Raw genomic sequence first — 53665 nt, 5'->3', positions numbered from 1 at the left:
CAGAGATAGTCGGAACATCATATTGTGAAAATCCTGCGTGCTCATTTGTTGATCTTGGGGCTCCTCCTGCACGTCGCCATCTGCCAAATGCTAGTTGGCTTAATGCAAATACGAGTAAATGCACAGAGACATGCATGCACCGGCAAACACACGCAATGTAAACAACACACTCACACACATAAAGGGGTCTGCCAGAGGGTCGCCGAGCATGTTCACCATGCATGATGACTGAAGCACTTTCTCTCCAAGCGCACATAGAGCCCTCGCCCCACAGCGACAAACATCTGACCACATACTCAATATTCCCTGTTCCTCACACACACGCACACACAAACACACACACACACACAGTTTCCCATGCCACTGTCAGGACTCTGTTGTTGTCTTGTACCACCACCATAAAGCCAAGCTTTCCTATAATAACGTGCTATCATTATAGAGACATACTGTAGATCTGTAAAGACTTATACACTGAAGAAGACTATACTGCCTATGAATGTATGTTAATACGGAATATATGCTGTGTCAAAAATGGTTGTTGTTGCTTCTTTCAAAACTAACTACCAGTTGTGTGTGTGTATATGTATGTGTGTGTGTGTGTGTATGTGAAAGACAAGGTTGTTCTGATATAGGAAGGTGGGCGGTTTGATCTCAAAATGTCAATACTGCAATAATACATGTCATTTCTTAAGATCAGATAATTTATTATCTCTGAAATGGAATCATGCTACTTCCCAGTAGCATCCCTAATACTAAGGGGGGCAGGGGGGCACATAAAGAATGAAACAAAGTTGAATGAATATGATCTATGTAGGGGGAAATAAACAAACAAGAGTTTGGTGTTTCTATCCTGCTAACCTTTATCTCACCATAATTCAACATTTGACTCTTTTTTTTTATCAGTTCCATCCCTAGTTATTGTTTATAATTGATAAAAAGTGTGGGGTCAGGGGCTGCAAATTTTTTTCAGCTTCTGAAAGTTGGGCATACCAGAAAAAAGTCTGGTAACCACTATTTTGAGGAAAGGCAGGAAATACTGCTCAAACACTGGTAAGCTTTCAATTTTATTTTAACAAATTAATTTAATAATATTGCTGTCAGATGTGTCTCTACCATAACATGTCAACTATGTAGCCCTTCTAAATCAAAGCTAAATAAGAACTGTGGTTTTAAAATGTGTATTTTGATTAGCAATAATAGAACTCTGAGCAACTTTAAAAAATAAAATAGCTGCGACTATACTGTGAAATGTAAAAAATGTAACATTTTGTCAGCTCCTTAAGATATCAGTTCCATCTGGCAGTTAACATTTATGATGATAGAGGTGACAAAACTCTCAGTTCTCTTAAAAAACAAAACAAAACAAAACATACAAAAGGATAAAAAAATGGTACACCTGCTTTATGTTATTTTGTACATGATTTTTAGGGTCCGATGGAGTTGACAAAATTCAAGTTAAGCAAAAAAAATTCAGTCACTAGGGGGTTGGTTGTTACAAGGTTTAAGAGTTCAACCTTTTAAAATATATATCAAATGTTATATATTTAAACATATATTCACTAACAAGACCACAGAAACTATTGTATTTGGAATGGCAAAGGGAATTGAGAAGGATAGGATAAAAAGGTTGAGGGGTCGAGGAATGAGAGGGGTCGAGGGGAAGGGTGGTCAGTTGTTGAGTTGAGCAGCTAGGAACCAGGGGGTCAAGACACGGGAAATATCTCAGCAAGCTTCGGTGCATCGTGCCCCTTGGTAAGACAAGATAATGGCTAATAATGAAAGTATTAGCTGGAACTGGAGCATGCAGCAGAGACCCAAGTGGACGTAGGGAGGATGAGTTAGCTTCTTGTAGAGGGATCCTGGGCTGGGTGCAGGAGAACTTGTACTCAGGCAGATACGCAGCCATTCTAGTCAATGCTTTAATTTACACCAGAAGCGCCGCGGCGCGTCTCAGCAGCGTTCCAGAAGCGGCTCGGTGCTCCGGTCCGCAGAGAATACGCAGCAAGTCTATTTTTAACTGAAGGCACATCAACTGCCACAGAGCAGGTCGAATGGATAGGAAGTCAGGCATGGAAAATGCAGGGAGAATCCGGTTGATTTTCAAAATAAAAGACCCCGTGCAGACTCACGATCATAAAGACAGACAGAAAATAAACTATTTAACTATGACACCTGCTTATCCATGGTAGAAGCACAAAGAGCAAGGAAAGAGGACTTAATCAACAAAATCAGAACAAGTAAACATAATCAGACAGGCAAAACGCTCCGCTGCTGAAATGCTGCTGAAACGCTGCTGGTGGAAATTGAAGTCACGTGCATGATGGAACAAAACCACGGTGCAGCCATGTAAATTCTTCTATAGATGATCACTGTCTCACTGCATGTTCCCTGCTTGGTTGGGTTGGAGGGTCATAACAACTGAGACAGACAGGAGAGGGTAGGATGTGCTTATATAGACATGGACAGGTGATTGGAATGAGAAGGTGTGGATGTCTGATTAGTGGAACTGGGGTGATTGGATTTGTGGGAGGAGCAGGTGTTTTGAATTGGCAAAGCAGGTGATGGTGATCAGCTGAGGGTGGTGTGGTCTAGTTCCTGAGCTGCAGTTTTAAACTACAATTAAAGAGTAAAGCCAAAATCCCTGAAAAATACCTGTTTTGTCCCAGTTCTAAAGACTGAGTGTACTAATAAATATATTTGTTTTCTGCACACTGGTATCAGATCGGTGCTCGATACGTGAAGTTCAGATATCAGGATTGGCAGTGGGAAGGGTAAAATGGTGTCTGAACATCTCTAGCGTGAGAGAAAAATGCCACAAAAACAATGTTGCCCAGAAGGAAAAGAAAGAACATGAGAGGATAAAAAGATGGAAAGTGAAAAGGAGCAGATTTTATTCCACCACCAAGCTCTGAGATACACACACACACACACACACACAGAGAGGCCTGCTGACAGACATACACATATTTCAATAAAATCGTCCATTTCCCGTGTCTTTCAGCTGCATTATTATGTGGCCACAGTGTGTGTACTGTGCAGCATTTTGTGTGTGCGTGCGTGTGTGTGCTGTTTGTGTGAGGTACATTACACCCTGAGGTCCTTCCCTGCACCCCTGACACCTATAAACATAATTTATGCGCCATATATCACTGCATACAGTATATGAAGCAGAGATAAATGAATGTGTTTCCCGCGGCGCTGGGAACCTGGTAGTCTGGTTTTGGGAAGAGCTGGAGTGGCCGCTCGGGTTTCAGCGTGTGCCTGATTGGGTTTGGGCTGAAGAGGGAACAGAGGCAGGAACACCGGGCTAGAACAGGGATTACAGTGAAATGCAGACCACATGGCACAAGGTTTTTCCCTCCTTCTGTCTCTATCAATATCATACTACCCCCCTACAGCTCTCTTGCTCCTTCCCCTGCAATATCTTTGACTTAGGCCGATTCCAGCGCGCTCCCCCTCTGCGGAAAGTGTAACCCTAACCACTCTGGGTCTGCGACGGTGGGGATCTGTCCTTCATTAAGCCACCGCGATGGCCTAGATGAGGTGGGTGGTGGTGGCCACGCTGATTGGGAATGTCTGTTGGCTCGTGTGTGTGTGTTCAGTCTGTCAGACAGCCATATGTACAGTAAGTCAGTCAGTCAGAGAGCTGTAATGCCTTTTGTGGTTTGCTGCAGTTGTGGCGAGACAAGAGGCTGACAGTAGGCTTTTACCACTTAGTGCATTTGCGTGTGTGTGGGAGGGTGTCGAAATTAAGATGCAACAAATATGGGTTATGAAGCCTCGTAAATATTTGTGGAATGAAACTTCTCATCACTGATATTTTGTCCTATTAGCCAGCATCCATATAGACAATTTACTGGCTAAAAAATTTTCCATGTTGAATACACACATCTTTAACAGCCTAGTTTTAAAAGTTTGTTTAACAGCAAGTTTAGCCTATCAGTGTGCTCAATTACTCAGTCACTCCAGGATTTTGGAAGCCTTTTTTGGGATTTCTGCAGTCTAAAATGCAATATTTAATGGCAGCTTTTCTCAAAAAAAAAAAAAAAAAAAAAACTGGATTGCATGTTGCGATGCTTTCAGGCATTTTTTGTGTGTGTTCTAACTAACCTTACCAAAAAGGCTCAGGATTACAAAAATTCTAAAAATCAGCTTTATGTATAAATGAAGAAGTGCAACTGAGGGGTATTCTACAAAAATCAGAATCTTTGGAGAATCTTTGGGAATTACAAAATCAGTCTAAACACAAAATTATAAAAATAAAATAAAAGTGCACAAAGCATTGATAAATATCAATAAAAAGGACAAATGATGAGTTCTTTTCAGTACCTGTGACATTAAAAAATAAAATGCAAAAACTAGAGAATAATAAAAAAAACATTGAGTCAGTTCACATTGAAATATACATGATGTTTGTAGAGGTGACTGCTGTGACTGGTGTCATTTGTGGTAAGCAACGATGATGGGTCAAGTTGAAAAGTTTGGACAAAATTGCAAGGTCGCACAGTACAGGGATTGGTTGAAAAATCACAATTTCTAGGAGGAACTTATTACTCGATTAGGAAGCAGTTATGCTAAATTGAAGGAAAATATTAGCCTGACATGAAGCATTTCTTCGACCAATGTTCTCAGAAGTAGTTGAAAAATACTAGCAATTACCTTATTTTGCATTTTTACATAGTGTTTCTGTGCAAAGAGAGGTGTTGAATTGAAATCACTTTTTCCCAATTCAATAAAGATTCAATAAAGACCAGTATGGTGGCTACGTTTAGCTAACGTTTGCAAACTTCAGGTAGATACTGCTGTGTAATTCACATTTCTGTGTCAGTTCACTGACTTTATAACTTTTATCTACTTTTGCTGCTTAATTTTAGCACTGACGATTATCACTGTGACTACAGTGACTGCCATGTAACAAAATTTAGGCTATATTATCTCACTTAGTATCACTCATTATAAATCATTTTAACTTGTATTTTTCCCAGTTTTTGAGCAGAATTGCAACCAAAAGACACACATTAAAACAATGACAATATGTCTGTTGACTACAACTGTTTATTCTCCCCAAACTATTTACATTAATTTAAGACGTTAAAATTGTAATCTTGATCTCGGAACCCTCTCGGAAAATTGAAATTCTCTGCAAATGATAAAACCCAGATATGGTATTGCTACGACAAAAGACATACCTTACTCATGATGTCACAGGCGGAATAGCATCACAATGGACTAAGACTTGTGGGAAATGGTCTTGAAAGACAAATCTAAAAACATAAACGTTGAATACGGACACACAGTTAGAGAAATATTTCAAACACTGGAATTTTATATTGCATTCACATGGATTAAGGCAAACAGTAGACGGCAAACTGAATATGACTTGAATGGATAAGAGGACTGTAAAATTAGGTTAGGCCAACAAAGAATATCATTAGTTTATCTTTTTACAAATGCAGTGAAATTTTAATTCTTGGCTCTATGCTTTGCCTAAAAGTTACGAGTAACAACCTTCCTAGAAATGTAGTGGAGTCAAAAGTACAATATTTGTCTTTGAAATGTAGTTGAGCGAAAGAAAAAAAAACAAATACTCAAGTAAAGTACAGATACCCAAATGTACTTAAGTACAGTACTCAAGTAAATGCATTGTCCACCACTATTTAAGTCTAGGGAACAGAACAACACAATGTTGGCCTGAATAAGGTTATAAAGTCATCATGTGTGATGTTTGGACTTTTGGACAGGCTTCTTTTGAGCATACAAATTAAGGAAATTCTGCAGATTAAATTGAACTAACCCTTATGCAGTATATCAGCACAAACATGGTATGTAATAGCTGCAGTGAAAGCACTGATAACTGTACTTAGGTGCAGCCTACGATACATAAATCACACAAACTTAATAAGGAAAGTAACATAATGAACCAACATCAAGTAATAAGTATAATTTGACTGACAATTTGATATTCACGGTCCTCAGAAGGACTGGTACTTCTCTAATAAACACTTCCTGAAGGTATGAGAGGTAACGAGATAACGATGATTTCACCCTCTCACATAAATTTTCGAGCCAATTCTTGTCCCAGACAGGCAGCTAATAGCTCAAATTACACCTCAGGTGCCTCTGCATACCTCGGGTTAAAGGTTTTCTGATGCTGTCAGTGTGTGTTGTGAGTGTGAAGGGTTAACAGTGCAGGTTGGCTGGATAATAATGCCCCTTGCTCATGGAACCCAGGAGAAGGCTGGCTTTAGCCCAGGGCCCGGCCCTCCCAGGCCTCTCTCAAACTCCCAGATCTCTTCAGCATACTTCTCATATTAAAAGAAAACAAGTTACACAAATGAGACAGATGGTTCTTGTTTGTGATGACAGTTGCAATTCTTTCTCCTCCAGCCCTCCTCCTCTTCTTCCCTCTCGGCTTTCCTCTGGTGTCTCTGCTGTTTTTTATGGTTTTTGCCGTGAAATGGCCACGTTGTGCAACAGGAGCCGAGCGGGCGTAAGAGTCGGGCTCACGGGCATCGAGACACGGTCACCAGCCTCGGCGTCCGGTGCAGAGGACTTTCTATTAACTCGATCTGCTGTACCTTTACACCTGAGGCTGGCTTTACAGTCAAACTCTCATGCAACTTTAGTTGCTTGAAACACAGGTGAAACTACGTTGCAGTTAAGTTGCATGGTATGAAGCACTTCAAACCTTTCAGACACTGAGCAGCAACTCTTAACCAGTGTCATGCAAGAACCAGTCAAAATGCTGATAATGTGATGACAACAAACTATGATGCGGTATCATTCCGACTGACAATGTGGTCATCGCCAAAATGAACAAAATAAAACAACAGAAGATGGTGTTTTGGATGGTTCAGAAGGCGATTATCCAAAGACTTCATGCAAGGTTGGTAACACTATCAACAAACATGAGCAACGCAAAGTTTCTTTACACAGCAGTTAGCATCAACTAACATGACTGCTAGTTTAGTTATAGCTTTGCTTTAAAGGGACAGTTCACCTGCAAATCAAAAATACACATTTTTTTGGCGTGAGTTGGAGATATTGGCCATAGAGATGTCTGCCTTTTCTCAAATATAATGGAACTAAATGGCACTCGGCTTGTGCTGCTCAAAGCCCCAAACAAATGCATTTGAAAATTTCAAAAACAACTTGACAGTTACACATAACAATTCCTAAATAATAAAGGTCTCATGCAACATGATTTAATGGTTCATTTCACCAAAATTAGCTCGCATTTTATAAAAAATATTGTTTTCTCGCTAGATTATTTCAAATGGAATGTGTCATTGGAACGCCCTTTGCATCTTATTTGGTTTTCTCGCTGGATAATATCTGTTTGAATGTGTTATGTACTGGCAGGCTACTTTGTTTCTTTGACCACCAAACTCTAATGAGTTCATCCTTTAGTCCAGTGTTTCCCAACCCTGGTCCTCAGGGACCACTGTCCTGCATGATGATCAGCTCATCATCAAGCCTCTGCAGAAGACTAACAACCTGATCATTTGAATGAGGTATGTTGGAGCAGAGAAACATCTAAAACATGCAGGGCAGTGTGCCTTGAGGACCGGGTTGGGAAACACTTAGTCCAAGTGGTCATTTGTACCAAGTTTGAAGAAATTCCCTCAAGACGCTTTTGAGATATCACGCTGACTAGAATGGTTATAACCTGAAAACATAATGCCTCTGTGGCCAGTGTGGAGCAAGGTTTTTCAAAAATTCAGAATCACAGAGTTCCTTCAGCACACAGTCATGAATGTGCACAAAAAAATGGATCGGTCCAGTAGTATTCAAGATTAGCTGCAAACAAGATGCAGGTCCACTGATCACGCACACACACACTCACTCACACACGCACACACAGAAGCAATTGCATGATAATTGATGCTGGGAAAACAACGCAACATAGCACATAGAGAGAGTGGAGAATGTTGATTGACATTTGGTCCAATGACTTTATAAATTAACATGTCATATCAGATGCACACACACACACAAACAAGTAAATATGTATAGTTCTTTAGTGCATTCGCACAATTGCAATGTGAAACCAAAGCTAACGTACACAGTGTAACAAAAATGTGAAGCTTGGTTCAGACCTTCAGATGTGCAATGGCCTCAAAAAACATTCCACATATACTGACAAAAAGTTATACTGGAATACTTTAGCAGACAGAGTATAGATGGTTGATCATTGACCAGTCATCAAGTCATTATGGGTGAGGAAGTGGTGACACAAACCACAGGAGAGGTGCATAATAGGGGGTTGGTGGTTGAGTTTGAAGAGTGATGTAGGTGACCCACAGCTTACTGTCTACATTCCTCCACTCTGTACTATTAAAACCCTGTGGGTAATGACAGACAGAAAAAGACTGCCTCAAACTTTGTGATATGAGCGCATCAAGAAAATGATTTAGTTGTCTTGTTTAACAAAGACTAAGCACATTACTTAACCATGAAAGTGATGTAATCTGTGGTTGCTACCCATCTGGCTAACGTGGCTCCTCATTTCTCAGGATGGGTGGATTGATTCTGCAGGACATAAGCTAACAATTTGGTATTGATTCCTTTCAAAAACTATCAATATGGGTGGCTGAATTACTTCCAAACATTTTCAGTACCTTTGTTCGCGCCAATAAACTGTCCTGACCGTTTGTTTAGCTGTCACATGGCTGTGGGGACCTATGAGACGTGAGAACTAAGCATGCAGAGTCTCACACTTCAAATTTGTAAGAGATGGCAGAAAGTAAATGTCACGTCGTATGGTGCAACTTTTCACCTGCAGATAAGGAAGTGCCACACAGCAGATCTTTATTATTACATAACCATTTAAAAAATTATCTTTAATTGTGGCCAAAAGTATCGATATTGTATTGAGTTTAAAAAGTGAAAAGTTTTTTTACATGTATTCCAGGCAGAGGTCTGCACAGGTCCAAAAATTTGTGCCTGAACCCAAAAAGTAACGTTCTACCTGGAACCAAACCGGACCCTTCTGTTGTTTGAAAGATGGGACCTGAACCCATGTGAACCCAGCAACCCACAGAGACACAGACCCCCTCGGCACCAATTTCACAGCTGATTGCTATTAACAAGTTAATATTTATTTACAAGTTGTCAAAACAAAACGTTGTCTCTTACCTAATGTAGTGTTCGCAGCCTTCTCCCCTGTGCCTGGCTGTGACGCATATGATCCATCCTCCTAGCCAAGAATAGATCAAACGCATCCAGGCTTTTTGCATCATTTTGAGTAGATAGCAACTAGTCATGATGCAAAGCCTCTCGACTGTCCTTATAACATGTAGGAGTCAACTATAACATGTGCAGAAGTCAAAATTACCACGACCACTAGAGGGCTTCGTCTCTTGAACAGTGTTTCCCCTATCCTGGTCCTCAGAGCTCACCGCCCTGCATGTTCTAGATGTTTCCCTGCTCCAACACACCTGATCCACATGATCAGCTCGTTATCAGGCTTCAGGCTGTCAGGCAGAGGCTTCATGATGAGCTGATCATCTGAATCAGGTGTGTTGGAGCAGGGAAACATCTAAAACATACAGGACAGTGTGCCTTGAAGACCAGGATAAGGGAAACACTGCTTGAACGTAAACACCGTTCTGGGGACTCTAAAGAGGAGCCTCACCGGTTGATTCCACCAAACATGTTTGCGCCCTCTGTCTTTATGATCATGAGTCTGCACTTGGGTCTTTTATTTTGAAAATTAACCAAATTCTCACTGCCTCCTCTGTGTCTGACTTCCTGCCTGTTCGATCTGCTCCACTAAAGCATCAATTCTGATGCCTCCGCCTGCAACAGTTTCATACAACTGTGACTTTTTGTGTTCCCTACACCTGATTGAAACCATTGATTCATTATTATAAATCCTATTTGCAAGTGTCCCAGGAGTTTGAGAATTATGGCTCTATTGATACAGTATACAGTTAATGAGAAAAGATTGCCAGTCCGTCCACCCGTTCAAAAATGTTATCGCGCAAACAAAAAGTCAGCCATCTTGAAAGTGTTGGCCTCCAAAATTTAATCAGTTCATGTACCTATTATAGAGTGTTAGCACACAAGATTTGGTGCAAATCCGTCCACCTGTTCAAAAGTTATCGCACAAACAAAAATCTGTGATGGACAGACAGAAGGATGGACGGAAGGACGGATGGACGGACGCACTGATTCACATACAGCTGGACAACCGGAGAACAGTATGCCTCCGGCCCAGCACCTTCAGCGGGCGGAGGCATAATTATGAGTTAGATGAACGGATAGGTAATTATAAAGTAGAATGGATGGGTAATTGTAACACAACCACAAACTGTTTTCTTCATACTTTCTGAAGTGTACAAGGAGCCTCTTACCTCCTGCAGAGGTTTATTCTGGTGAACCACAGCTCCCAGCGGTGCTCCGCAACCACTCCTGAATCCTTCTTGCCTGCATTACCAGCATATGACAGTCTGTGGACAGCATCCAGTGCATCACCTGCTTGTTTTTGTCTCAGACTTGCATCAGTTGTTGCTGTCCTTTATTTTCTTATAATCCTGTTTCAGTTTCTTCATCTTCTTGCACTGCTTCGCTGTGTGGCGGATGCCAAAGATGGAAAGTTGACAGGACATGCTTGCTGAAGACGCTTGTATTGTGAGTCAAAATGGCGTATTTCCTCTGTTGCATACACACTCAACTCAATAAAGCCTCGACTTCACTGTCGGTCCATTTGTCCATGTTTTGTTCCGTTTTTTTTTTTTATTATTATTATGAGCTGTTGTTCACGCTGCTCGTGTTTATACATGGGTTTAAATATGGTGGTTGTTGGTGCTGCATTGGCTCATGTGTTGACCAATCAGTGTACACTCACGTCTGGACCAATCACTGTGCATTTGGGACACTCAAAGTTGCTCTTGTGCTGGGAAGTAGCCACTCAAAACAGTGTTCTAAGAGCTACGATGGTTCATAGTACCTGTGGTGCAGAATCAATCAAGTTCTTAGAACAATGGAAAAGTTCCTGCAGTCCAAACACACCTCATGATTCAAACGTAAGTGTTCAGAAAGCTGAAATACTTGCAATCACTCAGGTTTGAGAAAAAGACTTGTCTTGGACTCCAAAGGACGTCAAACAGCTCTGAGTTAAATGGTGGAAAGACTGAGACATTTTTTCACATCTGTCCTCACTGAACTGGATGGACACATCAGATAAGGACGGATCAGATAGAGAAGGTGGAACAGTCAGGACGAGTGAAAGTGACAACACACCAACCCCCCCCACCCTCCTGCTGATGAGGGTTTTAGCTGCCACAGTTTCATCTCTGGATGCTGGTACGGAGGATCAGTGGGAGCTTACCTGCCCACACACACACACACACACACACACACACACACACACTCTCTGTCGGTGGTTACAGCAATGTGTCTGTCATCGGGGAGATTTCAGCTGAACTGCAAAGAAACTTTCCCTTAACACCTGGACACTAAACGCACCTGAAGGTGTGTGTGTGTGTGTGTGTGTGTGTGTGTGTGTGTGTGTGTGTGTGTGTGTGTGTGTATGTGTGTATGTGTGTATGCAGGTGAGAGGGGCTGGAGCGTGTGTGTGTTATATGTATCTATTAGCCGACAGCAACCTGCCGTGTCAAAATAATCCTCGCGGTGACCAGAGGGAGCGTCACTTCATGGTCGTCTGGGTGTCAGACACAAAACACACAACCACCTCAGGTTATTGTAGGATACACACACCCACATACACACATACAGCTGGTTTATAAAACGTAAAAAAGACATCATGATGAGCAGTGCTGGAATCTACTTTTTTTTAAAAAACATCTTTGTAACAACATCAACAAAATGCAACCACAAGTACAGCACTAGAATGTGTTACATTTAAAACCTTAGAATAATTAAGAATGAAAAGTATGAAATACAAGCATTGAAGTATAGTAATAGATATAATATATCATATAATATACATACATATAAGATATATGATAGATAAAATAAGATTGTGGGTTAGAATAAGTATGTTATGTTACGTTACTTACAGGATGGCATATTGGCAGTTGGCTTCAATCAGATAGCGCAGAGGAATTTAAAATTAAAATTTTTGTCTGCACGGTCTCTATTCAAGACTTCAAATAAAGTGATCACAGGGAGAGGATGAGTTAATAAGCTACATTTTTTTACCTAAATAATAAGCCTTATATGATCTTTACAAAACATTAGCACATCAATAACACTGTGCGATGAAATGCAGATTAAATGCAAATCATTCATTTCTCAATGAATGAATATTTGGTGTTATTTTAGCCAAATTACTGTAATAAAGTATTTTTTTTAGGTACTTGTACTTTTATGAGTTGATTTTCAAGTCTGGTACTTTTACTCGTATTTAAGTATGCATTGCAAGATGTAATCTACTTAGTTACTTTTAAAATCTTAGTTGAGTACTGAGTATAATTTGAATTAATATCCAAACCTTTCGTCTGCATTTTAGTAGCCAATCAGGTGATCTGATCACAAACGGGCCAATGAGAACAAAGACATACAACTGAAAAACACAACCAAACACTGCAGCAACACACGTGTGGAGTGAGGACATTAATGATTAACCAGTAATCGATTAATTACTGTTAAGAATTAAAACAATTAAAAACGTCTAAAAAACGTTTTGTCTGTAGGAGCCATTAGTCCAAAAAGGAAACTTAAATTTTGACATAAAATGAGAAAAAAAAATTACAAAAAAACAAAACAAAAAATTGAAAATGATAAAAACCGTGTTTTGTGTCTCATAAATGATCAGTGATCAATTGATTGTTTGGACCATTTGTTCAGGAAAATGCACAGAATTTGCAACCCTAGTTTGGAGATGTGACTGTGCCATTAATGGTTAAAAGTAACTAATATTCTGAGTAGTTTTTGCAATACTTACTCAAGTATATTCCTAACACCAGTACTTTTACTTGTAATTGAGTACTATTTTAGCAATGTAACAGTACTTGTACTTAAGTACATATTTTCAGTACTCTTTCCAGCACCAGTGATACATCACAGTTTTCTTTTAACGAGACTCGGTAAGTGTTCGGGAACTGAGGACACTAATTCTGGACGTTTTGTGAAATTCTGTCTCACTCTTCCTTGATGTACGACTTCAGGTGCTCAACAGGTGCTTTATACAGTGATGTGGGTTTTTGATGCAGTTCTGCCTGCAGGGTCAAAGGTCACAGACATTCAGTGTTGGTTTTCAGCCTTGTCCCTTACGTGCAGAGATTTCTCCAGATTCTCTGCATCTTTAAATGACATTATGGATTATAGATGGTGAAATCTCTACATCCTTGCAGCTTTGTGTTGAGGAACGTTGTTCTTAAAATATTGAACTATTCACAGTTTTCACAGTGGTGACCTCACTCCATCCAACGACTGAGTCTTTCCAGGATGTCACTTTAATACTCAATCATGACCCTGTCACCTGTTACCAACTAACCTGTTTACCTGTCGAATGTTCCAAACAGGTGTTTTTTGAACATTCCACAACTTGTCCAATCTTTTGTTGCTCCTGTCACAACTTCTTTGAAACCTGCTGCAGCCATGAAATTCAGAATAAGTGTATATTCTCAAAAAACAATAAAGTTTATCAGTTTGAACATTTAGTATTTGTCTTAACACTGTATTCAATCGATTACCAATCATTGCATTCTGTTTTTGTTGACATTTTACAGTGTTCCAACTTATTTTTGGAAGCGGGGTTCAAAATAAAGATGGTCCCACTCCTTTTTCTCTCACTCCTGCACCTCACCCTACCTGCTGGAGAGCATTTGGACCAGGCTAACCGGTGCCAACCTCCGCCTCTACACCTCAGCCAACATCTACATGAAAACCACATTGGGTTCAACGTGTTGGCAGGAGGAAGAGCAGAGACTGTCAGAGGTTCATCCTCAGCGTGGATAAGCAGGCTGTGTCATGGCTCTCTCCACCACTGGAGATTTATTTCATGCGCACACATAGCAGGCGTTCCTCCACACTGTATACAGCTGAGACGTCTGAACGCTGATTTACTGTCGAGCTCTGATAAACTGCGAAAATCCTCGGCGTGTTTTTCATCACGAGTCAGTATCTATGCAGATCATCATAAAGTCGTCTCATAAAAGTGGGTGCAGCACACACACGGGCATCTGTCCGCCAGCGTCGCACGTGTGTGTGTGTCGAGCTTCTGATGCGTCCTGATGGATTTCCCGGTCATCACATCTCCACCTCTGCCCACCAGTCCCACCCAGAGGACACGCCGGGCCAGGCTGGGCGCTGATTGGACGACCCCAGAGGACAAAACATTTAGACTCATTTGTCAAACATGATGAAGACCAATGGAGGCCAGGTGGTTGGACGTAGAGGGCTGAGGAGCACGTGTGTGTATTTCAGCAGAGAGGAATGCCCTTCGTTCAGCCTGCGTGATAATTAATGGCTGTCAGCGTCTCTTTAGTGGAAGAAGGCGCTGACAGACAGCACTCCAGAAACGCGGGGAATGTGTGAACGCCTCACAGGGGTTGATGAGGGAGCCGAGGGTGAGGGTGTGATGTGGGGGGAGGGGGGTTATACAGTGCAACATCCTTCCCAACCGTCCGTGGAAGATGATCCAGGTCACCAAACCTGGGACATCACCCTCATCTGCTGCGGTTTGAGGAATTCCTGGACATCTGTGGGAAAGATACTGATCTGTCAACACCGACATTACAGCAGGACGCTGCTGGATACTCTGTGTGTATGAAAGACGGGATGATTGTAGCTTGACAGACAAAACTAATTTCGTAAATTATATATTAATACACTGTAAAAAATATAGTTGAGACGACTTAAGAATTCAAGGCAATGCACAGCAATAGATTTTTTAGTTTTGAGCCTCTTACGTTTTGAAATAAACTTTAAAAAGTTTTGCTGACCTAAAATCTTTAGTTGAGATAGTTTACTTTTCTTCTTTAGATAAACGAGAATCTTTGAGTTTTGGAAACTAACAAAAAAAATGAAAAACTGGTCATGAGACCTAATTTGTGTCTTTTTTTAGCACCTGAAAAACTGAATATTTTTAATTTAAAATGTTAACATTTAGTTTCACTTCAATTAATTCAATCAATGCAAAGTTTTGAGTTTCTAAAGTTCAAAGCTTTGAGTTTATCTAAAGAAGAAAGGTAAATTATCTCAACAAAAGATCAGTAGTTGGTAAAACTTTTTCAAAACTTAAAAATCTATTGCAGTTCGTTGTCTTGAAATTTTGAGTTTTCTCAACTTTTTCATTTTTACAGTGTAGAATCTACTTTCAGTGCTGTATATTAATGAAGCTTCTGATATTCATCTTCATGCAGTGATTGACAGATTTGATCATTTTGACTGTCCACCACAATGTTGCTCACAAACATAGAGTTAAAGGAACAGTTCACCCCAAATTAAAAAAAAACTACTACTACTACTATTTATTCAGCCTTGGTGAGTTGTAGAACTACTTTCTTTCTCCTAGAAATAAAGTAGTTCCTACATGACACAGCTCACATCAAGGTTTGTGGATTATCTTGAGTCTTTGAATTTTTAAATGTATTTTTTTTTGTTTGTTTGTTTTTTGGTGCTTTGAGCAACACAAGGTGAATGCCATTAAGTCCCATTATACTGGAGAGAAGTCAAGACATCTCTTCACAAAACTCTGCAACTCACACCAAAAAAATCTAGATTGATAAACAGCACTACAGGCCAGCGGAAAAATATGTATTTTTTATTTTGGGGTGAACTGTCCCTTTAAAACATACTCAATCATTAATCAATCTCAAGCTTTAATCAATCAATATTGTGCAGTTGTATTTGTTGACTTGTCAAATTCCAGTTGTCATTTTTATAATCAATACACAGTCAACAAAAATATGAACATACCTTTTATTTTCACTTTGAGTTGATGTCAGTATTTTACTTGAGTATTCCTGTTTTATAATATTGTACTTTATATCACTACATTTATCTGAAAGCTACAGTTACTACAAACTGCAAATGAAGACTTTACATACAAAACATATGAAGAACTTCTAAAACATGATGCTACCAAACAGTATATAGAGATTGATCTTAAATGATTACTTGAGTAGAAATTTATTACAAAATGAATTAATCTGTCTAAATCATTTTTTGTGCATCAAAGAGTGAAAAAATTCATGGTTTCAGTTTCTTAAATGTGAGTTTGTGACTTTTCTTCATCTTAAATTATAGCAGACTGAATGATTCAGACTGTTGGTCAGAAAGCTTCACTGTACAGAACGACATCTGTGCAGAGTCTGACATAGAAGACTGAAAATGAAAAGTTTCTAGGCGATCAGTGAAAATCACTTTTTCAGGAGTGGGCCTAAAGCAGGATTTGTGATATCACAAATAGTTTGACACCTTCTATTCTTCCTTATTTTTCTTTATTTCGTTTAACTGAAGTAACATTCTCAATGCAGTACTTCAAAGTATTTTTGCAGTGTTCATTTCAACCTAACAGATCTGAATAACTCTTCCACCAGTGGTGTGATGTTTGGGTGTTATTGAAGAGGTTGTCCATCATGGACATGCACAAGACTTTTAGGATATAACTATAAGCCTGGGATGGAAATTAAATGTTCAGTATTTGATACCTTGTGGTGTACAAACTGCCATTTTAATATCAAAGTGTATCCATTATGTTCTGGCTTCATGCATCTTTCAGTAGTTTGAATCTTTTTAGTTGAATTCATGTCTTTCTGCTCACAGATTCTCAAACCACATTGAGGTGTTTTTTCATACAAGTAATTATTTTGTTGGATATTCTCTTCATTATGAAAACTGTGGTAATCACTCCACCAGACCATAATGATTTCTCAGTAACATGCATGGTCTGATATGAAATTATAATCTAATTAAATCCAGGACAGTGAGACATTTCTATCTGCTAGTTCATGTATGTGGTTCATCAACACATGTCTTGTCCATGATCAAGCTGTCAATAAGCCTGCACCTCTGCAGGTTTGGCTATAACACAACCAGAAATTCACCTCATCACACCTTCTGATCTCTGTAGACCTGTTTATATGGTTCTGCCTCCATCATACAGTATTTTGTATAGTCTATACTATTATATATATGTTTAATATGATGTGCAATTCCATTTGTCGTAATGTTTTAGTAGCAGTATTATTTCTTTTCAAGTTTTAAAATACTCTTCATAGGAGTTTCACCTTAGCTCACATCTGTGAGGCATGTACACACACCACCACACACTTTCTATGCATCTCAGTAGATTATGAACATCAGTTTCTTCTATGTCTGTGTAGGAACTTCAGTATTACAGAACGACATCAAAACCAGGAGTGACAATGTTTGGGTGGACAGCACCTCCTGCTGGCTGAGCATGTTGCAACAGGCTCATGCAACTGTGATAGAACCGCAGAGAACCTGGATGTAATGGCACCATTACTGCTCAATAAATACATCCACCCCCTCAGCCACAGCATGGGGTCAATCACACTTATTTTATCTGATAAACATACATGTTTAATATGTATGTATACGCTTCGCATGTAATTAAGATTTTACCTGTTGTCTAGACAACTACCTGATGTAGAAAGTTCTGGTTGACAAGCTGTTTTGTTGGAGGATGAAAAATGATTTAGTTCTCAATCAACACTTAAAATATTATAAGCACGATAACATATAGAGTTAAAAGGCTATTCTGTTTGGTGTTAAGTAGGTTATTCCATTAATCATCAGTCATAATTTAAAAAAAAAAAGAACAGCAAGGGAAAGGTGGTAAAGGCAATTAAGGTATAAGTTTAATATTTTTGAAAAGAATGCATATACAAAGAACAAAGACTTTAGACAAAGCATTTGGTTTTGCACCAAAACAACAACAGGTTATAATAATTATACTGACTTGGACTGGATATCAACCCAACTCGAAGCCACCAGTTAAGAAAAACAAGAACCAACCAATCAAATAATCTTTTAACCAAAACAGTCTCTCTGCCATTGGAGGTTTTTATTCAGCTAAACCAATCAGAGGTTTTCTTGCTATAAACTGGCAGTTAAGAGTTCAGATGAGTTCCGACCCCTAAATGTAAAAGGAGTGAAAGTAACCTTGTTTTTTATATATTTATATATATAAAATAAAAAAAACACAAACAGAAATAATGAAGAAAAAAAACAGATTTTGGTAAAAACACCTGGAGCCTACATCAACATTGTGTGCCAGCTTACATTATAATTACATCTGTTAAACCTATCATTTAGAACAGAGACCAAGGCTCAGCTACACGCAGCACCGTACAGTTTGAATGGGTACAACAGACGGGACAGCCCTTCACGGATACAACACTCTGTGTGCGGAGGAAGGCACCAAATTCTGACCTGGCACAGAATTCTGGTGGAAATTCATCAGTTGGATGTCCAGATTTGGCTGCCGGGGAACGCGGATATCTCTGCTGTACCCTCTCTAAGTGTAAGGTGATGACAATGTTAAAACAGTATCCTCCTTTTTTTTTTTTTTTACCCTCCCTTGGTCCCTGGCAACGCGTAAAAGAACACACCGCTTGTTCTGCTAACACTGTTTAAGTTCCCTGCATCTAAAAGGCCAATTCCTGCGGTCAACTCGCGGACCCGTTACTACTGGATGCCTTCAGCTCTTCAAGTGATCGCCACACTCCAAACGGACTGCCGCTCTGCACTGTGAGAGTCTACTCAAAAAGGACCGGATACTTGATGGCAATACTTACTAATTTAAACTCCTCGGTGAGAGCTGTGTGGTGTTTTATTGCCCTGAATTACCAAGTCCTGTCAGACCTACACAGTTTCCTTAGTGGTTAAGAGCGCATCTGCTTGGAACGTGGAATAAATATCTCAGACTTGTGTGTTTCAGGAGAAAAAAGGGGGTTGTTGGCAAACGAAAAGAAAGCAACACTACTCTGTTAGTTTCTTCTAGTAGTGCTGTCAAAGAAGAACGAAAAGGGATCGGGCGCTGATGAGTGTGCTCGTCAAAAACAGAGGAGGGGTGGGACCAGCAGCATGAGCAGCCCGCCAATCAGGCAGCTGCGAGGGGCTGGGGCGGGGCTTATATCCGTGAAAGCTTTACATTGGCAGACGACTAAATGAGCTGGGGCGTCTAAGAGTTGATTAGGCCACGACACTTGACTGAAAATCAATCTATCAAAAGCTCCACAGGATGAATTCTACTTGTATGCAAAGCTTGGTAATCTGGATCCCCCATCCGAGGTGCGTGCCACCCTGCCCGGAGCCCACAGCGGCCTGTTGGCCAGGTTAGGTTGATCTTCTGTCCCAAAACTCAGACTTTAGAGGGTGAAGCTTCTTATTATTGCAGACAATTATCTGAAACTTGGTCGGCTGTTTTCTTTCTAGTCTTCCCTGTGGAGGACAGTGCTGTCAACCAGCCTTAGCAGAGCAAGGGAAAGGGGTGTGGGGTGGGGGAGAAGGGTGGGGGGTGTGTGTATGTATTTTAAGATGTATGTATGTGTGTGTTAATGTGTGTGTGCTTTGAAAAGGGAGGAGCCTCTCATAGCAGCACACATTTGCGTTTCTTCTTGGGCTCTGGGGGCTCCAATGCAGCCAATATCGCCTCATCAAACACATTCTTTAGGCCTTTCTGTGGACACAAACACACAGACACACAGGCTCAATGAGGGGGAAACGCAAACACACACACAGGTCAAATTAAAAAGGTAGAGGGCGAACACAATAACAGCTTCAACAGAGGAAAAACAAAAGCAGCATTGGACATTATTTAGTATCGTATCAAGGAAAACTGCGAGTGTGCTGCTGGGGGAAAAAAAATATGTGAAGGGAGATCAAACTGACTGTTTTCCTATAAATGTGGTTATTTCAGTTAATCAGGGAAAAGGTGTCAACAACACAAATCACATGCGTGTTTGAGTGCAGTTGAAGTGTGAGGGCTAAAATCAAAGGCAAGTCAAACAAGAAAGTGGAGGAAAAAGAGAGCATAACCCCTGACGCCACAACACAAAACAAACAATCTGAGCATTTTCAGTCCACACTGCGTGCTTTTCTTTGTACTTTATTGACTCTGCTCGTCAGATTCAAATAGTGGATATCCACATTCAACATGGAAAACACATTGAAAATAAACTGAACACAAACTGTTCTCACTCTCAAAGGTGAAGGTTTTCTTTTTTTGTGTGTTTGCCTCTGAGCAGCAGAGCTGCTTACACCACGAGCCTGGTCATGTGAAGTAACCAGAGCTGCTGTGACACAGTGCTGTACTATGCAGTAAACCAGTTAAGCCCCTCAGCGTTGCTTAACTCACTCCACTAACCCCACTAAATTCTTCTCTGACAAAGCACTGGAAAAAGAAGGGAGCCAGAGAGAGGAGAGCAAGTTCATGTGTCCTTTATTAATTCTTTTCACAAGTTATTTCACACAGTTATAGCTTTTTTTTTTATTATCTGGACTTCCAAGACAGCATGATATGTACCACAGTTCAAGGGTAATGTCAGTACTTTTTAATCTGGGCCCTTTTCTCACATGTTTTTGTGTCAAAATGACTAATGGGGACAACAATTTTTGAAATTGGTCCAGTATTGCGGGAGACCGCTACAGCTGGCAAAACGGGCTGCACTGTAATCCTTACGGGCAACTGCTTCCAGTAAATGTGCATGTTTTGCCACTGACAGGTTCAAATTATTATAAGTGTCTGACAAAATTATGTAAAGGATCACAACAAAGATGTGTTTTGATTTACTGCTCTCACCAAACCCACCAGCTCCATTTACAAAAACACGATTTTATCATTGTCATCTTCATCTTCATTTAAACTTGACAGAAACTCAGTAAAACTCACCAAAACTATCTTTCCACAGCTCCAACTATCACTGACTCTGGTTTGGTCAAAATAAAATATTTTTATTTATTTATTTTAAAATATTTTTAATTAGTTTTATTTTGTTTCTGTCAAAGCTGTGAATGTGTTTTATGATGATGAAAATACAGTTTCTGTAATTAGAGCCTGGTGGCTTTGGCAAGGGCAATAAATCACCTTTTTTTGTTAATCATAATGTATCTTACTATTTAACAAAAAGGTTTACCTCTGTACTGATGAGCCGATCTGATACTCAGTACTGGTATGATACAAAGTCACTGGACTGGATATCAAGTGGGGGGAAAATATTATCTGATATGATGCCTTAACATAAACCAGTGGTTACCAAACTTTTTCTGGCATGCTAAAGAAAGCTCAGAACACACAAATAAAATCAATCATTAACAATTGTTTGGGAAGCAACTGATAAAAAAGGATTCAAGTTTAGTTTTAGTGAAATTATGGTCAGCCCATTTGTTTATTTTCCTACATACAAATCTTATTCATACAACTCCGTTTCACTTTATGTTTTTCCTTTGGTGATCCATTCTGCCCCTGCAGAGGCTCTGTGCCCCCCAGTTTGGGAACCACTGGTCACATATATGTTTAGCTAAACTTTGAGTAACATGCTGTAGAAAGTGTCACAAGTGAGCTAACATGTATCACATGTATTTTAATTAGTATATGTTTTAATCCTGCTGACAAATCAAAAAACCAGAATGTTTTGAGTGTGAAAGGTTCAAATAAAATGAAGTAGCAGTCATGTTGTGGGATGTATTTCTTCTTCTCTATTTTTGCCGTTTTTTAGATGACTAGGTTAAGCAAAGTGTATCCATCAACAGATATTAATACATTAAAGGTATCGGTATTGGCAGATACTCAAGGTTGAAGAATGAATATTTTTTTCAGAAATGAAAAAGTGGTACTAAGCCATCACTAATCTCTGTAGGGATCCATTCAATGTTGTCTCCCTCAACACTGGGCCAATTTCAAAAATGTATGTGGGTCCAGGTTGAAAAATACCTAACTTACCCTTTACTGGCACATTAGTGTCATATATAGGGAAAGTTGGGCCAAAAAAGTGTTTTAGAGAAGACGATAACTTGATGAAACATCAAGTGTAGCTTCAAAATAAACAATAAGACCCAATCATGGTACAAACAGGAAACACTTCATTTAGTGGTATTACTGACAAAATGGCCAAACACTCCCTATATATGACTTCAGTACTTAAACCCTTTACATATAACCATAGTCAGACTCCAAGTCCTGTTTAATCAGACATCAACAGTAGTACAAAAAATACATTAGCATTAGAAATGGAAGATCTGTTCAGTGTTGAGATCAATCTCAGTGTGGAGTTATGTGAAGCCACCGCCCTCGCTGTAGTCCAAACCCTTCCCATGTTACTACAACTACAGGACAGAGGGTAAAGACTAACTCAAACAATGGCTACATCCCAAATTACATCCTACATCCTCTGTAAGATATCATTCCACTGTTGGCCACGGGCCACATGGGCCAAAGTAGGAAGGGTAGGAATGATACAGCTGTGTAGAACAAAATTTATTATGTAAATCATAGGATTAAGATTTAATCTTAATCATGTGATCCATGATAGAAATCATAAATCTTTCACTACATAACTGCTGTGCAAGATTTATGATATAAAACTGAGCTCACATAAGTAAGATATGAAGTACCTTAACACACCAACCAAACCAAATGTCAGCAGTTAGAAGTTAGAAAAGGCAACAATTCAAGTCATTGAAGAGCACAAAAGCCTTGAGTCAGTGAATCAGGCCATGAAACTAAGATTAGTTGCAATGCACTCTTGATACAGAGCAGTAGTTTGGATCAGTAGCTGACTGATGGATTGGTTAGCTGGATGGCTGAGATAGAGATTGGTCTAGATTTCAAAAGCAGCACATGTAAAGAGATAGAGAGGAGAGAGAGATGGGGTAAAGGGATGTAAAATGCAGAGAATAATGGCGATCGGAAGAGGAAGAGCTGAGAGCAGTGGCAGAGAGAGTTTAAAATATACAGCATTTCCTCTTTCTCTGCGTCTCGGGAGGCTCGAGGGCAGCTAGGATAGCTTCGTCAAATACATTCTTCAGCCCTCGCTACAGGGACAGGAGAGGGAAGAGAACAACAGCACAATTAGCACAGCAAACACAGAAAGAGATCGATGGGAGAGGAGGAGAAGAGGAACATGGCAGAACAAAGAGGAACGTATTTGCGTGAAATACAGAGAAAAGGAGTGAGAGTTATAGGACGACTGTGTGAAGGATGAAGAGTGAAGTGTGACAGAGTTGAGACAGACTGCTGCAGAGAGAGAGGGCTGTCACTGAGCAGTGAGCTGAAAGTGAGGCGTGGATGGACTGCTGAGATCCCCAACAGGAAACAGGAAATGACATCAGCAGCTATGCAAAAGTTGCACCAGGGAGAGAAGGGGGGGGAGGGGGAGGAAGGAAGGAGCAGAGCGGGGAGGTGGGGGGGCTATACCTCAGCTCCATCAACACTATTGTTCTGTGCCTGAGTGAGGCCGAGCTCATATGTTCTCGTCTGAGTCATGTTCCCTCCTCAAGTTTGTTACAATGATGCACCTACACAAGCACTCAGGACCTAATTGAGCAGCTAAACTCATAACAGCGCTGACTGATTTATTAAAAAAAAAAAAAAAAAGTACTGAGTACTGAATACACACACTTAAACATTTCCAATAATAGCATAATGCATCTATTCACATACTGACCAACACAATTTTCATTTAAAATGTCAAACTAAAATAGCAAAATAAAAAATGAGCTAGGAACACTATAATTGAAGACAGTCCACAGCTTTTCTGCCAAAATATAGAAGTTATCTCTTTTACTTAACAAACAGCAGCACTTCCACAATATTTTAAGGATGAAGCCATTGTCATTAAGTTATTATTATCTTAACATATTTATTTGCTAATCAAATTCTATAAAAATTAAATATTATTGGGGCTGTACCGAATAGACTGACGTTCATTCATAACAGATATTCGAATTATAAATCAATGTTTGAATGCTTATTCTTTTTTGAGCTTGTCTGTTAATTCGGCTTAAACCCATTATCTCTGCACAGTTGCAGATAAAGATTAGGCCACACTAATATTATTACTATTATACTACTTATAGAATTAAATTCCAGTGATGGCTGTGTAGGATTGTGTCCAACTCCTGTGATCCAAACACTTCCAAAAATGCTACAGCATGGCAAAGTCAAAAAGTCAAAATTTATTTACAAGAGATAGAGGTAATCATTTCCAAAATTCACGTTTTTATCTAAAGAAATATTGTTTCAATCCATATTTGTTTTTATTTAGCCTTTCGAAAACATTTTCACTGCAGTCAGAAAAGTGTTTGCTCTCCTGCTTGCCAAATACAAATGGAGGCAGCACCTGTATTAAAGCTGTAATGCATTTCTGCATCAAAATGTCTAAAAAAGCTTGATATCTTAATTGATGCTTTGTTAAGTTGTGTGCTTACATACAAATGTTTCCAAGAATGGTCAAACCCAGTGATTTATTCAAGGTAACAGTGAATTTCTTACTAGCCAAAAGTTGCCATGTCACTTCCGGGAAAACACGGCATACATTAGATATACCCTCAACTGAAGCTTAAAATATTTTAAAAAATGTCTTTTGGTACAGCCCTTGATATTATCACTATCAGCACACCTTTTACTCTGGGTGTAGGAAACAGGTCCCAGGACATGTTGTGCTGGGAGACTCCCAGGAAAACAGAGCTACAGGCCAGATTAACAGCCCTCTCACTGGACCCACCTTCCTTCCACGACAAACTCAACAGACTTTAAGAGACTGCAGTCTGCACACTACTACATAGCCTGAACTGCTATTTTCACCAGCAATAATATGGCTCAAGGCAGACTGCTCTGACCAGGATACATTCTGGTCTGAAGCAAGTTTTTAAGCCATACGAAAAACAACTCATAAGCTAGAACAACCAACAAAACCAAACCATGCAGAACAAAACTCATCAACATAGCGTGCACAAGCCAGGGGGAATATGAACATGTTCCTCTTTCCTCCTTTTTCTTTGTTCTTGCCATTGAGGTATGGAATCATATGTGTCCAAGAAGTATATATTCTGTATGTGTGACTGTATTCATGTATATGTTACCTGTGTGAGGGCTGAGCACTCCACATATTTCACAGCCTTGAGGTCTCTCGCCAGCTTCTCGGCTGTCTCCGGAGTGATGGGCTTCTGCTTGTTCTTGGCCAGTTTCTCTATAGTAGACGGGTCATCCCGCAAATCGATCTGAGTCCCGACTAGCAGGAAGGGGGTCTTTGGACAGTGGTGGGTGATCTCTGGAACCCACTGCATATGCAAACACAGGTCAATGTTAACGTTCAAAACAATGTGACACAAGTACAAGTGCACCTGAAGTGTGAAGAAAACATACTGGCCACTGACTAGCTCATACAATGGACTCTACAGCAACAAGATATAATGAAGGTTAGGTAATGTAGTAGCTTGTCAAACTCAATGTCAAACTGTGGTAATGTTAAAATGTTTAATAATTCTGAGTATATTACAAAAAGAAAAAAATTAAGGATTAGACTTGCCTTTTCTTTGACGTTTTCGAAGGAGGAGGGGGACACAACGGAGAAACAGACAAGGAAAACATCTGTCTGGGGATAACTCAGAGGTCGTAACCTGTCGTAGTCTTCCTGACCTGGAGAAACCACACAGAAACATATTGAACTTGCACAATCTGGCCATCATACTGATACACTGGACAGAGTGGGACATCTCTGTTGGCAGAATGAGACACCACCAAAACCACAGGCCAACGCCTTCAAACGAGCCCCTATGTTCATAAAAGTGAGCCTATGGATGGCATGTGAAGGAAGACAACTGATGATTTTTCCCATTCAGTGTCATAAAAACACATCACCATACAAACTGTATGTAATGACAATGTACTAATTACTTAAACTAGACTTATCGTAGACGAACAAATCTAAACAAGTGTAGGTTGGAATAAGAAAGACTTACCTGCTGTATCAAACAAGCCCAGAGTGTAGGGCTCGCCTCCGATCATTACAGTTACAGCATAGTTATCAAACACCTGCAACACATACACAAAAAACAATGGTTAGACACTCATTCCCCTCAACAGTGAATTATGTATATATTTTATTGCCACTACAGATATGGTGTACTTATTAAAATGATTAATTTAATTTTGCATTTAAGGTACTCATTATTCAAAAACTTTTAGGCTGACCATCTTCATTTATCAGGATCTGACTGATTCAGCTCTGGAATGTTTCAAGCAGCTGCATTCAAAGAGGAACGGTGATCACAAAGCTGATCAACGCTGGTGGGACAACCATGGTTAAAAGTAAAGATTTCTTGTTCTCTATGTCCTGAACAGTGGGTGATTCTTTACTCTGACTTCTTGTTTATGTTCAGTGATGCTCGCAAAAGGGGTAGACTAACCTGACTTAACGACTGACACACTGCCAAGTCTACATGCACAATGACACACCTGTGATTAGGCTAATAAGACTAATTATTTAGTTCATAGGGTGTATCAAACCAAAATCAGTCATGTTTCCAACTTCATATTCTGTTCTGAACTGTTCAAAATGCAACTAAATGCTGATGCAGTATTTAGTTATACAAATTCCAATATTAAGTGAAGTTTAAACAGACCAATATCAAAAATTACAATTTGCCTAAGGGGGCTTTACAGTGTGGGACACCCCCTGTCCTTAAGACCTGCTATTGAGAAAGGAAAAACCCTTATAAGAGGAAAGAAGAAGAAAAAAATTCTCTCACACACAGACAAACACTATGAAATCAAGTAACTTTTGCAGTTACAAAGGACATACGAGGTCGCATGGGAATTAATCTGTAAACTGTGAGCATATGGTGACTTAAATATAGACCATATTTACATTTACACAAGTTTAAGTCCTGTCTATCTCTACAGAGTGTTCACTCACTTACCGTAGGTACATATTCAGAGGGAAATTTGTTTGTGGTGTAAGAGATGAGCAGGCAGGTTTTACCCACAGCACCGTCCCCCACTACAACACACTTGATGGTCTGCATAGCTGTGTTTTACAGTCTTCGCTACTCATTCAAGATCTACAACAGAAAAAAAAAAAACAAATAGAAAGGAAAGTTCATTAGTTGATGGCATTGCTTATTGGCTGAACAAACTACGAGCAAAGGTAAAAATTCATCCCCTTTGGCATTTGGAAATCACACATTTGACTTTAATGTCCAAGTGAAATCAAATGTATCTTAAGCAAATATGAAACACAAAACAATTTGAATTTTCTGCATAAATATATACCTCTGCCTAAGGTCCACAAGACACTACCAATTGAAGCCTTAAATCTTTTTTGGTCTATATTAGTACTGCACTGTACAGTGTGGACGATTTGTGTCAGCAGGACACACAGAAAGAGAACGTGTGGGGTGGGGACAAACCAATTCTCTGGGGGAGACCTTTGAAAAGCTCAACACCAGATGGTATTTTTATTACTTGTCTATGACATAATATTGGTAAAAGCACTTTTCAGCATAACTGAATTGTAATCCGACCCAAATCTGAAAAATGAGGTGAGCCAAGCCCTGAGTGAAAACGTCATCTACTTGACATGGGGATGTTTATGCCGAGATAAGCCTGTGGATCGATAATTGGACCTCCCTGATCAGCCACTGGGTCAATGGGACTGTCCAGATGTCTGAATGAGGGACTGAGGGATCAAATAGACCCACAGCTGTGGGTACTCATTTTGGAGAACCAATGACAAGAGAACAAACGTGCTTCACACAAAGGCAGTGAACATTCTGCGGCTCTAGCAATTTTAAGTGTCTGGGTGGAGGAAAATGAGAAAGAAAGGAAAAACACCAGATTGGGATTGACTGTAGTATAATAAATAAATAAATGGGACTTTTCCATCCGTGACTTTTGGCCATGCAGAGTCAAACCGTGCCATGCTGATTTGCATTTCCATTACCACTTTTAACGCACCGAGCTATGCCGAGTCACGCCCGGGACAGAAAGCGAGACAGACGTTTCTAAAAGCATGTGTGCGTTCTGCTCTCATTTCTTTAAAAGCTAATCTCTGTGGTTTGATTTATCTCCTGTGTCACTATTTGTGCGCATCTATCAGTTTTTTTTTTTTCAACTGTTTCATGTTCGCTTTGAGCGGTATAGAAGATGTGTCAAGGAAGAGCTTATAAAAACCCAACATTTTCTGATTCTGTTGTTCAATAATAATATAGTGTGAGACTTTTATTGTGAAGAATTTATAGGAATTACATGTTTATCCATCATTTTACAGCTGCAGTTTGTCTTCAGTTAAAAGACAAGGAGTTAGTCCTGTTGTAATGAAAATGAAAATCCCTGCCACCAATGCAATGAGTCAAACAGAGACATGTGAATGGAAAAGGGGTAATAGATGTGTCTCAATTGTTTCAAGTTCAACAAACTTACAGAATTGGATCAAACACCATTTGTTATTTCTTATTACTTCAAGGGACACTTAATAAGGCCCTAAAGAACATTCATTTAATACAATTTATAAGTGATGGTAGCACTACTACATAGCAGACATAGTATAGGTAGTTATAACATAACAAAGGTGCAAAAGTTAAGTGGGACTGTTTTAAGAATACTCCAAGAGTAAGCAGTGTTCTGCCAGGCAGCACAAAGTAGAGCACGAACCAACTCACAATAACAAAAGAAACACAGTGTCAGATATTTCCAAATATGGCCAAAACTATTAAAAGAGCAAGTGGTCTCTTAGCTGGGTCAATTTTCAGACGGGGGGTTGTTAAAAAACATGCAGTGCATATTAAATGTTTTTATGTTAATGTATTTCACTTAAAGGATGAGCCTGGTTTGATCACGAAAAGTGAGAGTGTTGGCACTGGTCTGCAAAAGAACTAGGCACATCACCAAAAACAGTCAACAATATGTGTAGCCCACATTAATTTGGGATTTAAAATCTCTCCTCCAAGGCAACAGACCATTTGGACCATTTGTGACAATTCTGTTAACAAGTTTTTTTTAATATGATCAAAATTGCCTGTGCAAGTCATATGGTTGCACCAGTAGCACACAGAAACTACACAAAAATAAACTGTGAACCTAAGCCAAGACGATCATTACATGACAAGTTCCCAAATCAGAGCAGCAACATGGTCACTAAAGGTCACCTGTTTCATTGAGTGCCAGTGACCAAAGAGCAGCCTTCCAACGGCCACCAGAATATGGAAAACAAAACCTACCAGACCTAACAGGCCTTTTTCACAGCAGACATCTTGATTTATCACAGTCTCAAAAGCAGAGGTGTTACTAATAACATTAAAGATGGCTCTATTCTATTCAAGTGACATACACCAGGACCCTAAAACTGATGGAGCAACACAAAATTCAATTACAACTGAAATGATTAATTGGTTGATTAATCAATGGACAAAAAATTCAATTTAATATTTTATCCATTTCAATTACTTTCACAGGAAAAATGCCAATCATTATCTGGTTTCAGTTCTGACATGAGAGGACTTGCTGCCTTTCTTTGCCACATATAATAAGAAATTGAACGTCTTTGGCTTTTGGACTGTTAGCTTGACAAAAACAAATCTAAAGATGCCATCTTGGGCTGTCAGGAAGTTTAACAGAAATTTCATATTATTTTCTGACATTTTATAACCTAAACAATTAATAGACAGAATATTCTGCAAAATGATATTTAATGAACATAACTGTTAGTTGCAGCCTTAAAATGTGACATTGTTTATTGTAATATTCCCAGGTGCTCTTCCTATTGTGACACGTCCAATCTCTTCAATGAAAATGGCCTAGAAGATGAGTGAAATAATAAGCATTGACCTTGAATCTGTCTCTAACAATGTGGTGCACTTGATGTATTGCACATTCAGAGACAGCTGACACTGTAGCCTATGTAGTATGTGGACCACAGTATCCCCGTTTCTCCTCTATAAGTTACAGTATGTCAGTGCTGAGCCACTGCAGAGCTCTGCACCACTGTGTGGGGGTGGGGGTGTCATTGAAGGAAGCAGGAGGGACAAAACTGCAGGCACCACATGTAACAGAGTGAACATGGTTTAACAAAGAATGCAGGTGGATGTCCTACAGGGAAACATGGAATACAACAGTACCAGTTCCTTCAGCACACTAATCCCTTTGCAGAATAGGCTGGAATTTGGTCAGATGAGCCTTTACACTGCATTCGAGTAAATGTTTGGTGGAAATGACAGACCTGAAATTTAAGGCTGATTAGATAACTGTCACTGAATGAAATTTCCTAGATCTACTCATAATGAGTGTGTCATCCTGCTATTAACAATCTCATTTGTCCCAATATCCTCTTGCAGGGAGTGGAAGAGGAATTTCTTACCCTTTACTTCAAAAGGTCCAGCATGTAAGGTGATTTACTAGCAGATTATGATCAACATAGAATGTAATATTCTTAAGTATGTTTTCATTAGTGTATGATCACCTGAAAAAAAAAAATTGTTGTGTTTTTGTTACCTTAGAATGAGATGTTTGTATCTACAGAGAGTGCAGGTCCTGCTCCACGCCACGCCACATCATGTTACACTACCATGTTTTAACAGTAACCCAGAATGGAAAAAGCAAACACCAGCTCTACATACGGCCTTAAGCGAGTCAACGTAGGTTCTCCTTCACGCTCAAGGGAAGAATGAGACGAGGTGTTAGCAATATGAAAGCTCACAGTTTATTGCCACTAAGTCCTACAACCTGGTACTTTAAGGTCTTACTTCACTGTAATCAAACTAAAGCTAGCTATAGAAACATTTCTCCACTACTGCCAGCACAAATTTAGATACCAAAATGACCTACCATACTTCCCAGTTTCTCTACAAAAACTTTTTTGAATTAACCACAAAGCAAATGCAAGGCAAATGAAGTGATATAAAAAACACCTGGTGAAAAAAATACAAAAGTTTCCTGTCCAACATGTTGTTATGGTAGAGCACAGAACAAAAATGTGATTAAGAGTAGAGCTGTTTTTGGTAATGGCAAACTAATACACTGCACTCATGGAGGCAGAGACTCAACAGCTTGCAACCTTGACTAAAAGCCAGTTTCTTTGAGATTCTAGAGAGGTTACCCCGACTGCAGACCAAACTGTGCAGCTAAGAAGGAAAAACACAGATGTGAAAAGGATAGTGCATGCCACTAGACACAATCAATGAAATAAGCCATAGCACAGCAGACTGAGATAGAAAGACAAATTCACTACATGAAGTCCAAGAAAATAACTCACTCCATGTGCCAATAATGGGAAAACATTTCCTTCAGTCACTGAATGTTATTCATAATATTGCTGGTTCATCTGTTTGTTACAAGCAAGGCTTTTTTGCCTCTAAAACATAAAACTGATAAATCCCATAAATAACTGTGCTCAAAACATAACATGCTGGTGTGAGATTAAAATGAGGCCTCTATAGGACAAGTGAAGGTTCACTTCAGTCTGAACGGACCTTATCCATCACTACTTGTTGTCTCTTAAGCCTATACCTCTTGAATACGTTTTCATGAGAATATTTTCCCCCCACTTCACACACAGGGTTTGATTCCATGTTGTGGGACCTTTAATTTGGTTGTGTCTTATAATAAAAGACAACTATGCGTGTTTGTGAGTCAGAAAGTAGTGATGGTTTACATCCCTGCTGCTACAGAAGTGACTTCTGCTAGTTTGTAGTGCCTGAAATGGACACCGACATGTTAATCTGTCAGTAGACTTGAGGCAGAAAGGTGCATATTCACAGGGGGAACTGGAATTACCCAACACTTCACATCATGTAATACAATAACATTTATCAAACAGAAAATTTGGTCACAGATTAAGCTACAACTTGGGGAGCAAAATGAGTTTTTTTTTTCCTCTCGTGCATATCATTGTGAAATTAGAACTGGGTGACCTCTATCTGTTACATAGACTTCATAAACAGATATTATGTTCTCTGTTGACAAATTTGAATAACTGAACTTAATTTAAGCATTTACTCAAAATAATCAATAGAAACCTGAGAGCCTCAGCTCTATTAAAGCTTTACAATGCTGACTTTCTGTTTGAAGTTTAGGTTTCCTACACATTACAATGTCTTTTAAACTGTGGTCACTCTGTTAAGTGGACAGCCAAATAGCCGAGCGCACGTGTGCAATAAACATGTCTGTAATTTGTGTAATAATTCAGGCTAATTCAGGTAAAGCTGCCACACCAAAGTCTTTACAATCATTTACCTGCTTAATACTGGGTTGATTTTTTTTAACAGACAATATAGGAAAGCTGTGCCTCAGGCACCAACTAAACCAGTTGTTAAGCAAGAGGAAAAATCCTGCTATTGTCTGGAGGAATCCTTTCAGTGCTCTGGCCAGTAACAGAAGAGTTTGTTTCACTGCATGGTGATCACTGTTGCATCCACACAACAGCATATTAACTGCAAAATCATACTGCCATCGAAGGCAAATATTTTTTCATGGAACAATATGCAACTGGAAAATCTAAAAACTTTTTCTATTGGTGGTAATTCTGAAATATTTGACAAACTCAAAGCTTAACACTGCAGTAAGCCAACGGCCATGGGCAACAGAGGGTGGCTGCAGCTGCAATAATGCTGCCAGACTTAATCCACGCATTTGTGTTTGTAGGCCAACAACCATTCTGAGGGCAGGCCAGCTTAAAGAAGTGAAAGCAGCTGAAATTCATTCTGGTGTGGCAGTTTCCCCACAAGATAATGCTCCTATTTTGAAATTAACTGTATATTAAGCAAAAAGCCAAAAGGCCTAACCAGAAATTTCGCAAGAGATCTGTACAGCATGCATGTGTATTGAAAACTGAACACTTCCACTAGGGCTGAACAAGTAATCAAAATATTATCAAAATCGCAATAGTGTAAAGTGTAGTATCCAGATAACAAAAGCTTACAATTATTTAATATAGGAAAACTGTGTGACAAAACAGCATCATAATGTAGTAATGTTAGTGCTGCAGGAAGCCCTGGCCTGCAAATATTGTTCTCCACTTGTAAAAAATAAACATGTTTGCTGGAAAAGACCCCAACAAATGTCACAACAAAATGCTTTTAATACTTATTTTTCAGTGGTGAAAATGATCATTCCCATTAATGGTGAATAATATCACAATATTTACAATATGATTTTTTTAGGATGCAGCCCCAACGTCTAACCACCGAATCACTGCATCCTTACAGCTTCAAGCATCTATCAACACATCGGATTTAGCAACATATCCTCTAAGACTGGTCATAGTTCCTTTCAAGTTTATCTGAAACAAAGACTCAATGGTGAGCTTAAGCAAGCACGGGCTTGACGAGGAAACTCCTTGGACATCTGGCCGTTTGAAACTTGACACAGACAGATCTCAAGTCGAAGACATCAATCACAAGGACTCCCCTTAAACATCGACACAAAATCTATGACGACTTGTCCAAACACGGGTTCTCTATTACTTTACTGTCCTCGCAACTTATGACATGTCTAAATATGCGACCAAGGGGAGTGCAGGAAATTGTTACCATTAGCCTGTATTACGTGTAACAACCGCAAACTCAATTACATAACAAAAACATTAAACGATCGCACCTGAGAGATGGCTACCACTAAAACCTACAGTAGCTTGGGAGCATTAGCACTAGCTGCTGTGTTTCGGCCACATCCCCGGCCTCAATCTGGCCTAATTTCCTGCCGGCTGTTTAAACTAACGATAAATTCACTCATTTAGCTGTCCCTCTTTTAACACAGCCTTGTATTTTGAATCTTTATACTAACACCCAAACATCACACTGTACAACTTCAATCCGAGACGCCACATACACTATAAAAATATTACTAACCTAGCGTTTGTTACGCCTTCTTATTCAGTTCGTCAACCGGCTAACTGCTAGCTAGTAATTACTTACATAGTCTATTTGGGTATTTACTGGTTTTGCTTAAAGGAGATAAAGATGTCAGATTTTCTTAACAATATTATCACCAATTCATTTAATGTAGAATATGGCTGCTACATAGCCCCAGGGGATTTATTTACTTGCCGGTCTACTGTTACAGACTGCCTGTCTGCTCGCTTTGCTAACTACTACCCTCCCCTCCCAGTTAGCTTGCTAGCTAGCTAACTGGCTGAGCTAACCTTAGCGGATGCTGTTGCCGAATGAGCGTTATAATTTAACAATTACAGTCGGTGTATCACAGACGTACACTATAGATTATATCGCTAACATTCAAACTGAAGCCAACCACATTTTTAAACTAATATTACAAAAGAAATACATTTTTTCCGTACCGTATCCTCTGTGTCTTTACGCCGGGCGTTGGCAGCTCCGCGCTAGGGGCTTCCCAGTCAACTGAACAGGGACACGTTGCGTGCGTAGTGACTACGTAATTACGTTAATCAATATAAGTACAACTAGGTTACTTCTGTCAAACTTGATTAAAAACTAAATAAGCAGCACTAATAGATAAACGGGTAGTCTATCGTTTCAGCTATTGAGAACACAGGTAATTTATGGTTGTATACATTTAAAACTATTTCTGCTTCTGAAAATGAACCCTAACTCCAGCTAAATAATGCTTTCTAAATAATTTTATAGCATTGTATGTCTACAGCTGTTCCACCCACTTTGTATAAGACATTACAATTAAGGAATATGTCACTGTATCTATAATCATCCGTTAAAACGAATCACTAACATCAATCTTGCAAATGTAATATATAACATGGTAGTCTATATAGAGAATACACAATCTGAATGTGCTTGAATTTTGCTCCACACATTTTGTCTGTTTTCATGCAGTAACTATCTTCTTTACCTGCTTCACACTGTAACAAAAACTGCACGGCCACTTCTAAATTTCACAACACTAAACATAACATTACAGGAAATGATCCTACTACAAAAAACAAACAGGCTCATTAATTATCTTTTAAGTAGTAGCACTTTGTCCCGTTATACAGTAGAGCTGCGAGTTTGACCTACATAAGTACATGGTAATGTTGTTGTCTGCCACTAGATGGCAGTGCAGCCCAATGACCCAAATACTCATTCAAATAACTGAGTGTTAGAAATGTTTAGTGAAATAAATAAACAGAAAACAGCTGTAAGAAAAAAAAACCTTTATTCTCAAAATTGATAGGTGGTAGAAAGGAACAATTACAATATTCATGTCATATAAACACAAACATACTCAACACCATTTGCAAAAACAAAAGAAAGGAAAATATTTCTTTCTAGGAAAGGAAAATTTGTAGGAGTCTCCACTGCCCTAGTTGGACACACTCTGCAGCAAGGTAATGTTGTCTCCTTTCAACATGATCCTCCCTGGGAGACAGAGGAAGAAAGAGGGGAGGTGGATTAGGGCAACCAGATGATGGATGGAAAGAGATACAAAGCGTCAGTTCACTTCTGGACAAAGCAGAGTGCCGATCAAGTTGACTACAGATGACAGGGAATCAAGTGCTACAGTAACATGTAGGATCAATAGCACCCCACTGTTCAGGCGTGCTGTGATGCCTGTGAAAAAAAGGTCGATTTGTGAACCATCACAGCGAAGGTCAGTTTATGTCTGTGAAGGTGTCAAGTGTGCCAATATGCATGTGTGCAATCACTGTTAAGCAAAGTTAAACAGAGACATGGGTACAAAACAAGTGTTAAAATGTAGGGTGCTCTTACCCAGCGGCTTTCTGTTCTTAGTCTTCATGTGGACTTCCTCGGCATCGTCTAGAACCAGGTTCATGTACTCATCAAAACCCTAAGGGACACAACAGTGAGACCAAAATTAGTTTCCACGGGCCATAGGTTTCGCATTCTTTTCCTGAATTTCACATATTAGTCTGAGGCTTGCTCTTACTGGATTCACCAACTGCAAAACTTCTCATACATAGTAGTCTTTTTCAACTAATAAATGCTACCTGTTTAAAAGGAGGTTGCACATTTGTGAGATATGATTATTAGCATTATGAATGCCCCAAAAAAGCTATACAAGGTTACCTGTTTCATTCACAACCATGTCACCAATAGTAAAAACAAGAACTTCACACTGCAGAGATGTTTGAAACCAGCAGATGAGCAAGTAACATGCATTGGTACCAGTATTACAGTACATGAAACAATAAGAAAATGTTAAGGTGCCTGCCAAAAACATGTTATCAGTCCAGTTTATGCCAAAAAATGCCCTTCTAACACCAAGTGATCCATGACTTAAGGGGGGGGGGGGCAAGAGAAAGGCAAGAGAAAATTATACTATAGGTTATGTGACAACATTGGGTGAAACAGAGAGGGCTTTTAAAAGTATTTTCAAAGTTTTTAAAGTAAAATAAAGGTCTCCAAACAGTCGCCCTGGGTGCAATAGGCAGAAAGAAAATACTGCAAGTTTCATATTGGTTGATAGAGATAATTATTGATCATGCAGGTCATGGCTGACAACGTGCTGTGCACTACAAAGGATAGAAACGGCTGAGGTGATAACATAAGTTTGCACTGCACTGGGTGATTCACAAATTCAAATACCATGAGTTTTTTGACATATTTCAATACTGATATTTAGTGCTATATATTCACACTGGAATTCTTGATAAATATCAGTAATGCAGATATAATGACTAAGTGGGTAAAGGCAAACAGCACAGTCTGGTAAGTTGAGTAAATTACATCACTTTACTGTAATGCAGCCTTTAAAACCAGGAAGAGACAACACTTATACCAGATGACGATACAATGATATCCAAAATCCAAGATATCCAGTCTATCACGATACAATACAATTGATGTATTCCCAAACCCTACCAAGCAGAATCAAATTGTGGATGTTGCACTTATGTGGCATGTGTCTTAACCAATAGGCTACCAAGTTACGAGCGACAGAGTATGTTACCCTGGACAGCAGCTTGCAGACAAACCCTGAGGTAGATGTCAAGAGTGATGGAACTGTACAAGCTGTAAGGCTACAGTCTGTCAATAAAAGAATGTTTTATTTATTAAATGTAAGTTGTATGGGCAACTTAAGAGCAATTCTATTTATTCATGTGTTCTTGAGCAAGAGGACAAAATGATTTTCTTGGATCTTTGTTCCACTCACAAACAAACTGAAAAAATGGCATGATGCACAAGACCACTACTCATCACCTAGCAACCTCAGCCATGTGGGCTTGAAGGCCTTAACATCTTGGTACATGGACTTCCAACAAAAAAGCCTGAGGTGACTGTCAAAAGTTAGCTGATGTTTCAAATGCACTTTACTTATAAAATTGAGGTGAGATAAACCTTAATTGAAACCCAGAGATCAGGGGAAAAACAAAGACAAAAAACAATTCTAGAGAAAGATTCCTTCTTTAAAACAAAAACTGATATTGATCATCTTATCACAAAATAAATTGGACTGTTGAGAGTCTATCAAACTTTTAAGTCAGTATTCAGTAGGAGTGTGCCAGACTGTACTCTCCATAATAAATTAGGGGTGTGTATCTCACTGACTCAAGATGATTCGATATGTATCTTGATACACGTTCAAGGATACGAAATATTTTATAAATCTTTAAGTGGCCAACGATTCGGTTCGATACAATTCAGCTCTGTCACGATACGATGCAATGTGTCAGTCTTTACATTTTGATTCAAGTAATGCTACATTTGTAGAGTGCTGTTAGTTGCCAAAAAATATCCTGATAGTTTTACTAAATATAGTAACAGTAGAGACAAAGAGGAGACATTACAGTGATGTTTATGTCTATATCTTTATGAGTCTCATGTGTAAATGAGATTAGATAAATGAGAAAATTTAAAACTAAATATCAGCATCAGTATTTCTGCAGTAAGATGATGTGCTGCTCTGTTTCATATGAAGAGTGCTGATGGTTTTGATTAGTGTGGAGGAACAGTGATGCTCTGTGTTACCTGCTCTCACAGTGACATGACATCTTTGTGGTTCAGACTCGTGTCTCTGTACTCCGCTGTCAGACACGTTTTGCATAAATGATCTGCAGCAGCGTTTCTCATCTTTCTTATGAAACCCAAACTTAGTCTACACTTGAGTGTTATGAAAGTTTGGTGGTGCAAAGCAGTACAATGTCACTTCTGTCGCTGTTGTCAGCGCCATCTGATATGAGCAAAGATAAGACACAGGAGAGGGAGGAGGGAGCGCTTGTTCTGTGAGCGCGGCAGCAGGCGTCCAGCAAGAGCGGTGCAGGCAGAGACAACGGGAGACAGAAGACGGAGGAAACTTAACTGTGGCAGCTCTCTGATGCCAAAATTAAATGTATGCGCATCCCAATGAGGTGTATCGATACGCTAGTGCTGCATCAATTTCTTTCCGATTCATGTTCAGCTTTTTACCAATGCAGGGCCATCTGAACCGATGCACTCGTATCTAACACATTAAAGTCCAATGCATCGGGCGCATGAGTGAATCGTTACACCCCTAAAGGATGAGGAGCTGGTTCCAAAAATGGGACCAACTTCAGTAATGTGGAAGTCGTTTGGTTACAAAAGATCAATAACTCACTGTAATAATTAAAAGGTGCAAGAAGACTGTTACAGCAAAAGGAGCAATACAGCAAACTGATTTCACCATCTAAGCAGAAGCAGAGGATTGTTCTGTACATTCATACTAAGCCTTAATCTGTCAAAGCCCAAGGGCTCTACAGCATGAGAATTTCACCAGCATATGCTGTGAAATTGTTTGAAAATGTTTTGGGGTTCTGACACCTGGATTGGCAAAATGCACAGATTCACTGACCTCCCATGCCAATGAATCTGTTACTGAATCATTTCTTTTTGTTCCTCATTAACAATGAACAAAGTATGAAAGACACCGCAAAACAGGTTCTCATTTTTAATAGATTTCGAATGGAGTGTAATCTTAGTTGTAGCTACAGTTGTGCACTGAATCTTTTTTAATTATTCATTTTTGAGTATTTTGCCTTTTATTAGGGACGTCCCGATACAACTTTTTTACTTCCGATACGATACAGATATTGCAGCCTTGAGTATTGTCCGATACCGATATTGATCCGATATGATATCAGCACGAATCATATATACTTTTATTACTTATTTTGTAGTGTGGAATGTTAGAAAAGGCTTGATCAAGTGATGTTACTCAAACAGAGAACAGTCAGCAACCAGAGTCACCTATGGATAGAAGTGCTGGAACGGAAAATGGACTGCTTATCGGAGCGCTTATATCAGAGATTTTAGATGTAGTCCGATAAAATCCAATACTCGTTTTTTGGCTGATCTGACCGATATCCGATATCAATATCGGATCAGGACACCCCTACCTTTTATTTGATAGTAAGAGCTGAAGATATGACAGGAAAGGGACAGAGAGAGAGGGGCTGATACGCCACAAGTAGGCTGCAGGTGGGAGTTGAACCGGTGGCCACTGCAGAGGACTGACAGCCTCTGTACATGGGGTGCACACACTACCAACTGAGACACAGGTGTGACCCCAGTTGAATCTTTTGACGTGTAATCATTAATAACTTTAGTTCCTTCAAAAGTTGAGTTCCAAACCAAACTGAATTCACACAGAAATTGAGACTTGATTAGGGATCTCACAATACCAGAAATTTAATAGTCGATACCAAACCCAGTAAATTTGATGATTGTCAATACCCAATTTGATACCAAGGTAAAAAACAAAATTAGGCAATCAATCCCTGTTGATCTAATTTGAACACAAAGCACTTCCACACACGACTGCTTACTGATTTTCTTCTTAACAAGTCGAGCTGTCACTGCAGCTCACGTCACTGTTTTACATGTGTAGCTGTTCCTTGGTACTGGTGGGTGCTTTTCTTCTTCCTTTGGCATTTAATGGCAAACCACAGCACCTGCACACATATATGCTGGCCCTGTCAACCAGTGCCTACTCTTCTGTTAAAAAAAAAAAAAAAAAAAAAAAAAAACACTGCCACCCCATTTTCAAATTTGACTTGGTACCAAAGTATCAGTTCTTGTGACATCCCTTGACTTGATAACACTCGAAAACAAATTCAGATTAGATAAACACTGTCAAATCAAAACCTAAATTGCAATGCCTCATAATTCTTAGCTGTGGGAACGCTGTACAGTATTTTTGAACTGACATAATAGCAATCGACTGTGTTATAAGGACATGCATCGTCTCATATCAACCGAGGCCCCTGAACTGAATTGAAATCATATTGTGGCAGACTTTGTGAGATAAGCAAATACATCATTGTCCAAATAAACCAAAACTCTTTTTCAAACTCAGTGTAGATACAGTGCAGTAACACTGTCTGTAGAAAAGACAATGGTCACTGAGGACATTTAGGCAATTTTTTACGGCAGGATGTATGGGACTTTTTGGTTTTTGTTTATTTACCTCATGTGTGCAGACATCTGCCAATATAGATAGATGTACTTACTGATCCCAAAGGGGAAATTTGTTGACGAAATAGGTTGATGAACTTAAAAAACACTCAAAATTTACACATGTATTCCTGTCAAAAAAAAAAAACCCACAAAATTACTTATTACTTACAATGATGCAGCCCTCTATCCGCATGTTCACCTGTTCATACAACCAGACCTGGATCCGGGAGCGCTGGAGATGAGAAGGACAAGTGATGATGATGGTGAAGTGAATATTTTATTCATCAATCACATAAAACAAAGCAAGGAAATATGGTAAAAAAAATATATATATAAACTTACATTTTGTAGATACCTGAAAATTAGGTTCTGATACATGGAGTCAAGGAAATTCAATGTCCAAAAGCAAACACACATATTAAAACATGTTGAATTAGGGCTGGACATTGGACCTCATGCAAGAACCGCTCGTACAAACAGATTAGTTCTTAAGTGGTGCACACAAGTGATTTAAGGCAAGTGGTGCCATTCACCAATTTTCTCGTATGAATTTTCTTTCAGATACGGACACAATCTGCTGTTATCCAAACTGAAGTTTTTCACTAATGACTTTATATTTAATTAGTTTGAAAAAATTTTCAGTTTGAAAAATAAATTACAAATTACTCCTCATAGTTATGTTGATATTTTCCTGTTTGACTACATTTCAAATTATAATTTTATATATAAAGCCTCTCATCCTTCATTCAATGATTTATTATGACCTGCTGTCAGGCGTATTGGTTGTATATCTGCACATGCAGGTTTATGAAGTCTCCGTCTTAACGAACATCCTCACTTATTCTGTCCTCTGTCTCCATGATGAAAACTTCCCCTTATTCCTCTCCTCAAGCTGCAGTCATCGACCACCCCTTTCTGTGGCGAGTCTTTTAACTTTCCTCTTAAATTATTTTCATATCATATCATATCTGGGTTCTTCTTTGTTTCTTCTTTGACCCTCAGGTAACATGGCACTAATGTACTAGTACTAATGTACAAGTCTGGTGCACGTGCAGTAAAATACGGTGGATAATTTACACAGTCTGCTTAAGTTACAAGAGTTTGTTGAATCTGGTGTGGCGTGTTTGTAAGAGCCCTTCATACTGTTAATTATTTACGAGAAATTTAAGATAAGAATAAGAAAATGCTCTTGAATGAGGCCCATTTTGTTTGAAGAAGTAATTTCGATAAATTACTGACTTTAATTTGTTGAAACCAATAATTAATTAATGACCTGTGTTAAGTACAAATCAGGAGAAAAAAAGTTAAATTTAATCACTTTATTTTGAGTTAACCACATATCACCAAGGTATATAATGGGCTGCATATAAGCCAAGGTGTATTTGTTATGTAATTTGGATATAATGCATTTAAGCTAAATTATTGAACATCTTATTGAACAGTTTTCTTATTGCTAAGGATTAGGTATGGCTGAAACTAATGGTTATTTTCATAATCGATTATTTTCTCAACCAATCGATTAATGAAAAATGTCGATCAGTGTTTCCCAAAGCCCAAGATGATGTCTTAAATGTCTTGTTTTGTCCACAACTCAAAGATATTCTGTTTACTGTCCAAGAGGAGTAAAGAAACCAGAAAATATTCCCATTTAAGAAGCTGAAATTCAGACACATTTTCTTGAAAAATTACTCAAACCGACTGATCAATTATTAAAATAGCTCACAATTTAATTTATTAATTGTTGCAACTCTACGATTAAGTGTCTACTGTTGACACCAACACTTTTTTACTGCCCAGGACTAAGTTGAATATGTTTAAGTAAAGGATTGATACACATAATTGATTACATTACTGATATTGATGCAAAGTAGCATTTTTAAGCTTTTTCACACTGAAAGTAAGGGTTTCAAAAACTACATTGAGAGACATAATTGTAAAATTATAGTTACGTAGAACAGATGCTGTTTCCACTTGAAATGCAACTTATTTTCACGTTTATACGAACAGTGATATACGTAAACTCTTTGTATTTAACTAAGGGGCATCGCAGTGTAGTGCATGAGAACTGTATGGAGTTTAGCGCGCTGTGGGTACATAACGATATAACGCTAGCTTTTATGTCCACACAGCGGTTGTGTGAATGCACTGTAGTTTAAATCAAATCATACTGCTACTATGCCCTTAAACCCTGTAGCTATGTTAAAACGCTGTCCTCATTCACACTAATGCAAAATGAATGGCTAGCTAGCTAATGAAACATGGTTAGCCTAGCTGCTAAGTTATTGTAGCAAACAATTAAATTGCGTCTGTCGTTCACTGCAGATAAAAGGATACAATGGGCTGCACCATAACCTTCTGGACCTTCTGTCCTTGTCCTCTGTACGCCATGGCTCCAACAAAATACCTGCGGCAGGTACAAAATGAAAAATTTGCACCTTGTTAAGAGTGCACGATAACGAAACGCTCACGTTGTGAGGCTGCTGCTTCAATGGCGGGCTTCCTCCCGCGAGCGGAAACGGTTGTAATAAAGCGGTGACATGATGCGGAGCAGCGCCACGATAGGTGGGAGGCTGTTACTGCACCAACCTGTTGATCCACACACAGTTCACGAGTGGGGGACAAGTATGCGTTTACTCTGGCAAGCTCACAATAAAAGTTACACAAAATAACTTCTATTAAAGAGCAAACACGGATAATTTTTCACAAATTTGACATGAAGTAGTCGAGTAAACACAGGTGTTACCAATGATATTAATGAAGGTTTTAATCCATTCAGGTCAAACAGAGTCAGGCTGCTGCTTTTGTGCTATGTTAACCCACTACAATGGTTCTGCTACACTAAATTGAACAGGACCTTCTTAGTATTATTGGTAATACCTGTGTTTACCCTACTATTTTTTTTTTTTAAAAAAAGCGAAGAAGGTCTATCACTGTCTACATCCATACACTATCAAAAAAAAAAAGTTGAGACAATTCAAAAATTCAAGGCAACTTACTGCAACAGATTTTTAAGTTTTAAGCCCAACTTAAGTTGATAAATAAATTAAAACACGTTTTGCCAAACTGTAATCTTTAATCAAGATAATTTAGTTTTCTACTTTTTATAAACGAGTTTACTCAAAAAAAAAAAGATTTTGTTTGGGGGGGGGTCTAAAACGCAATTCATTCAACTTATCTAAAGAAGAAACGTTGATTACCTCAACAAAAGATTATTAGTCAATAAAACCTTCAGAGTTTGAATTCTCAAAATTCAAAGATCTATTGCAGTAAGTTGCCTTGAACTTCAGAGCTTTCAGCTTTGTCATTTTTACAGCGTACTCGCATTTAAACTTAATATCGAATTCTCATTTTAAGTCACAACCTGTGCTTTGTGTAAGTACAATGAACATTGACAAAATCATTCATAAGCATGTTACATTCACTTTTAATGTAACATTTTCACAGGTTCTCCTTATAATCAGTGAATTTCATTTCATTTCAGTTTAGTCTAATATTAAATAAGACGTAAATTCATTCATTCATTTTCTGTAACCGCTTATTTCCCGAAGGGTCGCAGGCTGCTGGAGTCAGCTGACATTGGGTGAGAGGCAGGGTTCACCCTGGACAAGTCACCAGTTCATCACAGGGTTGACACATAGAGACAGACAACCACTCACATTCACATTCACACCTACAGACAATTTAGAGTCACAATTAACCTAGCATGCATGTCTTTGGACTGTGGGAGGAAGCCAGAGAACCCAGAGAGAACCCACGCAGACACAAGGAGAACATGCGAACTCCACACAGAAAGGCCCTGCCCCAGCTAGCTAGCCCTAAGATAAATAAATATATTGAGTTAATATTATTATGTTTTTAATATGCGCATAATTGCCTGACTGTATTTGTTTTTTGTTTTGGCCGCTATGGCCAGATCAACCCACTAGGTGGCCCCATAGGGAAAAGATTATTATGGCTCTCTCTCACCCACTGATACTACCACCAGTGAACAGAATTTATAACTCTGTATTTTGTGCACAACTGTTTTTGGGCTTGGAGTTCTTTTGAAGTTCTAAATAATATATATATGTATGTATATGTATTTGGCACCTGCACAGATTCACAGTAAAATAAGAAAGACGTTTAAACATGTGGCTTCAGGTGCCTGCCTGACATGCCTTGTGAATGATCAAAGCAATTGGATAACACTGGTTCTCTATACCAATGGAGCAGATTTGAACTTGAATTTAAATTAATGAATTCTGTTGCTGCTAAATGTGAGCAAATCCCTGCCGCTAAGCAGCAAGCTTGAAACTCGGTCAAGTGATTGGATTACGCTGCAGGTGCCAGCTGTTTTTACTGAATTTGGGAAAATCCAGTTTTTCAGATTGTGCACCTGCATCATGGAACAACATGCAGAACAACTGAAAGCTTTCCTCATTTTTATTTGTAGGGCAATTTAAGTCTTTTAACTGTATCGCAGTTTATTTCCACATGTTCCTATTTTAGATGATTTATACACCTTAAATTTTAACTGTTTTTTATATATCATTGAGGTTTCAATTTCTTGAATTTTTATTTATTTATTTATTTTTTCATCTTGTTACCACTTTTATGTAAGTTTCTCATTGGTGTTATTTATGTCTCCAAGCTTTTATTTTATTGTTTTACCCAGCTACATGAATGACGTCTCTACCTAAATGTATTTCCAAGCTAAAATAAAGGTAAGAAACCAGAAAAGTGGAGGCTGTTATGGCAACATATTAATGGCCGTGCATTGCCCAATAATCGTACATATTGGTGCAATTTTCAGGTAACTACATACTTTAGCATTTTTTATGTTTTTATTAACTTGTAATGAACAGGGAGAGAGATGCTTTTCAATACTTCTGACCTGTGAAACCTGACAGTCCAGTCTGTCATCTTACCTTTTCTTTCTTGCATCTGATGAAATGTAACCTGACAGGTCAAAGATGTTTAACCCAGAATGTTTGAAACCTTTATCTTGAGTTTTGCAGTCTGAATTTCAACTATCTAATCTGTGAAATTACTGACTTGACATAACATCCAAAAATTGCAAATAGACACATTTATTAAGCAGCATACTCTTATTACATGGAAGCAAACCTTAAGGAGCAACTCTCAAGTTATTACATGATTAATTGCATCTACCCTAATTGTGCCCCCATGTTTGTTCCCCCCAGAATCTTGATACATTACCCTCGGTGATATTATCCTGCAAAAACCTTTAATCACATAAAGGAGGAAGTGAATAAATGGGGATGAAATGAAATGGGCTGAAATGGAAACAAAAAGAAAATCAAAGCAGAAGAAGGAAAGAAATTCAGCAGCTTGTACACATCAGAGAAATCAGAAAGAGAAAGTCGTACCACAAACAATGAGGACGCATGCAAAGTTACTGCCAAAAAAAAATCAATACCATCTTCATTCTAGTTATTTGTACCTGATCAATCCAAAGAAAAGAACAATAATAGTGTATCAGTTGTTCAAATCAAACAATCCAGCTCTTTGTCTTATTTGTCTTTTTGTAAGTTTTGCTGCTGTTCTTTCATTTTATTTCTATTTTTTGTTCATGTTTCTGTTTTGGGCTGTCCAAACACATTTATTGAGTGACTGAGTGGCTTTATCTTATCTAACAGTTCTATTGAAAACTCAATGTGTAAGTTACCATGTTATGATGCGTATAGTTGCTTTAATGGGTTAGTTCGCCCAACAATGAAAATTCATTCATTATCTACTCACCTTCATGTCGACTGAGGGTTGGGTTTAGTTCTTCAGTCCACAGAACACTGCTGGATTTTACCAGGAAAAAAAATCTTTGTCATAGTTTTCATCTTGTTATGTGTTTTACATCATTTTTGTCTTGTTACATCAGTTTCATCCTCTTATGTATTGTTGTTTTCTTCTTGTTACGTCATTTTCAATGTATGAACTTTATGTCATTTTCGTTTTGTTATGTATTTTTGTTACCTCTTCTAATGATTTTTGCGTTATGTCATTTTCATCAGTCTTTCACGCCGTTTTCGTCTTGTTACGTCTTTTTACGTTTTTGTCTTGCATTAAAACTAAAGTACCGATCTTGAAAATGTATGGAGTAGAAAGTACAAATATTTGTGTTAAAATGTAGGGAGATGCAAAAAGTAGTCAAAGAAAGAAATGCTTTAATAAGTACAGATACCAGAAAAATTTAATTAAGTGGTGGTCTAAAGGTTAGAGAAGTGAGCTTGTAACTAGAAGGTTGCTGGTTCAATCCTTTTGATAAATTTGGGTAGGGAAAGTAGAAGGCAGCGCTTGCTCCTCCCTCATTACCACTGAGGTGCCCTTGAGCAACTCACTTATCCCCAACTACTCCAACGGACCTGCCAGTGCCTGACAGATAAGACTGTGATTGTACTGGGCAGCATCCAGTAACTGTGTGAATGTGATCAGGGTGTTTCTGCAAAAGCATCACTCAAAAATGAAACTACCTTGAATAAATGAAGCTTAAGTGAGGTGAAGATTTAGGCTTAAAACATGGTGTGAATGATGTCTTTCAAGTCAACCTGGCATGTTGGGGCTTGGAATACACCAGATGAGCAGTATGGAGGCATTTTTTGTTTTTTGTTTTTTACTGGTCACCATTAATTTTAATTGTTTGAGAGATTCTACAACATTCCTTTCCTGTGAAACTCCAGCAGTGTTTTAAGGACTTAAAAACTAAAACCGACCTTCAATCGGCATGAGGTCGAGATAATGACTGAATTTACATTTTTGGCTGAACTAACCCTTAAATTAATTTTGATTTATGCACCTTGAAAGAAAAGAAAAAAGAAAGAGCTGTGACTCATTAGTGACTGAAATTGTTCACTGGTATGCTGCTCTAATAAAACAACTTTTTAAATGTTGAAATTAGATATAAGAACAGGTTAAAACTACCATATTCTGAATGATACATTTCAGCTTCAGATAATGAGTAATTCACTCACTTCTGTCTTTGTATTGCAGCCATTTAAGACTTATTCTGAGGAGCCCAAACCCTTTTTTCATAATTTATTAGAGATGTGATTCACAACTTTTTTCTTACATTTGCAAGTTTTTAGTTTTACCTTTACTTGAGTCCACATTTCACTGTGAGCAGTACTACTACAGGTCCAAATCAATTCCTCTATATTGGCCTCTAGAGGGTGCTGTGCCACATCAAACCTTACAACAGGCACCGGACCAGAGACTCGACAGAATTTCTGAATTGTTTGGTAAAGTGAGCTGCAGTTTCTTTAGAGGACCATAGGAAAATAAATGGAAAATCAGAATTCACTCATCATCTGGTGTTTATCTGTTAGATATTGGCTTCTGTTTTGTAGATAAAGCTTCAAAAAAATAATCTCCCTCTCAATCTTTAATCTCAGAAAAACACCACAGTTAAAACACCTACTGTTTTTAGGCCAAGAAGAAATCCTTTAAGTCTGTTGCCATCATGGCAGCCTGCATCTAACCATAATTGGCCAAAGTATTCCCTCTGATATTTATAGATGGTATTATATAAAGCAGGATTGGCAATTTCTCTGTTGTGCACAATATACCTGTAACATGATGAGTTGAGTCCGGGAGGCCAGCCTTGAGTGTGCAGTTAACAATAGTATTAATAACATACAACACAGGCCTGTCCCCCTGCTCCGAAGAGAAAGTGTGACGGAAATTAGCAGCCGAGGACAGACGAGAGTCCGCAAGTGGGGGGAAAGAAAAGACGCAAGGAGCCTCGGTGGCGCAGGCCGGGGTGTCACCTTTCAGGGCAGGGACCCCACGGCCACATCTTAAAAGGCAGGGGGCTGCTGCGGCTTGTGGTGGCGTGCGTCGCTCAACGGGCATGGCTGTCAAGTGCCACATGCTTGTCTTTGTGCTATGAGAGCAGGAATGGGCTGCTGACGCTCAATGCCACACGCCTGCTCACATTCTCAAGGAAGACTGGGAGAAGGGAGACGCTGCAGAGTATACGCTGGCGCTCCAGCTGGCTGCCATCGAGGCCCTGGAGTCAAAATAACAATGAAGAGGCCAGTGTTAGCATGCGCACATGAGTGACTGCTGTCATGGTCGAGGTCATGTGGGCATCTTCTGATATCACATCGGGACAGGGAGCGGTGTTCATAACGATCAAGCAGGGTAAAACATCACTGTGGGAAATTAGATGAAAATAATAAATGTGTGTGTTTTATCCAGAGGTGTGGATTCAAGTCACGACTTGGACTTAAGTCAGACGCGAGTCATAAATTTTGATAATTTTAGACTCAACTTGGTCTTTTGACGCAAATGACTCATGGCTTCACTTGGATTTGAGCCTTTTGACTTGAAAATACTTGACACCTTCCCCCAAGCCAAAGATTGAACAGATAGTTTGGATTATTTAATATGGGGTTCTATGAGCTTCTTATCCATAGTCAGTGTATTAAGTCAGTCTACATGCTGTTTAAAATATCAATATCAGCTTAAGTTTACACTAAATATCACTCTCTCCAAACCAACCAAATTCCATAGATGAAATCAGCAATTTTACCTCACAGAACATAGAAGTTGCTGATCTACTGCTGCCTTGATCTGTTACTTTGTTTGGGTCATTGTGTGGGTTTGGAATTTTAAAATGATAGTTTGGATTCACTGAATTCACACAAGAACACAAAAAAGAGATCAGACTGAGGCAGCAGTAGACTAGAAACTCCTGTGTTCCACAAGGTAAAATGACTGATTTTATCAATGGAGTTTGGTAGGGTTGGAGAGAGCGCTGCTTGTATATTTGTATAACAGCAATTTCCCATGGGAAAAGACTAACTGATGGCAAGGTAAAGCAATGCTGAGGTTGTAATAATGTACCACTTGAGAAAGAGCTGTGGACGGCGGTGGTCTGTGCAGCCATCATATTGAGACATGTTGACAGAGGATTCTTTTCAGCAACTAATTGATGTCAAACATCATTTCCAATACTTCAGGATTTTTTAAAACTTCTGAGCACTGAGTATGGCCAGAGGACTATATGCATATCTAATGCTAAACATATATGAGTCTTTGGTCGAGGTTCTGTTGTTAAAATGCCATTACCATTGACATAAATGTTTTCAAGTTCCCGCACACACAACTCAATCACAGGAAGGGCTCAGCTGTCAATCATGATGTTAAATCCATGTTTTATTGCATCAAATAACTAAAACCAAACTGATAAGAAAAATGAACAAACATCTGTGAACTAAGAGCTAAATGACAGAGACCATGTTTGGGGAAAAAAATTATATGACATATACTCTGATGTTTTAGTTTGGCCCAGGTTCCATCTGCTAAAATGGGGTGGGTGAGATTTAGGACCTATACTGCAGCCAGCCACCAGGGGGCAATAGAAATGCTTTGGCTTCTCTTCTGGGGAGCTGTCATGTCATCCATCTCTATATATGTCAATAAGAATTACATTCATATTCAAAGTTAAGGACTTTGGACTTGACTTGGGACAAAGTGCAACGACGTGGGACTTGCGAAATAATGATTTTGTTCCACCTCTGATTATATCACAAGTTAAAACATTAGCTTTTCCCTAAAGCGTCATAGTGTAAGTCACTTCTGGACAGCACAGACAACACTGTGAATACACTGGAATACTCTATAAATAGGAAAGTTACACACACACTCACGCACCCAAACAGGATGCCCTGCCACTACTTGCCATGTGTGTGTCTTTTCTATCTTTTCTCATTTCCTCGCCTGTCTTCCCTACCTTCTCTTTCCTCGTCTGACCCGGCCAGAGGAATTGCCCCGGTTAGATCAACCTCCTCTCCACATCACTTCCTGTTCCTGTTGGTGGTGATTGTTCTGAGGGGAAGGGAAGGCAGACGGGATGGGGAAAGAGGAGGAGGAGGGGCTGCTGGTGGTGGTTCTTTGTTTCACTATCAGCCTCACCTGCCTTACCCCCACCTGACAGGCTTGACCCCCGCAGGCCTGGTAGAGCCAGCCAGACAACCCGCTGGCTGTCTGTTTCCTGCCTCACTGACTGACAGGATATTCATTGCGTGCTGGGAACACAGTTCAAGTTAGACTGCTGGTCTGAGCACATATTGGCTCACAGTTTGATTACAAATTTATTATGTAACTTATTACTTGATGCAAGAATAAAAATCAGGGTGGAAACACTTGAATATTTATACGTACTGGAAATGAATGCTGGCATTTAAAGCTACATTGTGCAACTTTTTGCCTTAAGGCAGGATGAACAATGCTCCCAACTCAAGATTAAACTGTCACCGTATTGTCTGAGGGTAACTGAGAAAGGTGGGGCCAAGTCACTGCTTTGCAAGTCACAAGTAAGTCTTTGCTCTCAAGTCAAGTCTGAAGTCTCAAAGTTTGAGTTTCAAGTCCCAACAAGTCTTAATGGTCTTCAGCAAAGTTCTTGACATACTGTTTTTGTGCAACTTAAAAAGATGAATGATGTTAAAAGTTGTTGCATTTCTACCTGTAATTTCTGACCAGAACTTTTACATACCACAATTTTTTGTTGACCACAGCAATGAAATTATCTTTGGTATTTAAATTAAAAAAACATATGTTTATTGGTCTTCAGATAGTAAGTTCTACAGTAAATTTTGGAGTTGTATAAATTAAGCTAGAGGGATAAAAAAAAAATGAATAAATGATTGACAAAGAATCAAAGAATTACAACAAACAAACAAAAACACAAAAGAAAGACTGGGGGAGTCAAGTTGCTTAAGATTTCTGTATGAGAAGATTCATTGATGCAGTATATCCATAATAATGATAATGATGATGATGATGATAATAATAATCACAATGACTAAAGGTCTGAAAGTTGCACATGGGATCTTTAAAGCTTAGTATTTTTTCAAACTTCTTGGTTGTCTCCTGTAACTTGATTGGATGCTGACTTTTGGACTTTATGGAAGATATCAAGTTATCTTGTGAGGCAGCCGGATTTGTGAGAGAGGTTCGAGAGAGGTTTCCAAGTTTTCCTTTTGTGTCTGCACCAAAAGTGGTGCAGCCAATCAGCATCCTAGGAGGGACTACTGGCAGCTGCGGGCGTGGCTTTAGGTGTGACAACAGTGAGAGGCGTCCATGGAAAAACTGATCTGGTTGGTTAAAGTTAGCCCATGTTAGGTATGATAAACTTCACTGATAGAAAATCACTTGCCACGTGTTTTCTGAAAGTGCTGCGCTAATCAAATGGCTCATGTCCAACTAAAATTAGAGTCATTGGTGTTGAAATCCAAGTTGAGTTGCAATTCTTTTTTGATTTTCAAGTCGAGTCTAAAATCATCAAATTTGTGACTTGAGTCCTACTCGAGTCCAAGTCATGTGTCTTCTCACATTTACCCTCACTGATATTGTTGTGACTCTCTGTTTCAGGAAAACATGTGACAGAGTAAGTGATGCTGGAAGCTTGGTCATGTTGAAAAGTGCAACAGAGAATCCACTAATAGTGCATTTCCTGTGACATGAATTGATTTCAGTACCACATTTCACTCCTTTAATGGTGGTGTGACCAGACCATTCTTGTACAGTATGCTCAGCAGCTTATAGTGGCTTATGTTTCCTAACGCTAGGAAACTTAAAGGAGCTATATGTAACATTTGCACATGCAAAAATGAGTATAGCTGTCCAAATAGAGAGTTGGAGAAATAGACTGTATATTAAATAGGTCGAAACCCTATTTAATATACCATCTATGGTCGAAATGTGTTTAGCCCTGCCCCTTCCTCCAAACACTCGGGGAAAGCTCAGGCATCTTGCAGGAGCTCTGCAGGAGTGCAGGACGCATGCAGTAAGTTGAGCCTGTTTTCCTGAAAACAAAACCCCATACACTCTGGACTTTGATTCAGTCACTGCCTGCCAGACTCCATTACCATATTACTCAGTTTAATCATTAAGGAGACCAGTCAGGGTGTCTATGCTGACCCCTGTGCACCGCCAAAAGCGCCAACAATGAACATGTGAGCATCAGAACTGGACCACAGAGCAATAGAAGAAGGTGGCCTGGTCTGATGAATCACGTTTTCTTTTACATCACGTGGACGGCCGGGTGCGTGTGTCGCTTACCAGGGGAACACATGGTACCAGGATGCACTATGGGAAGAAGGCAAGCCGGCAGTGGCATTGTAATGCTTTGGGCAACGTTCTGCTGGGAAACCTTGGGTCCTGCCATCCATGTGGATGTTACTTTGACACGTACCACCTACCTAAGCATTGTAGACCATGTACACCCTTTCATGGAAATGGTATTCCCTGATGGCTGTGGCCTGTTTCAGCAGAATAATGTGTCGTGCCACAAAACAAAAATGGCTCAGGAATGGTTTGAGGAGCACAACAACGAGTTTGAGGTGTTGACTTGGCCTCCAAATTCCCCAGATCTCAATCAAATCAAGCATCTGTGGGATGTGCTGGACAAACAAGTCCAATCCATGGAGGCCTCACCTCACAACTTACAGGACTTAAAGGATCTGCTGCTAACATCTTGTTGCCAGATACCACAGCACACCTTCAGGGGTCTAGTGGAGTCCATGTCTCGATGGGCCAGGGCTGTTTTGGCAGCAAAAGGGGGACCAACACAATATTAGGCAGGTGGTCACAATGTTATGCCTGATCGGTGTATGGATCGGGTGGATACTGCTTTTTTCATTGCATTGTGTGAATCTTTGACAGTACTATATAGTGCAACAATTTCACACTCAGACTCCATTAAAAAAAAGTCAAATAGCGGACAGCAAATAAAGTAAACACTTAAATCCCACAATGCAATACTTCAAATGTCTTATATGTGTAATCTGGGCTTATACAAGGCGGCATTTAACCAGTAATAGTGCAAAACGATTATGATTCATGGAGGGCTACACATATAGAACTCCTTATTTTTATGTTACTTCCTCTCCTCAAAAGAGCAACAGTTTCATTACATTCACTTACCCAGATCAACACATCCAAGCCACTTTTTCTGTCTGTTCAACACGTGTGATGTGTGCTACGGCTGTCAAATGATGCAACCCAGTGCAACGCAGACAAATTCTCTATTTAATGCTCAGTGGAGAACAAACTGTTGAGTTTTTATCAAAAGACAGAACAGCAAATGAGTGAACAAGACAGTGATTTGGAAGACAACCTCGCTCTCAGTCAGGTCACCCGGTGATGTATGTACATGTGCCGGCTTTGAACACAAATGTACACTCTCACTTTAAAGATAATGAATATTGCCACAGGCAGCACCCCAACGGTTAACATCAATGACTTCCAGTTAGAGCAAGTGGTTTTGTGAGTACTTTGCTGGGGGGTTGTTTTAACCTGGACGTGAACTCTCTACCTACTCATGCACCTATTCATGTTCACAATGTCACACAGGTCAGTATTTGTGTTGCATTTCTCCCCAACC

At 39.2% G+C, this 53665-nt stretch overlaps 2 protein-coding genes across 3 annotated transcripts; both read right to left on the bottom strand.

Annotated features, from left to right (window-relative positions):
* Window positions 1–17776: 17776 nt before the first annotated feature.
* On the bottom strand, window positions 17777–34331 carry cdc42 (cell division cycle 42). 2 transcript variants are annotated; one of them, XM_084727238.1, is made up of 6 exons: window positions 34230–34330; window positions 26863–27003; window positions 25903–25975; window positions 25470–25579; window positions 25024–25221; window positions 17777–19621 (listed from the first exon to the last, which is right to left on the bottom strand). In XM_084727238.1, exons 2-6 carry the CDS (start codon window positions 26965–26967, stop codon window positions 19532–19534), a joined length of 576 nt encoding a protein of 191 aa, XP_084583364.1. In that variant the 5' UTR covers window positions 26968–27003; window positions 34230–34330; the 3' UTR covers window positions 17777–19531. The 2 variants fall into 2 exon arrangements, with proteins under 2 accessions (XP_084583364.1, XP_084583372.1); XM_084727246.1 differs by lacking the exon at window positions 17777–19621 and adding an exon at window positions 22406–22974 and having other exon boundaries at window positions 34230–34331.
* A 714-nt stretch (window positions 34332–35045) lies between these two features.
* On the bottom strand, window positions 35046–42790 carry snrpe (small nuclear ribonucleoprotein polypeptide E). Its single transcript, XM_084727224.1, has 5 exons — window positions 42616–42790; window positions 40624–40650; window positions 40451–40513; window positions 35617–35695; window positions 35046–35265 (listed from the first exon to the last, which is right to left on the bottom strand). The coding sequence occupies exons 1-5, from the start codon at window positions 42667–42669 to the stop codon at window positions 35210–35212; spliced, it is 279 nt and encodes a 92-aa protein (XP_084583350.1). The 5' UTR covers window positions 42670–42790; the 3' UTR covers window positions 35046–35209.
* Between the last annotated feature and the right edge of the window lie 10875 nt (window positions 42791–53665).

This window comes from Lutjanus erythropterus, chromosome 2 (genome assembly GCF_056507025.1).
Source record: "Lutjanus erythropterus isolate fLutEry1 chromosome 2, fLutEry1.hap2, whole genome shotgun sequence".
NCBI lineage: Eukaryota > Metazoa > Chordata > Actinopteri > Lutjaniformes > Lutjanidae > Lutjanus > Lutjanus erythropterus.
The sequence above is the reverse complement of the archived record's forward strand: the minus strand, read 5'-3'. Positions and strand labels throughout refer to the sequence as shown.

Excerpts from the sequence above, each read along its gene's own strand:
- snrpe (XM_084727224.1), bottom strand. The coding sequence starts at position 42,669 with ATGGCGTACAGAGGACAAGGACAGAAGGTCCAGAAGGTTATGGTGCAG. Across the intron at positions 40,514-40,623 it reads TTTTCAGGTATCTACAAAAT|CGCTCCCGGATCCAGGTCTG; the intron begins GTAAGTTTATAT and ends TCTCATCTCCAG. Across the intron at positions 35,696-40,450 it reads GGATAGAGGGCTGCATCATT|GGTTTTGATGAGTACATGAA; the intron begins GTAAGTAATAAG and ends TGTGTCCCTTAG.
- cdc42 (XM_084727246.1), bottom strand. The coding sequence starts at position 26,967 with ATGCAGACCATCAAGTGTGTTGTAGTGGGGGACGGTGCTGTGGGTAAA. Across the intron at positions 25,580-25,902 it reads GGGCTTGTTTGATACAGCAG|GTCAGGAAGACTACGACAGG; the intron begins GTAAGTCTTTCT and ends TGGTTTCTCCAG. Across the intron at positions 22,975-25,023 it reads AGTGCTCAGCCCTCACACAG|CGAGGGCTGAAGAATGTATT; the intron begins GTAACATATACA and ends CTGTCCCTGTAG.